Below are 72,089 nucleotides of genomic sequence, written 5' to 3'. Positions count from 1 at the left end.
AATGACTCCAACCAAAGTGTATGGAAATATCCGACTTCAACTGTATGTGTCTGACACAGTCCGAGACCAGCAGGAGAGTGACAAGAGGAGAACAGGAGGGAACACTACCATTGTCACTCAGACCGCAAGGGAGTCACCCAACTTCCAGCCGCTAACAAGTCACAGGGGTGGCAGACCATCGCACTGTGACAACCTAGAGGTTGTTTCAATGGGGACTGGACCAACAGTAAATCTCCAGTTTCAGTGATGAATAACTAATCATCTCCAGCATCTTGCACAGAGCTTGACATTTACAGCAACACAAGATCTCTTTCATTTCCTCCCTCCAGTTTACTGTCTATCCCCCCTCGCTCTTAGTTCCTTGTACCCTCTTCTGACCTCTCCATATTCTGCCTCTCCTCCTCTCCCTGTTGGGTCAGCCCATTCTCTTCCTCCTGCCTCCTCTCTTCTCTCTCTCCAGCCTCTCCCCTCCATTCTCTAGACTCTTCTCCTCTCTCTCCAGCCTATCTCTTCTCTAGACTCTTCTCTTCTCTCTCCAGCCTCTACCCTCTCCAGACTCCTCTCCAGCCTCTCCATTCTCCAGACTCCTTTCCTCTCTCTCTCCAGCCTCTCCCTCCCCTCTCCAGACTCCTTTCTCCAGACTCTCACTACTCCAGCCTCCTCTCCTCTCTCTCTACAGCCTATACCTCCCTTCTCCAGACTCCTCCCATCTCTCTCTCCAGCCTGTTCCTCCCCACTCCAGACTCCTCTCTCTCTCCAGCCTCTCCCCTTTCCAAACTCCTCTCCAGCCTCTCCCTCCCCTCTCCAGACTCCTCCCATCTTTCTCTCCAGCCTCTTACCACTTCAGACTCCTCCTCTCTCTCTCCAGCCTCTCCCCTCTCCAGACTCCTCCCATCTCTCTCTCCAGCCTCTCCCTCCCCACTCCAGACCCCTCTCCTCTCTCTCTCCAGCCTCTCCCCACTCCAGACTACTCTCCTGTCTTTTCCCTTTCTTCTCCTCCTCCAATCTCTTTCAGGACAGACCCTTCTCCCTTCTCTCCCTCCTCCTCTTCCCTCCCCTCCTCTCTTTGCAGTCTCTCCTCTACCCTCTCAGTCCTCCCAGGTTGTCCATGGCTGTTCTGCAATGTAAGAGTATGAGAGTAGGGGTTAATGTTGTAGGTACAGTACATACTAGCTATGCGGTACACCTATCTTGCAGACTCACAGTTCTTTCACTTTCCCTCTCTCTCTTTCTCAATATTATTTTTTTTTTTTCACCTTTATTTAACCAGGTAGGCCAGTTGAGAAGAAGTGCTCATTTACAACTGCAACCTGGCCAAGATAAAGCAAAGCAGTGTGACACAAACAACACATACAGTCAATAATGCAATAGAAAAAGTCTATATACAGTGTGTGCAAATGAAGTAAGATTTGGGAGGTAAGGCAATAAATAGGCCGTAGTGGAGAAATAATTACAATTTAGCAATTAAACACTGGAGTGAAACATGTGCAGAAGATGAATGTTCAAGTAGAGATACTGGGGTGCAAAGGAGAAAAAAATATATAACAATATGGGGATGAGGTATTTGCAGGGATATGTACAGATGGGCTATGTACAGGTGCAATGACCTGTAAGCTGCTCTGACAGCTGATGCTTAAAGTTAGTGAGGGAGATATGAGTATCCAGCTTTGTGAACAGAGCTCAATGACCAGCTTGCGTAGTGGACTCTTCTCCGGGTTCATTTCTCTGTAGGTGATAGCTTTGTTATGGAAGATTTGAGAAACGCTTCCTTTTAGGTGGTTGTAGAATTTAATGTATATATTCTGGATTTTGATAATTAAAAGCTATCGGACAAATTCTGCTCTGCATGCATTATTTGGTGTTTTATGTTGTACACTGAGGATATTTTTGCAGAATTGTGCATGCAGAGACTCTGCTTGGTGTTTGTCCCATTTTGTGAATTCTTGGTTGGTGAGCGGACCCCAGACCTTAAAACCATAAAGGGCAATGGGTTCTATAACTGATTAAAATATTTTTAGCCAGATCTTAATTGGTACAATAGACATTTGACTTCAGATTCTAGTAGGGTGAGGCCAGGTGCTGCAGACTGTTCTAGTGCCCTCGCCAATTCATTGATATATATGTTGAAGAGGGTGGGGCTTAAGCTGCATCCCTGTTTCACCCCACGGCCCTGTAGAAAGAAATGTGTGTGTTTTTGTCAATTTTAAAATGCACACTTGTTGTTTGTGGACATGGTTTTTATAATGTCGTATGGTTTTCCCCCAACACCACCTTCCATCAATTTGTAGAGAAGATCCTCATGCTAAATTGAGTGAAAAGCTTTTTTGAAGACTTTGCCTTTGTTTTGGTTTGTTTGTTTGTCATTTATGTTCTGCTGGGTGAATACGTGGTCTGTCGTATGGTAATTTGGTAAAACGCCAATTTGACATTTGATCAGTACATTGTTTTCTCTAAGGAAAAGTACAAGTCTGCTGTTAATGAAAATGCAGAGGATTTTCTTGAGGTTGCTGTTGACCCATATCCCACAGTAGTTATTGGGGTCAAATTTGTCTCCACTTTTGTGGATTGGGGTTATCCGTCCTTGGTTCCAAATACTGGGGAAGATGCCAGAGCTAAGGATGCTGTTAAATAGTTTTAGTATAGCCAATTGGAATTTGTGGTCTGTATATTTTAGAATTTCATTGAGGATACCAACAACACCACTGGCCTTTTGGGGAAGGAGGGATTGTATTTTGTCCTGTAGTTCATTCAATGTAATTGGGGGATCCAGTGGGTTCTAGTAGTCTTCAATAGTTGATTCTAAGATTTGTATTTGCTCATGTATATGTGTTTGCTGTTTGTTCTTTGTTATAGCACCAAAAAGATTGGACAACTGGTTTACACATACGTCTCCATTTTGCATAGAAAACTCTTTGTGTTGTTGTTTGTTTAGTGTTTTAGAGTCTATGGTGGTTATAGTCTATGGATTCTTAAATTACATTGAGCTGATTTCTGACTTGCTATTTCTTCTTTATCCATAGTGTATTTCTGTATTGTTTTAGTGATTCACTATAGTGAAGGCATAGGCTTAGGTTTTCTGGGTCTCTATGTTTTTGGTTGGATAGGTTTTTCAAATTCTTCCGCAGGATGTTGCATTCTACATCAAACCATGTCATTGTTTTTTATTTTCTTAGGTTGTCTGCTTGAAATGTTTATATTTGATAGGGAAGCTGAGAAACCAAATATACCGTTTATGTTTTCTACTTACTGCCAAGTTTACAGCTTCACTATTAGAGTGAAATGTTTTGTCCAGGAAGTTGTCTAAAAGGGATTGAATTTGTTGTTGCCTAATTGTTTTTTGGTCGGGTTCTCCACTACTTTCCTTCCATCTATAGCATTTATTAATATTGTGCAGTTTCTTGAGTATGATTGAGTATTGATCTGGTTTGGTAGACAATGATTTTGCTGTGATCTGATAGGGGTGTTAGTGGACTGTCTGTAAACGCTCTGAGAGACTCTGGATTGAGGACAGTGATAAAGTAATCTACAGTAGTACTGCCAAGGGATGAGCTGTAGGTGTATCTACCGTAGGGGTCTCCTCAAAGCCTACCATTAACTATGTACAGACCCAGTCTGTGACAGAGCTGCCGGAGCTGTGACCCATTTTTGTTGGTTGTTTTGTCATAGTTGTGCCTAGGGGGGCTTATTTGGGGGGGATACTTTCACCTCCAGGTAGGTGTTTGTCCCCCTGTATGTTGAGAGTGTCAGGTTCTTGTCCAGTTCTGGCATTTAGGTCGCCACAGACAAGTACATGTCCCTGGAAATGGTTGATCTCCCCCTCTAGGATGGAGAAGCTGTCATCATTGAAGTAGGGGGATTCTATTGGGGCTATATAAGTAGCACACTGGGGGGAAAAAATCTTTGTTGAGATAATTTGCTCATTGATTTCTAGCCTAATGTAAAATGTTCCTGTTTTGACTAATTTAAAAGAGTGTTTTAGGTCTGCTCTATACCAAATTAGCATACCCCCTCAGTCTCTTCCCTGTTTAACATTTGGTAGTTTGATGGAAAGGACTACCAGCTCTCTGTAACCTAGAGGGCAATGAGTGGGTCCGTCTCTTCTATACCATGTTTCTTGTATGATGACAATGTCTGTATTTCCAATTTCTTAGATGAAGTCTGGGTTCCTGCTCTTTAGACTAAAGGTAGATGTCCTCAGACCTTATATATTACAGGATGAGATAGTTAAAGCTTTGTGTTCCATAGTGTCTACTGTTGTTTTCGTGTGGTTTAGTCCCGGTCCAGTACAGTAGGTGTGAGCAGAGCATGTTGAGCATCTGATACATAGCTCTTAGGTCGCAGTATGGGGCTTGGGGGGGTGCAATAGTGGGGGTTGGGCCTGTTGCTCTGCTCACGACCTGGGCAAATATGACCCGATCCAGGAAACTAGGCGTGTGTCGCAAGTCACGACTTCACAGGAGAGCCATTTGAACATAAAAAAATTGTTTTTTTTTATCAAAATGAGTTTTTTGGGGCAGAAATGCCTTCTCGAACATGTGAACTTTCATGTGCCTTAATAACAAACTTGTATGCCATCTGTAAATACGAATACAATTGTTAAATTACAAGCCCTGTTGGTTAAGCCACAGAAAAAATTAGCAACCTTCCCACTAGCCATGATTGGCTGAGATAATGAGTGGGCTGGACATGCCGAGAGAGGAGTTCGGATTGATCTGCCAAATTGAAGGCTTTGGTCTATTTGAGCTCATCAGCCTGTGTTGGTAATCCTGTCAAACGCGTCTTTAAAAAAAAAAATGTATTGTGTAGTGCAGCTGCAAAAGTGTTGCTCTCCACTTTCTGGAGGATCAGGTTTTGAAATCAGTGGAATTAGAATATGATAGCTAAAGAGATGTCTCTGGATTACATCTTCAAACCAAGGGCAACCATGGTATGGTATTCCATACCATGGTTGTATGATGATGTATACAGGTAAGATAGTCTAGTGTTAGCTAGCTACATTTTCAGACATTACATGTTTCGAATTTTGACAGAAAGTGGTTTCATTTCAAGCTAAGTTGTACTGTTAGCTAGCTAGCTAACGTTAGCAGGCTGGCTACCTAGCTGACGTTATTATTTGTTTCGCAGAGCCGTTTGCTTTTCTAGTTAGAGCCTAATGTTAGCTAACTAACATTGGACCTGGTCGGTTCGCTCCCAGCGCTGTGGCATTGTGGTACTTTGTTCATTGATGTTTAACTAGCTAACGTTAGCTGGTTGGCTTGTTAGCTAAAGTTACGTGACGTGTGTACAACACCCGTTGAAGATGGCCGGTGTCAGTAAACATCTGCAAAAAAGCGTAATGAAATTGTTGCCAGCAGAGCTGGTTAGGCTGTTTTCATGTTATCCAGAGGTAAACAATTAATTGGCCAGAGCATCAAGTGTGCTCTCAGAGAGCGAAACGAGATGGGTGGGGCTAAAGCTTAAGAGGGTGTGAACGATGCTGAATGGGTGTAGACAAAGAAGAGCTCTTCACTAGATACCAAAACATTCAAAACCGATTTTCTCAAAACTGAGTTTACATGCTGATCAACTTTCAAAGCAGAATTACTTTCCCATTGTTACTCAAATGCAGTGTATGATATACCATTTTGTAGCTCTAAAAAACACAATTTCAGATTTTGCTACATAAGACCGAATTAAGGTGGTGAGTCACATATGTCCTGCTGTCATGTTGAGGTCCTTGCTTCAAGGGCGGGGGGGTATGGGGGATAATAGGTCAGATCTGGAGGGGCCTAAATAGGGTGTGGCCAGGGTTTGTTTGGGGGTGGTCTCAGCTGGTTGGGGTCTCTCTCTCTCTCTCTCTCTCTCTCTCTCTCTCTCTCTCTCTCTCAAACACACCAATTACTGTCAGTTGTGGGATGCTGGTATGCTGTCTATGCTGGAGGTGGGAGGAGGGTGGGCAGGATAATAACACAGCATAGACAATGAGATGGCGGCATTGGTGAGAATGTTGAAGAGACTCTTGATCTGTGTGTGTTACAGTGCAGCTCTTTGTCTCTCTCTATAGACAGGGGCACTGGGCAGCCTTCCTCACGCCTCCTCTCTCTGCCCCAGACACACAGCCAAGGACCGGAGGAGAGAAAAGATGTGTGTGGCTTTCCCAGAAAACACTCTGGAGATGTGTGTGAGAAGCTAACAACCAACTCCCTGAGTGACACTTAATATGTTGTCCAGTTGACTATTTATTTATTTCCTGTCGTTGTACAGTTGCTTATATGCACGAGGCAGAGTTCAAACCAGGAGTGTTGAGGTCAGAGTTCAAACCAGGACTGTTGAGGTCTGTTCTCACACCAATCTGCTGCATTCATCATCATCTGGAGCTAAGTAGAAGATGCCAAAAGAGGCAGTGTGCTTGAGTGTGTGTGTGTTTGTGTGTGTGCATGTGTGTGTGTGCGCGTGTGCATACATGTAAAAGAAAGAGAGAGAGAGTGTGGGTGTGTGTGAATGACTGAGCGAGTGAGAGACTGAGACTGTGACTGGGAGAGAGAGAGTTTGAGGATGGTAAACCCAGCAATGTGTCATACAGTCTAACAACCCTGTTTTCTGACATATAGGAACATCTGTTATTTCAACATACAAACAGAACTGCCCAGCCAGAAACAGATTTCACCATCTACAAAGAACACCCACATACACCCCCATAAAGTATACCCACATACACCCCCATAAAGAACACCCACATACACACCCATAAATAACACCCATATACACCCCCATAAAGAAAACCCATATACACCCCATAAAGAACACCCATATACACCCCCATAAAGAACACCCATATACACCCGCATAAAGAAAACCCATCTCTCCCTAGTCTCTCGGCTATCTCCAGCAGGACCTTCATGATTTGGAGTTGGAACCTCATTAGAACAGGCTGTGATCTCTCTGTGCAGTATTACCATGCCAGTGGAATATCATCTGTGATTGCCAAATTTCAAACAAACCATTCATAATGTTGTGAAGGGATGCTTGCACTGAACGGGCCAAAATAAGCAAAAGGGAGATTTTTACTGTAATAAACCAAGTTGGGCAAATAATCATCAATCAAATGTGAGCCGTCTTGCATCTGTTCAGATTATAGAGATATGAGAGAAAATGATTTGTGCTTTTTTCCATGTGGCCTTGGTTCAGCAGCTCTAACCCAGTATGACAGTTACAGTGCCTTTCAAAAGTATTCATCCCCCTTTGCGTTTTCCTATTTTGTTGCATTACAACCTGTAATTTAAATTGATTTTTATTTGGAATTCATGTAATGGACATACACAAAACAGTCCAAATTGGTGAAGTGAAATGAAAAAAAATAACATGTTTCAAAAAATGTAAAACAATTAAAAATGGAAAAGTGGTACGGGCTTATGTATTCACCCCCTTTGCTATGAAGCCCCTAAATAAGATCTGGTGCAACCAATTACCTTCAGAAGTCACATAATTAGTTAAATAAATCCTCTTAGGGCTCTCTTTGTTGCCTCTCTGATTAATGACCTCATTGCCTGGTCTGTGAGTTTTTGTGGGCGTCCCTCTCTTGGCAGGTTTGTTGTGGTCCCATATTCTTTCCATTTTTTAATGGACACAAGCCGACAACATCCGCTGAAATTGGAGGGCGCGCAATTCAAATAAATATTTGTAATATTAAAGTCCACCTGTGTGCAATCTGTGTCACATGATCTGTCACATGATCTCAGTATGTATACACCTGTTCTGAAAGGCCCCAGAGTCTGCAACAACACTAAGCAAGGGGCACCATCAACCAAGCAGCACCATGAAGACCAAGGAAATCTCCAAACAGGTCAGGGACAAAGTTGTGGTGAAGTACAGATCAGGGTGGGGTTGTAAAAAAATATCCAAAACTTTGAACATCCCACGGACCACCATTAAAGAAGAATATGGCACCACAACAAACCTGCCAAGAGAGGGACGCCCACAAAAACTCACAGACCAGGCAATGAATTCATTAATCAGAGAGGCAACAAAGAGACCAAAGATAACCCTGAAGGATCTGCAAAGCTCCACAGCGGAGATTGGAGTATATGTCCATAGGACCACTTTAAGTTGTACACTCCACAAAGCTGGGCTTTATGGAAGAGTGGCCAGAAAAAAGCCATTGCTTAAAGAAAAAATTAAGCAAAAATGTTTGGTGTTCACCAAAATGCATGTGGGACACTCTCCAAACATATCGAAGAAGGTACTCTGGTCAGATGAGACTAAAATGTTCCTTTTTTGCCATCAAGGAAAACGCTATGTCTGGCACAAACCCAACACCTTTCATCACCCCGAGAACCTCATCCCCACAGTGAAGCGCGGTGGTGGCAGCATCATGCTGTGGAGATGTTTTTCATCAGCAGGGACTGGGACACTGATCAGAATTGAAGGAATGATGGATAGCGCTAAATACAGGGAAATTCTTGAGGGAAACCTGTTTCAGTCTTCCAGAGATTTGAGACTGGGACGGAAGTTCACCTACCAGCAGGACAATGACCCTAAGCATACTGCTAAAGCAATACTTGAGTTGTTTAAGGGGAAACATTTAAATGTCTTGGAATGGCCTAGTCAAAGCCCAGATCTCATTCCAATTGAGAATCTGCGGTATGACTTAAAGATTGCTGTACACCAGCGGAACCCATTCAACTTGAAGAAGCTGGAGCAGTTTTGCCTTGAAGAAAGGGCAAAAATCCCAATGGTTAGATGTGCCAAGCTTATGGAGACGTACCCCAATAAATTTGCAGCTGTAATTGCTGCAAAAGGTGGCTCTCTCTGCAAAAGGTGCATTTGTGGGGTTGAATAGTTATGCACGCTCAAGTTATCTGTTATTTTGTCTTATTTCTTGCTTGTTTCATAATAAAAAAAATATTTTGCATCTTCAAAGTGGTAGGAATGTTTTAAATCAAGTGAGAAAACCCCCCCAAAAAATACATTTTAGTTCGAGGTTGTAAGGCAGCATTTTTCCTATTTTGTTAAGGAGGGTGAATACTTTCGCAAGCAACTTTACTGAACTAACATGTCACTTTATATGAACAGCCGTCTGTATTTGGGGAAATGCCACATTGGACCAATATAAGCCCAAAATTAACTATTTCCATCAGTGTTCTTGCTATCAGAGAGATCCTATGCACCTGTACACCCTAAACCATGCATATTGTGAGGGAAAAGGAGTCTGCTAAATGGTATATATTATTGTATTGTATTATTATAGATGTTGATTGCCATAGGTCTGACAGTAAATCTCTCTAAGACCACACCAGTCATACACGAGTCAAATCAAATCAAAGTTTATATGTCACGTGCACTGAATACAACAGGTAGACCTTACAGTGAAATGCTTACTTACAGGCTCTAACCAATAGTGCAAAAAAGGTATTAGGTGAACAATAGGTAAGTAAAGAAATAAAAACAACAGTAAAAAGACAGTGAAAAACAGTGGCGAGGCTATAAAAGTAGCGAGGCTACATACAGACACCGGTTAGTCAGGCTGATTGAGGTAGTATGTGCATGTAGATATGGTTAAAATGACTATGCATATATGATGAACAGAGAGTAACAGTAGCGTAAAGAGGGGTTGGCGGGTGGTGGATGGCAGGATACAATGCAGATAGCCCGGTTAGCCAATGTGCGGGAGCACTGGTTGGTCGGCCCAATTGAGGTAGTATGTACATGAATGTATAGTTAAAGTGACTGTACATATATGATAAACAGAGAGTAGCAGTAGCGTAAAAGAGAGTTCGGGGTGGGGGCACACAATGCAAATAGTCCGGGAAGCCATTTGATTACCTGTTCAGGAGTCTTATGGCTTGGGGGTAAAAACTGTTGAGAAGCCTTTTTCTCCTAGACTTGGCACTCCAGTACCGCTTGCCATGTGGTAGTAGAGAGAACAGTCTATGACTGGGGTGGCTGGGGTCTTTGACAATTTTTAGGGCCTTCCTCTGACAACGCCTGGTGTAGAGGTCCTGGATGGCAGGCAGCTTAGCCCCAGTGATGTACTGGGCCGTACACACTACCCTCTGTAGTGCCTTGCGGTCGGAGGCTGAGCAATTGCCATACCAGGCAGTGATGCAACCAGTCAGGATGCTCTCGATGTTGCAGCTGTAGAACCTTTTGAGGATCTCAGGACCCATGCCAAATATTTTTAGTTTCCTGAGGGGGAATAGGCTTTGTTGTGCCCTCTTCACGACTGTCTTGGTGTTTTTGGACCATTCCAGTTTGTTGGTGATGTCAAATCAAATCAAATCAAATGTATTTGTCACATACACATGGTTAGCAGGTGTTAATGCAAGTGTAGCGAAATGCTTGTGCTTCTAGTTCCGACCATGCAGTAATATCTAACAAGTAATCTATCAATTCCACAACAACTACCTTGAACACAAAAGTGTAAAGGAATGAATACGAATATGTACATAAAAATATATAAATGAGTGATGGCCGAACGGCATAGGCAAGATGTAATAGATGGTATGGAGTACAGTGTATACATATGAGATGAGTAATGTAGGTTATGAAAACATTATATAAAGTGGCATTGTTTAAAGTGGCTAGTGATACATCTAATTACGTCAAGATGGCAAGATGAAGTAGATGGTATGGCGAACAGTATATACATATGAGATGAATAATGTAGGTTATGTAAACATTATCTAATATAAATAATATAAAGTCGCAAGTGATAAATTGATTACATACATTTTCCCATTATTAAAGGGGCTTGAGTGAAGAAGAACACGCAGTCTGTGTGGGTGGACCATTTCAGTTTGTCCGTGATGTGTACACCGAGGAACTTAAAACTCTCCACCATCTCCACTACTGTCCCGTCAATGTAGATAGGGGGCTGCTCCCTCTGCTGTTTCCTGAAGTCCACGATCATCTCTTTTGTTTTGTTGACATTGAGTGCGAGGTTATTTTCCTGACACCACACTCCGAGGGCCCTCACCTCCTCCCTGTAGGCCGTCTCTTCGTTGTTGGTAATCAAGCCTACCACTGTAGTGTCGTCTGCAAACTTGATGATTGAGTTGGATGTGTGCATGGCCACGCAGTCGTGGGTGAACAGGGAGTACAGGAGAGGGCTGAGAACGCACCCTTGTGGGGACCCAATGTTGAGGATCAGTGGGGTGGAAATGTTGTTACCTACCCTCACAACCTGGGGGCGGCCCGTCAGGAAGTCCAGGACCCAGTTGCACAGGGCGGGGTCGAGACCCAGGGTCTTGAGCTTAATGACGAGTTTGGAGGGTACTATGGTGTTAAATGCTGAGCTGTAATCGATGAACAGCATTCTTACATAGGTATTCCTCTTGTCCAGATGTGTTAGGGCAGTGTGCAGTGTCATGGCGATTGCGTCGTCTGTGGACCTATTGGGTCGGTAAGCAAATTGGAGTGGGTCTAGGGTGTCAGGTAGGGTGGAGGTGATATGGTCCTTGACTAGTCTCCCAAAGTACTTCATGATGACGGAAGTGAGTGCTACAGGGCGGTAATCATTTAGCTCAGTTAGCTTTCTTGGGAACAGGAACAATGGTGGCCCTCTTGAAGCATGTGGGGACAGCAGACTGGGATAAGGATTGATTGAATATGTCTGTAAACACACCAGCCAGCTGGTCTGCGCATGCTCTGAGGACGCGGCCGGGGATGCCGTCTGGGCCTGCAGCCTTGCGAGGGTTAACACTTTTAAATGTTTTACTCACGTTGGCTGCAGTGAAGGAGAGCCCGCAGGTTTTGATAGCGGGCCGTGTTAGTGGCACGATATTGTCCTCAAAGCAAGCAAAAAAGTTGTTTAGTCTGTCTGGGAGCAAGGCATCGTGATCCGCGACGGGGCTGGTTTTTCTTTTGTAGTCCGTGATTGACTGTAGACCCTGCCACATACCTCTCGTGTCTGAGCCGTTGAATTGCAACTCCACTTTGTCTCTGTATTGATGCTTAGCTTGTTTGATTGCCTTGTGGAGGGAATAGCTACACTGTTTGTATTCGGTCATGTTTCCGGTCACTTTGCCCTGATTAAAAGCAGTGGTTCACACGTTCAGTTTTGCGCGAATGCTGCCATCAATCCACAGTTTCTGGTTGGAGAATGTTTTAACTTCTCTAGGGCCAGTGGGACGATTTCGTCCCACCTACGTAACAGCCAGTGGAATCCCGCGGCGCGTTATTCAAATACCTTAGAAATGCTATTACTTCAATTTCTCAAACATATGACTATTTTACACCATTTTAAAGACAAGACTCTCGTTAACCTGTTAGGGCTAGGGGCAGTATTGACACGGCTGGATAAAAAACATACCCGATTTAATCTGGTTACCACTCCTACCCAGTAACTAGAATATGCATATACTTATTACATATGGATAGAAAACACCCTAAATTTTCTAAAACTGTTTGAATGGTGTCTGTGAGTATAACAGAACTCAAATGGCAGGTCAAAACCTGAGAGATTCCTTTACAGGAAGTGGCCTGTCTGACCATTTCTTGAACTTCTTTTCCATCTCTTTTACTAAGGATCTCTGCTCTAACGTGACACTTCCCACATCGTCCATAGGCGCTCAGAGCCCGGGAAAAACCTGAATGTCGTCATCCCAGCCCCAGGCTGAAACACATTATCGCCTTTCTCAAGTGGCCGATCAAGGGACTCTGGGCTTAGGCGCATGACCCGACCGCCCCTGCCTTTGTGATTCTTTCCTCTGTTTGCCGAAAAGGAGATTCCCTGTCGGAATATTATCGCTTTTCTACGAGAAAAATGGCGTAAAAATTGATTTTAAACAGCGGTTGACATGCTTCGAAGTACGGTAATGGAATATTTAGATTTTTTTTGTCACGAATTGCGCCATGCGCACGACCCTTCTTTACCATTTCGGATAGTGTCTGGAATGCATGAACAAAACGCCGCTATTCGGATATAACGATGGATTATTTTGGACCAAACCAACATTTGTTATTGAAGTAGCAGTCCTGGGAGTGCATTCTGACGAAGACAACAAAAGGTAATCAAACTTTTATAATAGTAAATATGATTATGGTGAGTGCTAAACTTGCCGGGTGTCTAAATAGCTAGCCCGTGATGCCTGGGCTATGTACTTAGAATATTGCAAAATGTGCTTTCACCAAAAAGCTATTTTAAAATCGGACATATCGAGTGCATAGAGGAGGTCTGTATCTATAATTCTTAAAATAATTGTTATGCTTTTTGTGAACGTTTATCGTGAGTAATTTAGTAAATTCACCGGCAGTGTTCGGTGGGAATGCTAGTCACATGCTAGTCACATGCTAATGTAAAAAGCTGGTTTTTGATATAAATATGAACTTGATTGAACAAAACATGCATGTATTGTATAATATCCTGTTAGGGCTAGGGGGCAGTATTGACACGGCTGGATAAAAAACATACCCGATTTAATCTGGTTACCACTCCTACCCAGTAACTAGAATATGCATATACTTATTACATATGGATAGAAAACACCCTAAATTTTCTAAAACTGTTTGAATGGTGTCTGTGAGTATAACAGAACTCAAATGGCAGGTCAAAACCTGAGAGATTCCTTTACAGGAAGTGGCCTGTCTGACCATTTCTTGAACTTCTTTTCCATCTCTATCTTTTACTAAGGATCTCTGCTCTAACGTGACACTTCCCACGTCGTCCATAGGCGCTCAGAGCCCGGGAAAAAACAGAATGTCGTCATTCCAGCCCCAGGCTGAAACACATTATCGCCTTTCTCAAGTGGCCGATCAAGGGACTCTGGGCTTATGCGCGTGACCCGACCGCCCCCGCCTTTGTGATTTTTTCCTCTGTTTGCCGAAAAGGAGATTCCCTGTCGGAATATTATCGCTTTTCTACAAGAAAAATGTCGTAAAAATGGATTTTAAACAGCGGTTGACATGCTTCGAAGTACGGTAATGGAATATTTAGAATTTTATTGTCACGAATTGCGCCATGCGCGCGACACTTCTTTACCATTTCGGATAGTGTCTGGAACGCACGAACAAAACGCCGCTATTCGGATATAACGATGGATTATTTTGGACCAAACCAACATTTGTTATTGAAGTAGCAGTCCTGGGTGTGCATTCTGACGAAGACAACAAAAGGTAATGAAACTTTTATAATAGTAAATATGATTATGGTGAGTGCTAAACTTGCCGGGTGTCTAAATAGCGAGCCCGTGATGCCTGGGCTATGTACTTAGAATATTGCAAAATGTGCTTTCACCAAAAAGCTATTTTAAAATCGGACATATCGAGTGCATAGAGGAGGTCTGTATCTATAATTCTTAAAATAATTGTTATGCTTTTTGTGAATGTTTATCGTGAGTAATTTAGTAAAATGTTAGCGAATTCCCCGGAAGTTTGCGGGGGGTATGCTAGTTCTGAACGTCACATGCTAATGTCAAAAGCTGGTTTTTGATATAAATATGAACTTGATTGAACAAAACATGCATGTATTGTATAACATAATGTCCTAGGGTTGTCATCTGATGAAGATCATCAAAGGTGAGTGCTGCATTTAGCTGTCTTCTGGGTTTTGGTGACATTATATGCTGGCTTGAAAAATGGGTGTCTGATTATTTCTGGCTTGGTACTCTGCTGACATAATCTAATGTTTTGCTTTCGTTGTAAAGCCTTTTTGAAATCGGACAGTGTGGTTAGATTAACGAGAGTCTTGTCTTTAAATAGCTGTAAAATAGTCATATGTTTGAGAAATTGAAGTAATAGGATTTTTAAGGTTTTGAAAATCGCGCCACAGGCTGCAAGTGGCTGTTACGTAGGTGGGACAAATTCGTCCCAGGACAACCCTAGGACATTATGTTATACAATACATGCATGTTTTGTTCAATCAAGTTCATATTTATATCAAAAACCAGCTTTTTACATTAGCATGTGACGTTCAGAACTAGCATACCCCCCGCAAACTTCCGGGGAATTCGCTAACATTTTACTAAATTACTCACGATAAACGTTCACAAAAAGCATAACAATTATTTTAAGAATTATAGATACAGACCTCCTCTATGCACTCGATATGTCCGATTTTAAAATAGCTTTTTGGTGAAAGCACATTTTGCAATATTCTAAGTACATAGCCCAGGCATCACGGGCTCGCTATTTAGACACCCGGCAAGTTTAGCACTCACCATAATCATATTTACTATTATAAAAATGTCATTACCTTTTGTTGTCTTCGTCAGAATACACACCCAGGACAGCTACTTCAATAACAAATGTTGGTTTGGTCCAAAATAATCCATCGTTATATCCGAATAGCGGCGTTTTGTTCGTGCGTTCCAGACACTATCCGAAATAGTAAAGAAGTGTCACGCGCTTGGCGCAATTCGTGACAATAAAATTCGAAGTATTCCATTACCGTACGTCGAAGCATGTCAACCGCTGTTTAAAATCAATTTTTACGACATTTTTCTCGTAGAAAAGCGATAATATTCCGACAGGAAATCTCCTTTTCGGCAAACAGAGGAAAAAATCCCAAAGGCGGGGGCGGTCGGGGTCACGCGCATAAGCTAGTGTCTCTTGATGGGCCACTTGAGAAAGGCGATAATGTGTTTCAGCCTGGGGCTGGAATGACGACATTCTGTTTTTTCCCGGGCTCTGAGAGCCTATGGAAGACGTGGGAAGTGTCACGTTAGAGCAGAGATCCTTAGTAAATGATAGAGATGGAAAAGAAGTTCAACAAATGGTCAGACAGGCCACTTCCTGTAAAGGAATCTCTCAGGTTTTGACCTGCCATTTGAGTTCTGTTATACTCACAGACACCATTCAAACAGTTTTAGAAAATTTAGGGTGTTTTCTATCCATATGTAATAAGTATATGCATATTCTAGTTACTGAGTAGGAGTGGTAACCAGATTAAATCGGGTATGTTTTTTATCCAGCCGTGTCAATGCTGCCCCCTAGCCCTAACAGTTAACTAAAGCTCAGCGTTCAACACCATAGTACCCTCAAAGCTCATCACTAAGCTAAGGATCCTGGGACTAAACACCTCCCTCTGCAACTGGATCCTGGACATCCTGACGGGCCGCCCCCAGGTGGTGAGGGTAGGTAGCAGCACATCTGCCACACTGATCCTCAACACTGGAGCACCCCAAGGATGTGTGCTTAGTCCCCTCCTGTACTCCCTGTTCACCCATGACTGCATGGCCAGGCACGACTCCAACACCATCATTAAGTTTGCAGACGACACAACAGTGGTAGGCCAGATCACCGACAACAACGAGACAGCCCATAGGGAGGAGGTCAGAGACCTGGCCGGGAGGTGCCAGAATAATGACCTATCCCTCAACGTAACCAAGACTGAGGAGATGATTGTGGACTACAGGAAAAGGAGGACCGAGTATACCCCCATTCTCATCGACGGGGCTGTAGTGGAGCAGGTTGAGAGCTTAACGTTCCTTGGTGTCCAATTACTTCCGGGGACAACAAAGATGGCCGTCTCACTTCGCGTTCCTAGGAAACTATGCAGTATTTAGCTTTTTTATGTGTTATTTCTTACATTGTTACCCCAGATAATCTTAGGTTTTACTACATACAGTCGGGAGGAACTATTGGATATAAGAGCAACGTCAACTCACCAACATTACGACCAGAAATACAACTTTCCCGAAGTGGATCCTCTGTTTGGCCCACCACCCAGGACAATGGATCGGATCCCAGCAGGCGACCAAAAACAACGACGTCGTAGAAGAAGGGGCAGAGGGAGCGGTCTTCTGGTCAGGCTCCGTAGACGTGCACATCGCGCACCGCTTCCGAGCATACTACTCGCCAATGTCCAGTCTCTTGACAACAAGGTAGACGAAATCCGAGCAAGGGTCGCATTCCAGAGAGACATCCAAGACTGTAACGTTCTTTGTTTCACGGAAACATGGCTCACTCGAGACAAGTTATCGGAGTCGGTACAGCCACCTGGTTACTTCACTCATCACGCCAACAGAAACAAGCATCTCTCTGGTAAGAAGAAGGGGGGGGGGTGTGTGCCTTATGATTAATGAGACGTGGTGTGATGATAACAACATACAGGAACTCAAGTAATTTTGTTCACCTGACTTAGAATTCCTCACTATCAAATACCGACCGCATTATCTACCAAGAGAAATCTCTTCGATCATAATCAAAGTCGTATATATTCCCCCCCAAGCAGACACATCGACGGCCCTGAAAGAACTTCATTGGACTCTATGTAAACTGGAAACTACATATCCTGAGGCTGCATTTATTGTAGCCGGGGATTTTAACAAGGCTAATCTGAAAACAAGGCTCCGCAAATTCTATTAGTATATCGGTTGTGCTACCAGGGCGGACAAAACCCTAGACCACTGTTATTCTAACTTCCGCGACGCATATAAGAGCCTCCCCCAACCCCCTTTTGGAAAAGCTGACCACGACTCCATTTTGTTGCTCCCAGCCTATAGACAGAAGCTAAAACAGGAAGCTCCCGCCCTCAGGTCTGTTCAACGCTGGTCCGACCAATCGGATTCCACGCTTCAAGATTGCTTCAATCACGTGGACTGGGATATGTTCTGCGAACAACAACATTGATGAATACGCTGACTCGGTGTGCGAGTTCATTACCAAGTGCATCGGTGATGTCGTACCAACAGCGTCTATTAACCTGTTAGAGCTAGGGGGCAGTATTTACACGCCCGGGTATCTATAGTCTCAGAGTTTAACCACGTGGTATGGTTAAAAGATTCAGCAATCTACTCAAACCTTTGCTCCCTCTGTGATGAGGTACTGGTCTCTACTCAAGCCTTAGCCCTCTCGTGGTAATCGAGGTAAGCTGGTCTGAAGGGAATTCCTCCAAGTGGGGGTTATATTCGTAACAGTAGAAAGGGGTTGTCCCATGACGCCATATCAATGTCTGTGCTCATGGGGCGGGCCAATGATTTAGTTAAACTTTAAAGGGAATTGGATTCTCTTTCATTAAACAGTTTAAAATCACATTACATAATTTCACAAATAGTGTCATCTTTACTACTTTCATTTTATACAACAATTAGATGCAAGCCTCACAACAGAGACTCTTGTATAAACAGAGTTATGGTAATGTGGCTGTATTGTCTCTCATGAGTTTCACAAAATTGTACAAAACGGACCAGTTCGTAGCTGGATTCTCCCCCGACCGGGTACACATTCTCCAAAACATGGACATTGTTAAGTTCTCAAGTTCTGTGATGTGGAAGAGGTTCGTTTGTTCACCTGTGAAACTCACTCTCTCTAAACTCTGGCCATGAGGAGAGAAGCTCCACTTGGAATTTATGACCTGCATAACAGAGCCTAGGTGTTGGGGGAAGAGAGAGAGGTGGTGAGAGAGAGAGGGGGATGGTGCAGAGAGAGGGGGATGGTGCTCGCTGTACCCAATGAGGGCCACGTCATGACACCTCGAAGCAAGCACAGAAGGGATTTAGCTCATCTGGTAGGTTCGTGTCACTGGGCAGCTTGCAGCTGTGCTTCCCTTTGTAGTCTGTAATAGTTTGCAAGCCCTGCCACATAAGACGAGCGTCGGAGCTGGTGTAGTATGATTCAATCTTAGCCCTGTATTGACGCTTTGCCTGTTTGATGGTTCGTCGCAGGGCAGAGCAAGATTTCTTGTAAGCTTCCAGGTTAGAGTCCCTCACCTTGAAAGCGGCAGCTCTGCCCTTTAGCTCAGTGCGAATGTTGCCTGTAATCCATGGCTTCTGGTTGGGTTATGTACGTACAGTCACAGTTGGGACGACGACCTCGATGCACTTATTGATAAACCAAGTGACTGATATGGTGTACTCCTCAGTGCCATCGGAAGAATCCCGGAACATGTTCCAGTCTGTGATAGCAAAACAGTCCTGTAGTTTAGCATCTGCTTCATCTGATCACTTTTTTATAGGCTGAGTCACTGGTACTTCCTGCTTTCATTTTTGCTTGTAAGCAGGAATCAGGAGGATAGAGTTGTGGTCGGATTTACCAAATGGAGGGTGAGGGAGAGCTTTGTACGCGTCTCTGTGTGTGGAGTACAAGTGATCTAGATTTTTTTTCCCTCTGGTTGCACATTTAACATGTTGATAGAAATTTGGTAGAACTGATTTAAGTTTCCCTTCATTAAAGTCTTCGGCCACTAGGAGCGCCGCCTCTGGGTGAGTGGTTTCCTGTTTACTTATTTCCTTATACAGCTGACTGAGTGCGGTCTTAGTGCCAGCATCTGTCTGTGGTAGTAAATAAACAGCCATGAAAAGTATAGCTGAAAACTCTCGGCAAGTAGTGTGGCCTGCAATTTATCACAATATACTCTACTTCAGGTGAGCAAAATCTAGAGACTTCCTCAGATTTCGTGCACCAGCTGTAGTTTACAAATATGCACAGACTTAACCATACAGAAAGCACCCAGCATAGCAGCAGCTGACCCCAACAATGGAGTGGAAGCCTTCACTTTGATAGGCCTAGGCTATAGGATGCTACAGCTGCCCTGTGTAGGGTGGGAGATTAGAGGTAAACTGTTGTTTCTGTGGTTCTAACATCCTGAGCCAGGAGAGTGAAACCCAGTCCGAGGTGATACCGCACCCTGTTCTCCCTGGCAACTGTGGCACACTGTACTGTGGGCACGTGATGCCCGGGGCGCTGCATGCACTGGGAAAGAGGCGGAAAGTGCCTCCTCAGGTTCCCATGTGAGTCCTCTACTCGGAGAGACTATTTGCACATCGTTACAACACTGTATACAGACATAATATGATATTTGATTTGTTTTTATTATTTTGTAACTTTTGTGATTGTAATGTTTTGTGTACATTTTTATTGTTTATTTCACTTTTGTTAATTATCCATTTCATTTGCTTTGGCAATGTAAACGTATGTTTCCCAGGCCTATAAAGCCCCTTGAATTGAAATTGAATTCAGCAAGAGAGAAGAGGGGGGAAACAACAGAGAGAGAGCAAGGGGGAGGGGCAGAGAGAGAGCAAGGGGTAGGGGCGGATAGAGGGCGAGAGAGAGAGAGAAGGAAAGTAGTGTAGAAACCTACCAAAAAACTATTAGGCAACAACAAATTCTATCCCTTTTAGACAACTTCCTGGACAAAACATTTCACTATAATAGTGAAGGTGTAAACTTGGCAGTAGAGAAGGAAAATCACGTCAGAAATCAGCTCAATATAATTGAAGAATCCATAGAATCTAACCACTTCTGGGAAAATTGGAATAAACAAAACAAACAACAACAACACGAAAATGTTGCTGTATGGATAAACCACGTCTCCTGTCTTTTTGGCCCTACAACAAAGAAAACAGCAAAAACACGTACATGATCAAATACAAATCTTAAAATCAACTATTATAGACTACAAGAGCCCACTGGATTCTCCAATTACATTGAATGAACTACAGGACAAAATTCAAAACCTCCAACCCAAAAAGGGTTGATGATATCCTAAAATAAATGATAAAATATACAGACCACTAATTCCAATCAGCTGTACTTAAACTCTTTTACACTATCCTTAGCTTTGGCATCTTCCCAAACATGTGGAACCAAGGACTGATCACCCCAATCCACAAAAGTGGAGACAAAGTTGACACCAATAACTACTGTGGGATATGCGTCAACAGCAACCTTAGGAAAATCCTCTGCATTATCATTAACAGCAGATTCATACATTTCCTCAGTGAAAACAATTTACTGAGTAAATGTCAAATAGGCTTTTTGCCAAATTACCGTACGACAAATCAAGTATTCACCCTGCACACCCTAATTGACAAACAAACAAATGAATACAAAACATAAGCCCCACCTTCTTCAACATATATACAGTGCCTTCGGGAATTTATTCCGACCCCTAGACTTTTTCCACATTTCCACATTTTGTTCAGCCTTATTCTAAAATGTATCACATAGTTTTTTTCCCCTGAACAATCTACATACAATACACCATAATGACAAAGCAAAAACAGGATTTTAGAATTTTAGCAATTTTGTTAAAAATATAACACTGAAATATCACATTTACCTAAGAATTCAGACTCTTTACTCAGTACTTTGTTGAAGCACCTTTGGCAGCTATTACAGTCTCGAGTCTTCTTGGGTATGGTGCTACAAGCTTGGCATATCTGTATTTGGGGAGTTTCTCCCATTCTTCTCTGTAAATCCTTTCAAGCTCTGTCAGGTTGGATGGGGAGCGTCGCTACACAGCTATTTGCAGGTCTATCCAGAGATTTTCGATCGGGTTCACGTCCGGGCTCTGGCTGGGCCACTCAAGGACATTCAGAGACTTGTCCCGATACCACTCCTGCATTGTCTTGGCTGTGTGCTTAGGGTCGTTGTCCTGTTGGAAGGTGAACCTTCGCCCCAGTCTGAGGTGCAGAGCGCTCTGGAGGTTTTCATCAAGTATCTCTCTGTACTTTGCTCCATTCCTCTTTCCCTCGATCCTGACTAGTCTCCCAAAAAATCCCCACAGCATGATGATGCCAACACCGTGCTTCACCGTAGGGATGGTGCCAGGTTTCCTATAGAAATGACGCTTGGCATTCAAGCCAAAGAGATCAATCTTGGATTCATCAGACCAGAGAATCTTGTTTCTCGTGGTCTGAGAATCTTAGGTGCGTCTTGGCAAACTCCAAGTGGGATGTTATGTGCCTTTTACCAAGGAGTGGCTTCCGTCTGGCCACTTTACCAGAAAGGCCTGATTGGTGGAGTGCTGCAGAGATGGTTGTCCTTCTGGAAGGTTCTCCCATCTCCACAGAGGAACTCTAGAGCTCTGTCAGACTGACCATCGGCTTCTTGGTCACCTCCCTGACCAAAGCCCTTTCCGCAGATTGCTCAGTTCGGCCAGGCAGCCAGCCACCTGGAAGAGTATTGGTGGTTACAAACTTCTTCCATTTAAGATTGACGGAGGCCACTGTGTTCTTGGGGACCTTCAACACTGCAGAATTGTTTTGCACCCATTACTGAAATGGTTGTTCCTAAAATGAACTGTTGGTTATCCTAACCTTGGCTGGATTCCAATAGGAATTACACATCACTTTACAAAACAGTATTATGTGACTTGCAGGTAGGATTGCAAAATTCTGCGAAATTTCCCAGGTTGGAAGATCCCTGGAAATCACTTTAAGTAACTGTACTCAGATATACTAAGTGCATTGGGTTTCCTGAAAAGTTTTGAGTAATGACATAACATTGGGGTTCACAGTGTCCGTTGGTCACCCTGCATCACTGTCTCCGAATTAAGTGGTGACCTTGCCTCCTAGTGAGGTCTGTCAGTGTCAAGGTGCATTCCCAGCTGTTGCATCCTTTAGACTGTCCACACACCATGAGGCCCTAGCTACCACAAGGCAACCAGGGGCCAACAACCTGCCTGGGGCTAACTAACACACATACTATGAGGGCCCGCTCCGAAGCCACCAGGGGCCAACAGCCTGCCTGGGTCTAGCTAACACACAAAGGCATGTCCACACACACCTTTAGGGCCTGCTCTGAAGCCACTAGGGTCCACTAAAACACAAGGGCATGTCACTACTACTGACATGGCCCAAGTACCTGACATGTACACACACACACCATCACTATGATCAGGAATAGTATCGTGGGGAGGAGGGTGGGTGAAAAGTAAAGTGCTGTGTTGGCTGTTGGGAATTCCTCTAAAATAAGTTGGTATTAATGCTCTTTACTTGGATATCTGTTCAATACCTAAATAAGGGGCTGAGTGCCCCTCTTTGCCACATACCATCGCCCTTACATCCTGGCAACTCTCGGCATACCAACAACCTGAATGACTTTCCGATCAGCTCAACCTACATCCACAAAAAGGAGGGAAGGTCATTAAAACTTGACTTTTGCAAAATGGCTGACCATCCTACTCTGTTTATTTCTGTTGGGTTGTAATGCTGTGCAGATGGCTGCTTTGCAGTTCCGCTCTTGCCTTCCTTCATGAAAGAGAAGAATAGCCCTATTCTACTTCAGTACAATTTGGCTGAGTTAGGGAGAACAATTTGAAAGCTTGTGAGGAGCTCTCCCCAACCAGACATCGGCATTTGGGACAGAGAGAGAGGGGGCAGGGGTCGGAAAATGTTGGCGAACAAAAAAGGAATGTTTCTGCATTCCTCTTTTTCCGCCTCAATGTTTATACTGGATATTGGGTTGGCCTTTTGCTTGGATACAGAGTGATCTGTGAGAGAGGAATGCAGAGAGCCAAAGTCACAAAATTCGTTACGCTTCACACAAAATAGCTTTTTTACAGACTATTACACACCGTAGGGCCTATCCTGATACAGGAAAAGTACAATTGAAAATGTTACTTTAAGCCCATCTTTCTCTGCATAACGTTGGGAAGGTCACAAAACAAAGTAGCAGCTATTGTACTAAGAACTTTGTCTATCAACTCAGTATGAGGGTAAACATAGTATTCATACATAACCTCAAACTTCACCACATGTGAGATCTCAAATCTCAGCCCCAGTAGCAGCAGCCATACAGTCCCAGTCCAGCCCCGACAGCAGACACCATACAGCCCCAGTCCAGCCCCGACATCCCCAGTCCAGCCCCAACAGCAACAGCCATACAGCCCCAGTAGCAGCAGCCATACAGCCCCAGTCCAGCCCCAGTAGCAGCAGCCATACAGCCCCAGTCCAGGCCCGACAGCAGCAGCCATACAGCCCCAGTCCCACCCCGACAGCAGCAGCCATACAGCCCCAGTCCAGCCCCAACATCCCCAGTCCATCCTGGCAGCCCCAGTCCACCCTGGCAGCCCCAGTCCAGCCCCAGTAGCAGCAGCCATACAGCACCAGTCCAGTCCCGACAGCAGCAGCCAAACAGCCCCAGTCCAGCCCAACTTCTGATAGCCACCTCAATGTATGTTGGACATGGGCTGACTCTCTCTGGCTTTAAAGTGGATAGAGGGAAATTAGCAAATTGAACACTTAACAAGCAATTGAAATGGGGGAGCAGAGCGAGAGAGAGAGACAGAGAGAGAGACAGAGAGCATGAGACAGAGAGAGAGAGGCATAGAGAGAGAGGCATAGACAGAGAGAGAGAGGGAGGCAGAGAGAGCGATTTACCCCTTTCCTTCCTCTCTGTATTTGTCTGTTTGGTCATGGACAACCTGCGATCCACCACAACACATGTTGAACCAGTTCCTCGCCCTTCTGGAGAAAAAATAATAGTATTTCCTCATGACGAAGTCGGAAGATATTCTTCTGAATGACGATGACTTCCATGATTATGAGTCACAATACAAACATCAGATCAGGGGCTTCTAGAACCTTGACTCATTGTCCCTATGCCAAATGCACCCTATTCCCTTTTTAGTGTACTACTTTTGACCAGTGCCCATTGGGCACACACTATATGTCAAATACTGTAAATCTATAGTACCAGTCAAAAGTTTGGACACACCTGCTCATTCAAGGGTTTTTACTATTTTCTACATTGTACAGTAATAGTGAAGACATCAAAACTATGAAATAACACATATGGAATCATGTAGTAACCAAAAAAGTATTAAACAAATGAAAATATATTTTGTATTTTAGATTCTTTAAAGTGTCCACCCTTTGTCCATCTTAATTGGGTTGAGGTTGGAAGATAGTGGAGGCCAGGTCATCTGATGCAGCACTCCATCACTCTCCTTCTTGGTCATATAGCCCTTACACAGCCTGAAGGTGTGTTTTTGGGTCATTGTCCTGTTGAAAAACAAATGATAGTCCCACTAAGCACAAACCAGTTGGGATGGCATGTCGCTGCAGAATGTTGTGGTAGCCATGCTTGTTAAGTGTAACCAATCACTGACAGTTTCACCAGCAAAGCACCCCCACACCATCACACCTCCTCCTCCATGCTTCACGGTGGGAACCACACATGCGGAGATCATCCCTTCACCTACTTAGGGTCTCAAAAATATATAAATCTCAAATTTGTACTCATCAGACCAAAGGACAGATTTCCATCAGTCTAATGTCCATTACTCGTATCTCTGGGCCCAAGCAAGTCTCCTCTTGTTATTGGTGTCCTTTAGTAGTGATTTCTTTGCAGCAATTCGACCATGAGGCCCTGATACACACAGTTTCCTCTGAACAGTTGATGTTGAGATGTGTGTTACTTTAACTCTGTGAAGTATTTATTTGGGCTGCAATCTGAGGTGCAGTTAACTCTAATGAACTTTTCCTCTGCAGTAGAGGTAACTCTGGGTCTTCCTTTCCAGTGGCGGTCCTCATAAGAGCTAGTTTCATCATAGCGCTTGATGGTTTTTGTGACTGCAAAGTTCTTGACATTTTCCGCATTGACTGATCTTCATGTCTTAATATAATGATGGACTGTCATTTATCTTTGCTTATTTGAGCTGTTCTTGCCATACTATGGACTTGTACTTTTATCAAATAGGGCTATCTTCTGAATACCTCCCCTACCTTGTCACAACACAACTGATTGGCTCAATCACATTATGAAAGAAAGAAATTCCACAAATTAACAAGGCACACCTGTTAATTGAAATGCATTCCAGGTGACTATCTGATGAAGCTGGTTGAGAGAATGCCAAGAGTGTGCAAAGCTGTCATCAAGGCAAAGGGTGGCTACTTTGAAGAATATGAAAAATAAAATATATTTTGATTTGTTTAACAATTTATTGCTTACTACATGATTCCATATGTGTTATTTCATAGTTCTGATGTCTTCACCATTATTCTACAATGTAGAAAATATTTAAAAAAAAAGAAAAACCCTTGAATGATTAGGTGTGTCCGAACTTTTGACTGGTACTGTATATGTGCACTATAAAGGGAATAGGGTGCCATTTGGGACTCAGTCTTTCACTTGCCCTGCCTCGTTCCTTCATGATGTGCCGTCACAAAGCAGTTTTCATAAATTTGAGGTAAAATGTCTGTGTTCCACGACCACCCCCATGCATGGTTTGATCCTACTGAGTCAAGCACAGGGCATCATAAAACTGCTTGTTTGTCCAGAAATGACCACAGCCATTATATCAACTCATACAAAAGTGTGTTTAATATTGAAGGGATATATTAAATATTATTTTATTGTATTTCCACAAAACATCATACAAAAAGAGAGTGTGGGTAAAATGTGGAGGTGTCTGTAAGACAACTAAATAGTTTGATATGGGGAAAGCATGTTTTCACATAGCCATCCAAGAGATAAAACACACTGAAGTTGACCACTGTATCACTCCTTCGTTCTGAATTCCACTCTTCGGATATATGTAGCTACATCAGAAGACTGGCAGAGAGAGCCAGAGCCAATCCTCTGTCTTTTTAGCGCTCTGCTAAGCAATGACTAATTTCTTCCATAGCTGGTCCGGACCCAGGCTGGGATTAAAACATTAAGAACTTTATTACTCTACACTGTAACCCACCACACCACACATCATTCAACAGCACTGCGATGTACTACCACATACTGACCTATGGGTGCGCTGTCCTATTCAAAATCACATTAATTGTGAGCGCTTCAGACCCAAAGAGGCAAGCAGGGTTCATGTTTCTCAGTATGGCACCCTGTAAATATCAACAATAATGCAGTATGGCCTTTGACTCCAAGATAGCTGTTCCGATTGGGCCCTTATCAACAAAACTTTACCATAGTGCTGAATTCACTTTTCCACAACGTTAAATTCACTTCTCTTTGAGAACTATTTTGAGAACTATATAACTAGGCAAGTCAGTTAAGAACAAATTCTTATTTTCAATGACGGCCTAAGAACAGTGGGTTAACTGCCTTGTTCAGGGACAGAACGACTATGTCAGAGAGAGGCCTGTGATGTTGCTACAGTATGTGTTTTGGGGACAGATGACCGGAGAGACCCTGGCTGGATCCCTGGTGCTACATTGTGGCTCTGTGCCCAGCCTGGCAAGTACACTCCAGCCCTCTCCTCTCCTCCGCTCTGCTGCGCTCTGAGTCCACACACACAGTGGCTCCAGTGGAATGTGATGACCATGTGCTGGACAAAGCTCTGCATTCATATCCTCGTGTTCCACGTCCCACTCCACTTTGGGAGCCTGGTCACTGCCGGGGAGAGAACTTGGCTAGGGGGACACAGTCAATCCACCCTGACCCTGACCCTGGTCCACATGTGCCTCCCTACACACAGCCCTGCACTAGATCCAGCTTAAGCCACCCTGCCTCCCTACCTCCCCTCTCATTCATCTTCTTCCCCTTTCACCTTTGCTCCCTTACCTCGCCCATCTTCAGAATCATCCAGCTCTAAGCGATGCGCTGCCATTTCAGTGAGGAGGGAGGGTGAGGGAGGGAGTGGGGGAGGGATGGGGAAACTGATGAATGCATTATGCACCATGCCTCACTTAAGAATGAAAGTTTATGCTTCATGGAGTGATCAGTGAGCTGGAGTTCATTTAGGACGATTAGGGTTATGGGAGGGTGAAGAAGAAGCCCACCCACACGCAAGAAGGTGGTGTGTTTGTGTGTGTGTCCACAAGGGAAAATGTCCAACATCCCCATGTGGACAAAGTTTAGGATTAGTATTACAATTAGGGTTAGACTTAGAATTAGGGTTAGGGTAAGGTTAGAGAAATAGGATTTTTAATGGAAATTAATCCCACGAGGATAGAAAAACAAAATGTGTGATTGCACGCAGTAATGGCATCTGGAATGAAACCGCTGAATAAGCACCATTCCAGATGTAGGGCTGTGGCTGGTAGGACTAGCGCTGTGGCTGGTAGGACTAGGGCTGTGGATGGTATGACTAGGGCTGTGGCTGGTAGGACTAGCGCTGTGGCTGGTAGGACTAGGGCTGTGGCTGGTAGGACTAGCACTGTGGCTGGTTGGACTAGGGCTGTGGCTGGTTGGACTAGGGTTGTGGCTGGTAGGACTAGGGCTGTGGCTGGTAGGACTAGGGCTGTGGCTGGTAGGAGTAGTGCTGGGGCTGGTAGGACTAGGGCTGTGACTGGTAGGACTAGGGCTGTGGCTGGTAGGATTAGGGCTGTGGCTGGTAGGACTAGGGCTGTGGCTGGTAGGACTAGGGCTGTGGCTGGTAGGTCTAGGGCTGTGGCTGGTAGGACTAGTGCTGTGGCTGGTAGGACTAAGGCTGTGGCTGGTAGGACTAGGGCTGTGACTGGTAGGACTAGCGCTGTGGCTGGTAGGGCAAGGGCTGTGGCTGGTAGGACTAGCACTGTGGCTGGTAGGACTAGGGCTGTGACTGGTAGGACTAGGGCTGTGGCTGGTAGGATTAGGGCTGTGGCTGGTAGACTAGGGCTGTGGCTGGTAGGACTAGGGCTGTGGCTGGTAGGTCTAGGGCTGTGGCTGGTAGGACTAGCGCTGTGGCTGGTAGGTCTAAGGCTGTGGCTGGTAGGACTAGGGCTGTGACTGGTAGGACTAGGGCTGTGGCTGGTAGGAGTAGTGCTGGGGCTGGTAGGACTAGGGCTGTGACTGGTAGGACTAGGGCTGTGACTGGTAGGACTAGCGCTGTGGCTGGTAGGGCAAGGGCTGTGGCTGGTAGGACTAGCACTGTGGCTGGTAGGACTAGGGCTGTGACTGGTAGGACTAGGGCTGTGGCTGGTAGGATTAGGGCTGTGGCTGGTAGGACTAGCGCTGTGGCTGGTAGGACTAGGGCTGTGGCTGGTAGGACTAGGGCTGTGGCTGGTAGGTCTAGGGCTGTGGCTGGTAGGACTAGCGCTGTGGCTGGTAGGACTAAGGCTGTGGCTGGTAGGACTAGGGCTGTGACTGGTAGGACTAGCGCTGTGGCTGGTAGGGCAAGGGCTGTGGCTGGTAGGACTAGCACTGTGGCTGGTAGGACTAGGGCTGTGGCTGGAAGGACTAGCACTGTGGCTGGTAGAACTAGGGCTGTGGCTGGTAGGACTAGGGTTGGGGGTGGTAGGACTAGGGCTGTGGCCGGTAGGAGTAGCGCTGGGGCTGGTAGGACTAGGGCTGGGGCTGGTAGGAGAAGGGCTGGGGCTGGTAGTAGTAGGGCTGAGGCTCGTAGTACTAGGGCTGTGGCTGGTAGGACTAGGGCGTGGGCTGGTAGTAGTAGGGCTGGGGCTGGTAGGACTAGGGCTGGTAGACCTAGGGCTGTGGCTGGTAGGAGTAGGGCTGTGGCTGGTAGGACTAGGGCTGGGGTAGGTAGGTGTAGGGCTGGTAGGACTAAGGCTGTGGTGGTCATGACATTTTGTCTCACGGTAATTGATCGTTAATTAACTTGAGCACGTTTAGCATCTCCAAGCTTCCACGCATAGCCTAAAAGCCACTGATAATAAGCCACTACATAATAATGGCGCCGAGGGGATGGCTGCTGTTTTACGGGCTCCTAGCCAACTGTGCTATTATGTGTGTTTTTTCTCATTTTTTGTAACTTATGTTGTACATAATGTTGCTGCTACCGTCTCTTATGACCGAAAGAGCTTATGGACATCAGAACAACGATTACTCACCTCGAACTGGACAAAGATTGTTTCTTTAAACCTGTCTGCTCCAGTCCCCTGTCTCTTCCTGCAGCAGCTCCTATACCCCCTCGGTTCATCAATGACCATCCTGCCTATACTGTCAAACGGCTTCTTGATGTGCACCGTCGGGGTCGTGGCTGGCAGTACCTGGTGGACTGGGGAAGGATACGGGCCTGAGGAGCGCTGCTTGGTGCCTCGCCGTCACATTCTGGACCCCATCCTCTTACGGGATTTCTATACCGCACACCCAGATAAGCCTGGTTGGGCGCCACTGTCACATCTGCTCCTGCAACACCCTCTTCTGCTCATCCTGTGTCTCCTTGACCTGTCACCACTCCCCCAGTACTCTCTCCCTCTCCCTCTCTCTCTCTCTCTGTGTGTGTGAGATTGTGTGGGAGGAGACAGGTGTGCTGGAGTCAGAGCAGATCCCCAACAGCTGCAATCTGTTCGATAATCAAGACCTCTACAAATACTCAGCCCTGACACTTCCACGCTGCCATATCGTAATCTCTGCCCGCTCTGACTCTGGTCCCTGTCTCCTGTCCCACGTCTCGTCATCCTGCTACTCTGTCCTGGATTCCCCACTCTACTACTCCCTTGGATTCCCCTCAGAACCTGCTTACCCTGTCGAAACCCCTCCCGGCCCAGCCTCAGCCTCCGCACCTGGTTTCCAGCAACCTGCCCGAGCTTCCCCTGACCTGCACTCCATCTCCCCTCTGTGTTTCAATAAATACCTTGGTTACTTCATCCCAGTCTCTTCGTCTGAGTCTGCTCTTAGGTTCCCCTGTTCTACTCCACGTAGCAGAATAAGTCAAGGGGTCTGAATACTTTACGAATGCACTGTATAGGCCTATGGTCTAGACTACATAAGGTGTGTAACTATGATTTGAAAAAAATAAATAGCTCAAAAAAGGCATGCGCTGTTTCTTGCCTTACTGCACACTCTGGGTATCATTCACAAGTGATAATACATCTTTCACAAGTGATAGGCTAATATTGTCACCCACCAGACTATTCTTAATTTAATGTTGTCTTTACATATACTAAATAATATATATGTGATATTAGTTTGGATTTAGAATGGACCATTATCATGCACCTATCTTGGAACAGGGGCATAGAAAAAAATGCATTTCATCTATGCACTTAAATTGCGAATGGAGGACGTTTTTCCCATGGTTCATTTTCATGCCAGTCAGGCAGGCTATACTCCTGTTGTAAAGAGAAGCGATGTGCTTAATTTTTTTTACAATTGCTAGGACCCATTTCTCAATACTTAGGTCACTTTTTCAAAACTCTTCACACAGTGAGCACAACAGCAGTCTATGTGGGCTAAACTTTGGAACATTTGTCATTGCTTTGGCATAAAATGCATTCAATGACTACATCTTTCAAATTTCATGAAGTCGTTTCTCACTCAGACACAACCACCACCAAACATGTTTACATACTCTTGTCAAAACTGTTAAACTTGAGTTCAAAATCTAACAAAACCCAAAATGAATAAGACAGCAATTTGCTACATTTCTACAGTAATAACGTATTGAAATATATTCCAAATCCAAAAATGAAATACTGTCAAAACAATTAGACCAACCACAGCTGATTCCCATTGCAGCTGAACACCTACCCAGGTGTTAGTCTTTCAATTTCATTACCATCTAGACAAAAGGGGACATCTTAGGAATAATGCTGTACTGTAATGTAAACATGGACCCAGCCAGAGATAGAGAAGTGGCTGACAGAGGAAGAAGATTGCCAGGGATGAACCAGGCATGCCAAAAGATTATTTCATAGGTGTATTGCACAATATGACACAAGATGTGATGTGGATGAGAACCTGTGGCCAAATGCAATACACAGGGTTGACTAGCATTGCTACTGTATCTGTATCGGTAGATGGTGTATATACAAATTATTGTATTTTGGAATCACTCAATGCCAAAAAAATGTCATAAAACAATATAAAGCATTTTGCATCATGTCTGATTTATTCCTGTAACATATACTGCAGCGAACTCTAAACAGTAGAGAGGTGTCATTCTTGTTTTTGTAAAGACAATTTACAAAAGAAAACATTGTGTAATGCTACCTGTTGGTAGTGTTTTTTAGGTCATTGTTTTATGAGTGACAAAGTGTGCTTGTTGGGTGACAACCTTTGCTAGTGTTATGGAAGAATGAGTTGATTTGAGACATGTATGAAGTGTTTTGGTAGTTTTAGTGCATTTTGGATGTGAAATTAACTGCTGTGCCAAGCTGAAATTTGGTTAGGAGAACTGTGTGAAGAGTTTTGAAAAAGTGATCTAAGTCTTGAGAAATGGGTCCTAGCGACCGAAAAAAACGTAATATTAAGACAGTTGAGAAATAAATATAGTAGGCCTAGCCTATAGAAACCTGATGGGATCCTCCTCTTTTTAATAGAGGCCATCAAAACTCTGTTGTTTTCTCACACAATTGCGTAGCCTACAGAAATGTTGTGCTCATGGGTTCATGGGCTCTCATGAAGTGTGTAAATAGATTTTTGAATACATTTGCATTGATGTCAGAGTGATTAGAGGGACAATAGAGAGCTGATTACCAGGCAGTTAGAATATTTGGTAGGCTACTAATGACCATCATCAGCATCAGAGCTTGGAGAAGCATAGATACCGTGACTAAAGAGTCACGTGGAATTTGACTGCAGTCATGACCGCTGGTGTGGCAGTAATATGTTCACAATTAATTTATCAAAAGAAAAGGTGTCTGTTGATGTGCCTGGTGGCTATTACCTCTCTCTGTCTTCTTCTCCCTTAAACCATCTCTAACAGTCAGATCTACCTCAGTGTCTGGCTGACTGACTTCAAATGAATGGGGAAAGATTTGGGTGTGAGTGATGTCCTCTTCCTGAGGAGGAAGGAAGGAAGTAGGAGGATAATGATTTGCACGTCCTAGAGACCAGGCAGGTGCCAAGACCTGGAGTTGATTATCCTATCTTCCCTGGGCCACCACCCAATAACACAAACCATTTCTGTCATATTAAAGGGGCAATGAAAGATTTAACAGTGGGGTTAGGGAGAGGTATCCTAAGGCCTGCACCAGACACACAATACATGGAAGTAAGGACATCTTTAAGGCAGTTATAGAATACAATTAAATGTACCACTTTAGTCTAACATCTCAAGTCATAATACTACCAGTCTCTCTGGTAAGATGGGAAAAATGGTGTGACGTATATGAAGCGGACTGTGGACCATACAGTATAAACAAACACCATACGGTGTGTGGCGTGTTTGTTGGAATATATTTTTGTCATGTAAGACTGTATGGTATTACTAGGCGGTGTCAGAGGAAAGCCCCAAAAAATTGCCAACAACTCCTGTCACCCAAGTCATAGACTGTTCTCTCTGCTACTGCACGGCAAGTGGTACCAGAGCGTCAAGTCTATGTCCAAAAGGCTCCTTAATAACAGCTTCAACCCTCAAGCCATAAGACTGCTGAACAATTAATCAAATGGCCATGGACTTTGTTTTTACACTGCTGCTACTCACTGTTTATTATCTATGCATAGTCACTTTACCCCTACCTACAAGTACAAATTACCTCGACTAACCTGTACCCCCGCACATTGACTTAGTACCGGTACCCCCTGTATATAGCCTCACTATTGTTATTTTATTGTGTACCTTATTATTTTTTTACTTTAGTTTATTTGGTAAATATTTTCTTAACTCTTTCTTGAACTGCATTGTTGGTTAAGGGCTTGTAAGTAAGCATTTCACAGTAACGGCTACACTTGTTATATTCGGCACATGTGACAAATAAAGTTTGATTTGATTTGTATGGAAAAGTGGCATGTATGTGAAATGTATTTAAAAATAAATCAATAACACTTATACTTTTGTTTAATGTATGTGTTGAAACTGTCACAAAAACATACGCTGCTGTCTGTCTGCTGTCTGTCTGTCTGCTGTCTGCCTGCTCTGCTCCGTACTTCCTCTGATCTGATGTAGAGCCGAGCACCCTGTTATGTCCCGCTGTGTAATATAGTAGACCCACCAACTTTTAGCCTCCAAGGCTTTTTCCTCCAGGCCCTCCAAAAGACACCAACATCACTGGAGGCAAAAACACTAAGATGCAACCACACATGAACTGCCATGAAGTCACACAGACATACACGTGCCATAGTGTCTCACATAACACAGATGTCTCTCTTGTGTTTAGCATCATGAAGAGACATGGGAAATATGGATATTGTGTTTGTAACCGACCTGATAGACAATGGAGACCACAGAGACAACATTCCTTGTATGTCTCTTAATAATAAGTTCTCACAAAACCCTCTGCAGTAGACCAGCAGTTAAAACATAACCATACCAGAGGACTGTGGTCACCAAATACCATCACCCACTTATCAAATCAAGGTCATTTCACAATATAGCTGGGCTGTTGCTAGTGGGCAGACCATCCCTGATGGTTACAGCTTACTGAGAAAATATACCCAAGGGAAATGATTGTCCCTCTGTTTACAGAACAAAGTCAGACTAAGGCTCTTACAGTATAGTACAGGATACAGTATCTTTCTTCATATGAGTAAGTTGTTTCTGATGCTCTTATACAATAGTGGGGTGGCAAGTAGCCTAGTGGTTAGAGTGTTAGGCCAGTAACCGAAAGGTTGCTAGATCAAATCCCTGAGCTGACAAGGTAAAAATCTGTCGTTCTGCCCCTGAACAAGGCAGTTAACCCACTGTTCTCCGGTAGGCCGTCATTGTAAATAAGAATTTGTTCTTACCTGACTTGCCTAGTTAAATAAACAATATTTTCTACGTCAAAGGTTGTTATATTTGTTATATTTCAGTCTTCTGTGATGTATATAAAGTGTAATACCAGGATGCAAACTCAAAATTTAATACATTTCAACTCTATATATATGACAATGGTGTCATCTTTTTTGTAAGCCCATAACCATGTGCGTGAGGTGTACACTTTTGTTTCAAAAAAGATTTGTGTAAGACCACCAAGAATCACTCTGTGACCGTGATTTAGCCCACTGCAGTTAAAGCTTAACACTGAAAAGTGTGGACCTTTATAGTACCTGTAACAGTGTTACATTTAACACTGTGTTGATTTTGCTGTGTACATAGGGAATAGGGTGTCATTTAAGACACAGCTTATATCCTCAGATGAGCCCAGAGAGGTCCTCTTACTTCCCCTGCAGGGCCACACCATCTGCTTGGCAGGGGAGCTCTGATAGTGTCATCAGATTTACCAGCTCACTTCCTGTTCTCCCTCCAGGTGTGACAGCACTCTTTAAAGGCAGCCCCATGCACAATTCATGAGAGTAGATTGATTTCCTTACAATGGTGGCAGTGGGAGGGTCCAGGCCAATTGATATGTAGGCGTTGGTCTGAGGAAGCTCTGATAGTCAGCCATTCATATAGCCAAGCAGGAAACACCAGTTTGAAGCTACACAACGGAGAGAGGAGTGAAAACATAGCAGTCAGAGAGACAACAGACCTGAGTGTGTTTTCAATGGAGCTCAACAGTGTTTAGATAATGAATCAGACATCCTGATTCTACCCCAGTCTATTCTTACCTGATAAGCGTGTGACATGTTTTGGGGTGTAGGATGGAGGGGTGAAGGGTTTGGCAAGGCTTAATCTGAGACAGTGTTTTGTGTGCATGTGAGACTGTCCAACTCCTTTCCCCAATGTGTTTGTGTAGTCCCAGTCACCCCAGGTTACTCTCACACTGTCACACGCACTGGCAGACCAACGGAACTCTGAAATCCAAGCCCCTGCGTGCCGTGACTGCCGTCACCCAAGAGTGCTGGTTTAAGATCCGTGCTGGTCCATCTCTCCTCTCTCCAAATGCCACACGATGCCAAGTATCAGGTCTCAGACTCATCAGGTACTGGCAGGGCCCAGTGAAACAAATCCAGTAAGGCCTCCCTGGCTCCCTCCACCACGTCCAGCTCAGGCCTCCCTGGCTCCCTCCACCACGCCCAGCTCAGGCCTCCCTGGCTCCCTCCACCACGCCCAGCTCAGGCTTCCCTGGCTCTCTCCAGCACACACCACTTAGGCCTCCCTGGCTCCCTCCACCACACCCCGCTCAAGTCTCCCTGGCTCCCTCCACCCCGCCCCTCTCAGGTCTCCCTGGCTCCCTCCACCACACCCTGCTCAGGCCTCCCTGGCTTCCTCCACCACACCCTGCTCAGGCCTCCCTGGCTCCCTCCACCACACCCTGCTCAGGCCTCCCTGGCTCCCTCCACCACGCCCCGCTCGGGCCTCCCTGGCTCCCTCCACCACGCCCCTCTCAGGCCTCCCTGGCTCCCTCCACCACGACCCACTCAGGCCTCCCTGGCTCCCTCCACCAAGCCCTGCTCAGGCCTCCCTGGCTCCCTCCACCACACCCGCTCAGGCCTCCCTGGCTCCCTCCACCACGCCCCGCTCGGGCCTCCCTGGCTCCCTCCACCACGCCCCTCTCAGGCCTCCCTGGCTCCCTCCACCACGACCCACTCAGGCCTCCCTGGCTCCCTCCACCAAGCCCTGCTCAGGCCTCCCTGGCTCCCTCCACCACACCCGCTCAGGCCTCCCTGGCTCTCTCCTGCACACACCGCTCAGGCCTCCCTGGTTCCCTCCAGCACGTTGTGTTATGATTCTATTTCAGGATTTATCTGGATACTAAATCGGTTTACGTGTCTAGTTTCATTCTCATAGTCCCAGTACTGCAAAAACTGGTACTGAACCTAAGAGACAGAGAGATAATATTACTGAGATGGTCCACATGGGGATACAGACAGTGTTGTGATTGTTGATGTTGAGCTCAAGAATGTGGCTTAATTTTTCATTTGGACTTATGGACTTGTCCTATATGACCTTATCTGTTCTATATCTGTTCTATATGACCTCATCTGTTCTTTATCTGTTCTATATGACCTCATCTGTTCTATATCTGTTGTATATGACCCCATCTGTTCTATATAACCTCATCTGTTCTATATAACCTGATCTGTTCTACATCTGTTCTATATGACCTCATCTGTTCTATATCTGTACTATATGACATCAAATCAAATCAAATGATTTGCTGATGTTGAGCCCAAGAATGTGTTTTAATTTTTCATTTGGACTTATGGACTTGTCCTATATGACCTCATCTGTCTATATGACCTTATCTGTTCTATATGACCTCATCTGTTCTTTATCTGTTCTATATGACAACATCTGTTCTGTATCTGTTGTATATGACCCCATCTCTTCTATATGACCTCATCTGTTCTATATAACCTGATCTGTTCTACATCTGTTCTATAGTACATCCAATCCAATTTATTTGTCACATACACATGGTTAGCAGGTGTTAATGCAAGTGTAGCGAAATGCTTGTGCTTCTAGTTCCGACCATGCAGTAATATCTAACAAGTAATATAACCTAACAATTTCACAACAACTACCTTATACACACAAGTGTAAAGGAATGAATATGAATATGTACATAAAAATATGTAAATGAGTGATGGCTGAACGGCATATTCAAGATGCAGTAGATGGTTTAGAGTACAGTATATACATATGAGATGAGTAATGTAGGGTATGAAAACATATAAAGCGGCATTGTTTAAAGTGGCTAGTGATGCATTTTGTCACGGCTGTTCAAAGGATCGGACCAAAATGCAGCGTGTTCGTAGTTCCACATATTTTATTACCGTGAAACAAAATGCAAACACTAAATACTTGAATACACAAAACAGCAAACCGTGATGCAGAGAGAAATAAACACTACTCAAAAGATAATCACCCACAAAAACAGGTGGGACAAATCGGACTGTAAATCATTACAAGAAGCTCTGTGCTGCAGACCACCGATGGAGGTTCTGGCCTACAGAACGCCGCTGGAGGATCCGGGCTGCAGGCTGCGGACCGCCGCTGGAGGCTCCGGACTGCGGAGCGTCGCTGGAGGCTCCGGACTGCGGAGCGTCGCTGGAGGCTCCGGACTGCGGAGCGTCGCTGGAGGCTCCGGACTGCGGAGCGTCGCTGGAGGCTCCGGACTGGGAGGCGTCGCTGGAGGCTCCGGACTGGGAGGCGTCGCTGGAGGCTCCGGACTGGGAGGCGTCGCTGGAGGCTCCGGACTGGGAGGCGTCGCTGGAGGCTCCGGACTGGGAGGCGTCGCTGGAGGCTCCGGACTGGGAGGCGTCGCTGGAGGCTCCGGACTGATGAGCGTTGCTGGAGGCTCCGGACTGAGGAGCGTCGCTGGAGGCTCCAGACTAGGGAGCATCGCTGGAGTTTCCGGGCTAAGATCAGTCTCAGTAGGATCCGGACTGTAGGCCGTCACAGTAGGTTCCGGACTGTAGGCCGTCTCAGTAGGTTCCGGACTGTAGGCCGTCTCAGTAGGTTCCGGACTGTAGGCCGTCTCAGTAGGTTCCGGACTGTAGGCCGTCTCAGTAGGTGCCGGACTGTAGTCCGTCTCAGTAGGTTCCGGACTGTAGGCCGTCTCAGTAGGTTCCGGACTGTAGGCCGTCTCAGTATGTTCCGGACTGAAAAACATCACCGGAAGCTCTGGAAGGGGAACTGTCGCCGGAAGCTCTGGACGGGGAACTGTCGCCGGAAGCTCTGGACTGGGAAGTGTCGCCGGAAGCTCTGGACGGGGAACTGTCGCCGGAAGCTCTGGACGGGGAACTGTCGCCGGAAGCTCTGGGTGGGGAACTGTCGCCGGAAGCTCTGGACGGGGAACTGTCGCCGGAAGCTCTGGACTGGGAATGTGCACTGGAATCCTGATGCGTGGTACTGGCATGGGTGGCGCCAGACTGGTAACCGCCACCTCAGTACGAGTGCAGGGAGCAGGAACAGGACACTCCGGACTGGGCATGCGCACTGGAGATCTGATGCGTGGGACTGGCCTAGGTGGCGCCAGACTGGTAACACGCACCTCAGGGCAAGTGCGGGGAGCAGGAACAGGACACTCTGGACTTGGCATGCGGACTGGAAGTCTGATGCGTGGAACTTGCCTAGGTGGCGCCAGACTGGTAACACGCACCTCAGGGCGAGTGGGGGAAGGAGGCACAGGATGTACCGGACTATGGAGGCGAACTGGAGACCAGGCATGCTGAGCAGGCCTACTCCTTCCTGGCTGAATGACCATCTTCGCCCTACCCCGGTGAGGAGCTTGCACCGACTGCACCGGGCTGTGAGTGCGTATGGCCGATATAGTGCGCATCACACCATAACCCATTGCTTGTTCATCCACTCTCTCTTCAGCACGCCCGCTAAGCAGTGCTCTCGATGCAAGTACCTCTCTCCGGAATCTTGCGTCGAGCTCCGTGCTTGACTCCTTGACAGGCTCCGGTTCACTCCACGGCTCTCTCCGATAAGCACGGGAAGTTAGATCAGGTCTCCTCCCTGACGTCGCCAAACTCCCCGTGTGCTGCCTCTCAGCCTTGCCTCTCAGTGCATATAAAGCCTCGTAGTATCGTCACTCCCTTTTTGCTGCTTCGTCTTCCTCCCTCGGGCGACGATACTCCCCAGGCTGCCTCCAGGGTCCTTTACCATCCAAAATCTCCTCCCAAGTCCATTCCTCCAGATACTTCTTACCACGCTGCTTGGTCCTTTTTTGCTGGGTGATTCTGTCACGGCTGTTCAAAGGATCGGACCAAAATGCAGCGTGTTCGTAGTTCCACATTATTTATTATCGTGAAACAAAATGCAAACACTAAACTCTTGAATACACAAAACAACAAACCGTGACGCAGAGAGAAATACAGTGCCTTGCGAAAGTATTCGGCCCCCTTGAACTTTTCGACCTTTTGCCACATTTCAGGCTTCAAACATAAAGACATAAAACTGTAATTTCTTGTGAAGAATCAACAACAAGTGGGACACAATTATGAAGTGGAACAAAATTTATTGGATATTTCAAACTTTTTTAACAAATAAAAAACTGAAAAATTGTCAGTGCAAAATTATTCAGCCCCTTTACTTTCAGTGCAGCAAACTCTCTCCAGAAGTTCAGTGAGGATCTTTGAATGATCCAATGTTGACCTAAATGACGAATGATGATAAATAGAATCCACCTGTGTGTAATCAAGTCTCCGTATAAATGCACCTGCTCAGTGATAGTCTCAGAGGTCCGTTTAAAGCGCAGAGAGCATCATGAAGAACAAGGAACACACCAGGCAGGTCCGAGATACTGTTGTGGAGAAGTTTAAAGCCGGATTTGGATACAAAAAGATTTCCCAAGCTTTAAACATCCAAAGGAGCACTGTGCAAGCGATAATATTGAAATGGAAGGAGTATCAGACCACTGCAAATCTACGAAGACCCGGCCGTCCCTCTAAACCTTCAGCTCATACAAGGAGAAGACTGATCAGAGATGCAGCCAAGAGGCCTATGATCACTCTGGATGAACTGCAGAGATCTACAGCTGAGGTGGGAGACTCTGTCCATAGGACAACAATCAGTCGTATACTGCACAAATCTGGCCTTTATGGAAGAGTGGCAAGAAGAAAGCCATTTCTTAAAGATATCCATAAAAAGTGTAATTTAACCTCTATGGGACCGGCGGGACGAATTCGTCCCACCTACGTAACAGCCACTGCCAGCCTGTGGCGCGATTTTCAAAATCTTCAAAATCCTATTACTTCAATTTCTCAAACATATGACTATTTTACAGCCATTTAAAGATAAGACTCTCGTTAATCTAACCACACTGTCCGATTTCAAAAAGGCTTTACAACGAAAGCAAAACATTAGATTATGTCAGCAGAGTACCAAGCCAGAAATAATCAGACACCCATTTTTCAAGCCAGCATATAATGTCACCAAAACCCAGAAGACAGCTAAATGCAGCACTCACCTTTGATGATCTTCATCAGATGACAACCCTAGGACATTATGTTATACAATACATGCATGTTTTGTTCAATCAAGTTCATATTTATATCAAAAACCAGCTTTTTACATTAGCATGTGACGTTCAGAACTAGCATACCCCCCGCAAACTTACGGGGAATTCGCTAACATTTTACTAAATTACTCACGATAAACGTTCACAAAAAGCATAACAATTATTTTAAGAATTATAGATACAGACCTCCTCTATGCACTCGATATGTCCGATTTTAAAATAGCTTTTTGGTGAAAGCACATTTTGCAATATTCTAAGTACATAGCCCAGGCATCACGGGCTCGCTATTTAGACACCCGGCAAGTTTAGCACTCACCATAATCATATTTACTATTATAAAAATGTCATTACCTTTTGTTGTCTTCGTCAGAATGCACACCCAGGACGTCTACTTCAATAACAAATGTTGGTTTGGTCCAAAATAATCCATCGTTATATCCGAATAGCGGCGTTTTGTTCGTGCGTTCCAGACACTATCCGAAATAGTAAAGAAGTGTCGCGCGCTTGGCGCAATTCCTGACAATAAAATTCAAAGTATTCCATTGCCGTACGTCGAAGCATGTCAACCGCTGTTTAAAATCAATTTTTACGTCATTTTTCTCGTAGAAAAGCGATAAAATTCCGACAGGGAATCTCCTTTTCGGCAAACAGAGGAAAAAATCCCAAAGGCGGGGGCGGTCGGGGTCACGCGCATAAGCTAGTGTCTCTTGATGGGCCACTTGAGAAAGGCGATAATGTGTTTCAGCCTGGGGCTGGAATGACGACATTCTCTTTTTTCCCGGGCTCTGAGAGCCTATGGACGACGTGGGAAGTGTCACGTTAGAGCAGAGATCCTTAGTAAATGATAGAGATGGCAAAGAAGTTCCAGAAATGGTCAGACAGGCCACTTCCTGTAAAGGAATCTCTCAGGTTTTGACCTGCCATTTGAGTTCTGTTATACTCACAGACACCATTCAAACAGTTTTAGAAAATTTAGGGTGTTTTCTATCCATATGTAATAAGTATATGCATATTCTAGTTACTGAGTAGGAGTGGTAACCAGATTAAATCGGGTATGTTTTTTATCCAGCCGTGTCAATGCTGCCCCCTAGCCCTAACAGGTTAAAGTTTGCCACTAGCCACCTGGGAGACACACCAAACATGTGAAAGAAGGTGCTCTGGTCAGATGAAACCAAAATTGAACTTTTTGGCAACAATGCAAAACGTTATGTTTGGCGTAAAAGCAACACAGCTCATCACCCTGAACACAACATCCCCACTGTCAAACATGGTGGTGGCAGCATCATGGTTTGGGCCTGCTTTTCTTCAGCAGGGGCAGGGAAGATGGTTAAAATTGATGGGAAGATGGATGGAGCCAAATACAGGACCATTCTGGAAGAAAACCTGATGGAGTCTGCAAAAGACCTGAGACTGGGACGGTGATTTGTCTTCCAACAAGACAATGATACAAAACATAAAGCAAAATCTACAATGGAATGGTTCACAAATAAACATATCCAGGTGTTAGAATGGCCAAGTCAAAGTCCAGACCTGAATCCAATCGAGAATCTGTGGAAAGAACTGAAAACTGCTGTTCACAAACGCTCTCCATCCAACCTCACTGAGCTCGAGCTGTTTTGCAAGGAGGAATGGGCAAAAATTTCAGTCTCTCGATGTGCAAAACTGATAGAGACATACCCCAAGCGACTTACAGCTGTAATCGCAGCAAAAGGTGGCGCTACAAAGTATTAACCTCTATGGGCTAGGTGGGACGCTAGCGTGCCACCCGTGGTGCACTCCATCAACAGCAGGTGCATTTCAAGAGCGGCAAATTTGAATCCAAATAAATGTCAAAATTCACATTTTTCAAACATACAACTATTTTACACCCTTTGAAAGATAAACATCTCCTTAATCTAACCACGTTTTACGATTTCAAAAAGGTTTTACGGCGAAAGCATAAATTTAGAGTATGTTAGGACAGTACATTTACAAGAGTTGTGTGTAATGTTTTGTCAAGTCAAAGACAGGGTCACCAAAACCATAAAACCAGCTAAAATGATGCACTAACCTTTTACAATCTCCATCAGATGACACTCCTAGGACATTATGTTAGACAATGCATGCATTTTTAGTTCTATCAAGTTCATATTTATATCCAAAAACAGCGTTTTACTATGGCATTGATGTTGAGGAAATCGTTTCCCTCCAATAACCGGCAGTCAAGTCAGCGTCACAAATTAAATAATTAAAATTAGAAAACATTGGTAAAATATTATATTGTCATTTAAAGAATTATAGATTTACATCTCTTGAACGCAATCAACTTGCCAGATTTAAAAATAACCTTACTGGGAAATCACACTTTGCAATAATCTGAGCACTGCGCCCAGAAAAATACGCGTTGCGATACAGACTAGACGTCATGTTGGGGAGATCTAAAATCGAAAATACTATGTAAATAATCCATTACCTTTGATTCTCTTCATCAGATGTCACTTCCAGGTATCACAGGTCCATAACGAATGTAGTTTTGTTCAAAAAAGCTCATCATTTATGTCCAAAAATCTCCGTCTTGTTAGCACATGATCTAAGCCAGCCGGACTTCTCGTCATGAACGAGGGGAAAAAATATATTTACGTTCGTTCAAACATGTCAAACGTTGTATAGCATAAATCATTAGGGCCTTTTTTAACCAGAACATGAATAATATTCAAGGTGGACGAATGCATACTCTTTTATAACGTATTGGAACGAGGGTACCCAACATGAACTCGCGCGCCAGGTGTCTAATGGGACATCATCGTTCCATGGCTCTTGTTCGGTCAGATCTCCCTCCAGAAGACTCAAAACACTTTGTAAAGGCTGACATCTAGTGGAAGCAATAGGAAGTGCCAAAATATTTCTCAGCCCCTGTGTTTTTCAATGGGATAGGTTTAAAGGTAATACAACACATCAGGTATCCACTTCCTGTCAGAAAATGTCTCAGGGTTTTGCCTGCCAAATGAGTTCTGTTATACTCACAGACACCATTCAAACAGTTTTAGAAACTTTAGAGTGTTTTCTATCCATATATAATAAGTTTATGCATATTCTAGTTACTGGGTAGGATTAGTAACCAGATTAAATCGGGTACATTTTTTTATCCAGACGTGCAAATGCTGCCCCCTAGCCCTAACAGGTTAACTTAAGGGGGCTGAATAATTTTGCAGGCCCAATTTTTCAGTTTTTTATTTGTTAAAAAAGTTTGAAATATCCAATAAATTTCGTTCCACTTCATGATTGTGTCCCACTTGTTGTTGATTCTTCACAAAAAATTACAGTTTTATATCTTTATGTTTGAAGCCTGAAATGTGGCAAAAGGTCGAAAAGTTCAAGGGGCCCGAATACTTTCGCAAGGCACTGTAAACACTACTCAAACGATAATCACCCACAAAAACGGGTGGGAAAAACATCAGCTTAAATATGACCTCCAATTAGAGACAACGACAACCAGCTGCCTCTAATTGGAGATCATACCAAACAAAACCAACATAGAAATACAAAACTAGAATCTGAACATAGAAATACAAAACATAGACAAACACCCCCTGTCTCGCCCTGACATACTCTACCATAGAAAATAACAACTTACTATGGTCAGGACATGACACATTTAATTACATCAAGATGGCAAGATGCAGTAGATGGTATAGCGTACAGTATATACATATGAGATGAGTAATGTAGGGTAGGTAAACATTATATAATATACTGCTCAAAAAAAAGGGAACACTTAAACAACACATCCTAGATCTGAATGAAATAAATAATCTTATTAAATACTTTTTTCTTTACATAGTTGAATGTGCTGACAACAAAATCACACAAAAATAATCAATGGAAATCCAATTTATCAACCCATGGAGGTCTGGATTTGAAGTCACACTCAAAATTAAAGTGGAAAACGACACTACAGGCTGATCCAACTTTTATGTAATGTCCATAAAACAAGTCAAAATGAGGCTCAGTAGGGTGTGTGGCCTCCACGTGCCTGGATGACCTCCCTACAACGCCTGGGCATGCTCCTGATGAGGTGGCGGATGGTCTCCTGAGGGATCTCCTCCCAGACCTGGACTAAAGCATCCGCCAGCTCCTCGACAGTCTGTGGTGCAACGTGGCGTTGGTGGATGGAGCGAGACATGATGTCCCAGATGTGCTCAATTGGATTCAGGTCTGGGGAACGGGCGGGCCAGTCCATAGCATCAATGCCTTCCTCTTGCAGGAACTGCTGACACACTCCAGCCACATGAGGTCTAGCATTGTCTTGCATTAGGAGGAACCCAGGGCCAACCGCACCAGCATATGGTCTCACAAGGGGTCTGAGGATCTCATCTCGGTACCTAATGGCAGTCAGGCTATCTCTGGCGAGCACATGGAGGGCTGTGCGGCCCCCCAAAGAAATGCCACCCCACACCATGACTGACCCACCGCCAAACCGGTCATGCTGGAGGATGTTGCAGGCAGCAGAACATTCTCCACGGCGTCTCCAGACTCTGTCACATCTGTCACATGTGCTCATTGTGAACCTGCTTTCATCTGTGAAGAGCACAGGGTGCCAGTGGCGAATTTGCCAATCTTGGTGTTCTCTGGCAAATGCCAAACGTCCTGCACCGTGTTGGGCTGTAAGCACAACTCCCACCTGTGGACGTCGGGCCCTCATACCACCCTCATGGAGTCTGTTTCTGACCGTTTGAGCAGACACATGCACATTTGTGGCCTGCTGGAGGTAATTTTGCAGGGCTCTGGCAGCGCTCCTCCTGCTCCTCCTTGCACAAAGGCGGAGGTAGCGGTCCTGCTGCTGGGTTGTTGCCCTCCTACGACCTCCTCCACGTCTCCTGATGTACTGGCCTGTCTCCTGGTAGCGCCTCCATGCTCTGGACACTACGCTGACAGACACAGCAAACCTTCTTGCCACAGCTCGCATTGATGTGCCATCCTGGATGAGCTGCACTACCTGAGCCACTTGTGTGGGTTGTAGACTCCGTCTCATGCTACCACTAGAGTGAAAGCACCGCCAGCATTCAAAAGTGACCAAAACATCAGCCAGGAAGCATAGGAACTGAGAAGTGGTCTGTGGTCCCCACCTGCAGAACCACTCCTTTATTGGGGGTGTCTTGCTAATTGCCTATAATTTCCACCTGTTGTCTATTCCATTTGCACAACAGCATGTGAAATTTATTGTCAGTCAGTGTTGCTTCCTAAGTGGACAGTTTATTTCACAGAAGTGTGATTGACTTGGAGTTACATTGTGTTGTTTAAGTGTTCCCTTTATTTTTTTGAGCAGTGTATATAGTGGCTAGTGATAAATTGATTACATCAATATTTCCATTATTAAAGTGGCTGGAGTTGAGTCAGTATGGCAGCAGCCACTCAATGTTAGTGATGGCTGTTTAACAGTCTGATGGCCTTGAGATAGAAGCTGTTTTTCAGTCTCTCGGTCCCCGCTTTGATGCACCTGTACTGACCTCGCCTTCTGAATGATAGCGGGGTGAACAGGCAGTGACTCGGGTGGTTGTTGTCCTTGATCTTTTTGGCCTTCCTGTGACATCGGGTGGTGTAGGTGTCCTGGAGGGCAGGTAGTTTGCACCCGGTGATGCGTTGTGCAGACCTCACTACCCTCTGGAGAGCCTTCCGGTTATGGGCGGAGCAGCTGCCGTACCAGGCGGTGATACAGCCCGACAGGATGCTCTCGATTGTGCATCTGTAAAAATTTCTTCAGCCTCCTGAGGTTGAAGAGGCGCTGCTGCGCCTTCTTCATCACGCTGTCTGTGTGGGTGGACCATTTCAGTTTGTCCATGATGTGTATGCCGAGGAACTTAAAACTCTACATCCTCTCCACTACTGTCCCATCAATGTAGATAGGGGACTGCTCCCTCTGCTGTTTCCTGAAGTCCACAATTATCTCCTTTGTTTTGTTTTGTTTTGTTGACATTGAGTGTGAGGTTATTTTCCTGACACCACACTGACACCACATCATCTGTTCTATATGACCTCATCTGTTCTATATGACCTCATCTGTTCCATATGACCTCATCTGTTCTACATGACCTCATCTGTTCTATATGACCTCATCTGTTCTATATTTACATTTACATTTAAGTCATTTAGCAGACGCTCTTATCCAGAGCGACTTACAAAATGGTGCATTCACCTTATGATATCCAGTGGAACAACCACTTTACAATAGTGCATCTAAATCTTTTAGGGGGGGGGGGGGGGGGGGGTTAGAAGGATTACTTTATCCTATCCTAGGTATTCCTTAAAGAGGTGGGGTTTCAGGTGTCTCCGGAAGGTGGTGATTGACTCCGCTGTCCTGGCGTCGTGAGGGAGCTTGTTCCACCATTGGGGTGCCAGAGCAGCGAACAGTTTTGACTGGGCTGAGCGGGAACTGTGCTTCCTCAGAGGTAGGGGGGCCAGCAGGCCAGTGGTGGATGAACGCAGTGCCCTTGTTTGGGTGTAGGGCCTGATCAGAGCCTGAAGGTATGGAGGTGCCGTTCCCTTCACAGCTCCGTAGGCAATCACCATGGTCTTGTAGCGGATGCGAGCTTCAACTGGAAGCCAGTGGAGAGAGCGGAGGAGCGGGGTGACGTGAGAGAACTTGGGAAGGTTGAACACCAGACGGGCTGCGGCGTTCTGGATGAGTTGTAGGGGTTTATATATATCTATATATAAATATATATATATACTATATCTGTACTATATGACCTCATCTGTTCTATATGACCTCATCTGTTCTATATGACCTCATCTGTTCGATATCTGTTGTATATGACCCCATCTGTTCTATATGACCTCATCTGTTCTACATCTGTTCTATGTGACCTAATCTGTTCTATATCTGTACTACATTACCTCATCTGTTCTACATGACCTCATCTGTTCTACATGATCTCATCTGTTCAACATGACCTCATCTGTTCTACATGACCTCCTCTGTTCTATATCTGTTCTATATGACCTCTTCTGTTCTATATGACCTCTTCTGTTCCCACTCTAAAACAAGTTAACCCCTTTAAAATGAATGCTCTAGTAACATGTAAAACTCAATTCAAGGAGAGCCGAGTGTCTGTGGGTTTTTGCTCCACACTTGTACTTGATTGATGAATTAAGGTCACTAATTAGTAAGGAACTTCCCTAACGTGGTTGTCTGGGTCTTAATTAAAAGGAAAAAAACAAAACCGCAGACGCTCGGCCCTCTGTGGAATGAGTTTAACACCCCTGCTCTAAGTGATTGGGAGTCTGTTTGCACACCTCAGACATTCCTAGTTTGTAGTAGTTTACAACAGACCCTCGTGGTGTGGTGCACAGGGCTGGAGTATTTATATATATATATATATATAATATATATATATATATATATATATATATATATATATATTTCTAAATATACATAGGCCCCTATAACGTTCCACTCACGTTCTAGGTTGAGGCCTATTAGGAGTGCACAGAGCGGCGGTGAGGCAGTGCTTTTCCAGAGGACGTTCAGAACAGAACTCTATTCTCGTGAGGTATTTCATAGGGGGCTGATTGGCTGAATCCTTTTCATGTATTTCATGTTTCATATTTATAGACAGTGAGGTCAGGTCGTCAGGACGGGAGGCTGAAGCATGCAGCAGCGGTGGCCTTTTTAAACCTAGCTCCTTGTTAATTGATGCTGCTGAGGGGAGGCCAAGATGTGCCGGGAGTGAAGCAATATAATGGCATTCATTCAGTTCTAAATCTAAACCTCCCTGTTTGGGACAATAGTAACCCTAGTCTGGTTGAACCAGATTGAACGCTGCGCTTACCATTATGGTGAGGCCGGGTAGCGCTCAGTCCTGGTTTAACCAGACTATAGTAGTTACACTGTGTAAACAGAATGTGTTGACCTTGAGACCCCGCCCCCTAAGAACCACTGTAGTTAAACTACAATAGATAGTATTAACCTGCAACCCGCTGGACAGCCTTCCTTAAAGGAGGGCTATAGGTGAGCCAAGAGCAGGTCAGGAAAGACTAGAAGACACAGAGTAGCACACTATCTTGATCCTAGCACGCTGACCCATTAGAATATGTGGACAACTACAAATACCTAGGTGTCTGGTTAGACTGTAAACTCGCCTTCCAGACTCAAATAAGGCATCTCCAATCCAAAATTAAATCTAGAATCGGCTTCCTATTTCGCAACAAAGTATCCTTCACTCATGCTGCCAAACATACCCTCATAAAATTGACCATCCTACCGATCCTCGACTTTGGCGATGTCATTTACAAAATAGCCTCCAACACTCTCCTCAACGAATTGGATACAGTCTATTACAGTGCCGTCCGTTTTGTCACCAAATCCCCATATAGTACCCACCACTGCGACCTATACGCTCTCATTGGCTGGCCCTTGCTTCATACTCGCCGCCAAACCCACTGGCTCCAGGTCAACTACAACTCTCTGCTAGGTAAAGCCCCGCTTAATCTCAGCTCACTTGTCACCATAGCAGCACCCACCCATAGCACGCGCTCCAGCAGGTATATCTCACTGGTCACCCCCAAAGCCAATTCCTCATTTGGCCGCCTTTCCTTCCAGTTCTCTGCTGCCAATGACTGGAATGAACAGCAAAAATCACTGAAGCTGGAGCCTCATATCTCCCTCACTAGCTTTAAGCACCAGCTGTCAGAGCAGCTCACAGATCACTGCACCTGTACATAGCCCATCTGTAAATAGCCCATCCAACTACCTCAACCCATACTGTATTTATTTATTTGTCTTTCTCCTTTGCACCCCAGTATCTCTACTTGAACATTCATCTTCTGCACATCTACCATTCCAGTGTTTAATTGCTATATTGTAATTACTTCGCCACCATGGCCTATTAATTGCCTTACCTCCCTTATCCTACCTCATTTGCACACACTGTATATAGACTTTTTTCTACTGTATTATTGACTGTATGTTTGTTTATTCCTTGTGTAACTCTGTGTTGTTGTCTGTGTCTAACTGCTTTGCTTTATCTTGGCCAGGTCGCAGTTGTAAATGAGAACTTGTTCTCAACTAGGCTACCTGGTTAAATAAAGGTGAAATGAAAAAAATGAAAAAATTAAAATGTCTATGATGTTAGTTTGTCTAATGCAAATGTATAATGCAAAATGCCTAGTTTGCCTGATGCAAATTCTGAGTTTCACTTTCAAAATACAGGTACAGCAGCATGATTTACCTTGTCATTCCAGTCACAACAGACATGTGATACCCTGTATCTTTTATAACAAACAAACTTTCTTACTTGCTCTACAGTTCAAGTTTTCCACTGCAATGAATTGCGATAAATGCTGTGCCAGTCAAAACAATGGTTGGGAATATGCTGTAGAGGAAATACACTGCCATAATCACTGGCTTTAAAAGCCTCAATAGTTCAACATTACTGGGGGAGTGTGACTCAGTGGGAATAGCTTTTATCTTTCTGATTGAGAGCAGCAGAGCTGGGTAATAATACTATTTAAAATAAGTTACAAATATTTTATCTGGACTTAATTGATCTTGCCTGTTGCAATATAACCAATTGAGAAGTCCAAAAAATTGCGAACCCTGCCCAGCTGACACTCTAGGCAGGCTAAAGCAAATGCTCGATGTATTTAAAAGATTTTGAATAGAGATTGAACCCAGGTGTGGAGCACAGAAGGCAGCTAGTCATCATGTTGGCAGTTATTCAGGGCTGAGTCAGGCTGGTGGAAAAGCAATGCGGTAATGCAGTGTTATTGTAGTGAAAACACAGAACCCCAGAGGAGCCAATCACATTACAGTAACAGTGAGAGGCTCACGCCATGGAAGACAAAACAATGAGGAGTCCAATCGCTAAGACAACAGTCCAGCATGAGGTACTTTCTATAGTAGGGAGAGGAGGAGAGTTGTATTGGGCTGACTGTTGGATGAGAATAGTTCTCCAGAATACAAATAGTAATTGTGAGTCCTAGCCAAAGCCACACACCTAGGATGAAAACAGTCAAAGACTGAGCCTGGTTAAGGCAGAGGTTGTTACATCACACCGGTAGGCTACAGTAACGCAACTACATGATTGTGTCTACAATGGAAGGACCTAAATCATTCACAACCGCGGCCCTACATATTCCTCCTTGTGACACTGAAATAAATCCTACTATGACACTGATATAGATCCTACTGTGACACTGATATAGACCATACTGTGACACTGACATAGACCATACTGTGACACTGACATAGACCCTACTGTGACACTGAAATGGATCCTAATGTGATACTGAAATGGATCCTAATGTGACACTGAAATAGATCCTACTGTGACACTGAAATAGATCCTACTGTGACACTGACATAGATCCTACTGTGACACTGATATAGATCCTAATGTGACACTGATATAGATCATAATGTGATCACCGTACCCTACTCTCATCACCCCACTGGAACCATCAGCACGGCTGGATTATCTTCAAATAAGCAGCTCCAGGAGCGAATGAAAGAGTGAACTCTGTAGCTCTGTTCAGGACTACACGACGGACAAGGGCACCCACAAGTAAATACATTCATGATTTCTTATTCCATGTGATTGTGATTAACGTTACCGTGAAAATATTTCTGAAATGTCTCGACAATAAATGTGCCTTTTCCTCTCTCTCCCCCTCTCCATCTATGTTGTAACAAGCCGTCATATTTTGTCAGTCCACTAGCGACATGTGTCTCATGTAAAGGGTGCATGTTTATTCTGTGTTATTATTGAGTTAGCTAGTAAATAAATTATTAAACCAATTTGTGAAGTATTGAATTTTGAACAAGGCTGTGGTTTTTGCAGATCCAAGAAGGTTACGACTGGTCAGAATGATGATGATAAGAGGTAATGATTAATATTTTTTTATTTAACCAGGTAAGTTGACAGAGAACACATTCTCATTTACAGTAACAACCTGGGCAATAGTTACAGGGGAGAGGAGATGAATGAGCCAATTGTAAGCTGGGAATGATTAGGTGGCCATGATGGTATGAAGGCCAGATTGGGAATTTAGCCAGGACACCAGGGTTAACCCCCCTACTCTTATGATGAGTTCTATAAGATATTTTAGTGACCACAGAGAGTCGGGACACCTGTTTAATGTCCCATCCGAATGACAGCACCCTACACCCTGCAATGTCCCCAATCACTGCCCTGGGGCATTGGGAAAACATTTTTAGACCAGAGGAAAGGGTGCCTCCTACTGACCCTCCAACACCACTTCCAGCAGCATCTGGTCTCTCATTCAAGGAACTGACCAGGACCAACCCTGCTTAGCTTCAGAAGAAAGCCAGCAGTGGGATGAAGGGTGGTATGCTGATAGCAAATAAGATGACTGTTTATCAATTAAATAGATATATACCTTATAGAGTTTAATTCGGGAGATGGTGACTCTTTAAACAACCTCTTCAGTGGTGCCCCAAATCCTAATTAGTTCAATGTTACATGATTAATTTAATTGGGTAACAATTAAACATAGTTAGTTGAATAAATAAATAACAGTCATCAGATTGATGAAAGTAAAGCGACAAGGAACACCTGTTAATTGAAATGCATTCCAGGTGACTACCTCATGAAGCTGGTTGAGAGAATGTCAAGAGCGTGCAAAGCTGCCATCAAAGCAAAGGGTGGCTACTATAAAATATATTTTGATTTGACTAACACTTTTTGGTTACTACATGATTCCATGTGTCATTTCATAGTGTTGATGTCTTCACTAATATTCTACAATGTCGAAAATAGTCAAATAAAGACAAATCCTGGAATGAGTAGCTGTGTCCAAACTTTTGGCTGGTACTGTGGATCCTACTGTGACACTGGATGAAGACAGCAGAGGTGTATTTAGAGGGCAAGTTGGTCAGGATGATATCTATGAGGGTGCCCATGGTTATAGATGTAATGTTATATCTGGTAGATTCCTTGGTCATTTGTGTGAGATTGAGGGCATCTAGCTTAGATTGTAGGATGGCCGGGGTGTTAAGCATGTCCCAGTTTAGGTCACCTAGCAGTATGAACTCTGAAGATAGATGGCGGGCAATCAATTCACATATGGTGTCCAGGGCACAGCTGGGGGCTGAAGGGGGTCTATAACAAGCAACAATGTTGAGAGACTTGTTTCTGGAAAGGTGGATTTTTAAAAGAAGCTCGAATTGTTTGGGCACAGACATGGATAGTATGACAGAACTCTGCAGGCTATCTCTGCAGTAGATTGCAACTTTGCCCCCTTTGGCAGTTTTATCTCGTCTGAAAATGTTATAATTAGGGATGGAAATGTGAGGATTTTTGGTGGCCTTCCTAAGCCAGGATTCAGACAAGGCAAGGACATCGGGGTTGGCGGAGTGTGCAAAAGCAGTGAATAAAACACATTTAGGGAGAAGGCTTCTAATGTTAACATGCATGAAACCAAGGATTTTACAGTTACAGAAGACAACAAATGAGAGCTCCTGGGGAATGGGAGTGGTGCTGGGAGCTGCAGGACCTGGGTTAGCCTCTACATCACCAGAGGATCAGAGGAGGAGTAGGGTAAGGTTACGGCTAAAGGCTATAAGAACTGGTCGTCTAGTGCATTCGGAACAGAGAGTAAAAGAGGCAGATTTCTGGGCGCGGAAGAATAGATTCAAGGCATAATGTACAGACAAGGGTATGGTAGGATGTGAGTACAGTGGAGGTAAACCTAGGCATTGAGTGATGATGAGAGAGGTTTTGTCTCTATAGGCACCAGTTAAGCCAGGTGAGGTCACCGCATGTATGGAGGGTGGAACAAAAGGGCTATCTAAGGCATATTGGGCAGGGCTAGGGGCTCTACAGTGAAATAAGACAATAATCAATAACCAAAACAGCAATAGACAAGGCATATTGACATTAGGGAGAGGCATGTGTAGCCGAGTGATCATAGGGTCCAGAAAGTAGCAATAGATGAGTCAGGGAGCCAATTCAGTAGTCGTTATTACGAAAGGCGAGATGGAGACACGGCGATTCAGACAGCTAGCGTGCAGGGGCTAGTAGATGGGCCTCCGGTGACGTCGCAACGGAAGAGCCTGTTGAAACCACCTCGGACGGTTACGTCGGCAGACCAGTAGTGATGGATCGGCGGGGTTCCGTGTCATCAGTAAAAGGGTTCAGGCCAATTGGCAAAATAGGTTTTGTAGCCCAATAATTGGTTGATGGACCTCTTCGGCTAGCCGGGAGATGGGCCTAGCTCGAGGCTAACTCCAGGCTAACTGGTGCTTGCTTCGGGACAGAGACGTTAGCCAGGAGTAGCTACTCGGATAGCAGCTAGCTAGCTGCGATGATCCGGTGTAAAGGTTCAGAGCTTGCGGTAGGAATCCGGAGATGTGGTAGAGAAAAAGCAGTCCGATATGCTCTGGGTATATATCACGCTGTGCAGACTACCAGGAATTGACCGGGCTGAGGCTGGCTGACGTCCGAGTTAACGGTGAGGACCGCTAGCAGTGACTAACTGACTACTAGCTAGTAGCTAGTTAGCTGGCTAGCTTTTGATGGGGGTTCCGGTTCTAAAGTATAAAAATAGTAGATCCGTACCACATTGGGTGAGTCGGGTTGCAGGAGAGTAAATTCAGTTCGTAGATGGAAAATTAGATTAAAATACATATGGAATATATACGAAGAAAACGATAAATACACGGGACAGGGCGGGACTAGACAAAAAAAACACGTCCGACTGCTACGCCATCTTGGATATAAGATTAGTATAATACACGCCTTCCTGTATTGTACTAATGTTAAAATTGATTACTCTATTTTACTGCCATTTTTCTTGGTTCTTATTCTTATCTTGTATTATTTTTTATTGTTGCATTGTCGAGAGGGAACCTGCAAGGAAGCACTTCGTTGGACGATGTATTAAATGTGTATCACGTATGTACAACTAATAAAACTTGAAATACAGCATTAACAGTGTGTGACCATCAACAGGTGTCCCAGGAATGCCTGTATCACAGAGAGAAGAGGATGTCTGTCGATCTGGTTCACGACGGCGTGGGGAAAGATGTCATGAGGTTAAAACACATCACTACAATCATAGCATGAATATGACGAATGATCAGAATTTACTTAATTGATCTGTTTCCTGTTTCGCTCATTATGTAACCAGGAAGTGGAAACCATTAAGTCGTGCCAGGAGAAGAAGAGGAGACATCTGGACAGAGCCATCGCTCAACTAGCGTGAGTCTACACTCCTAGAGTATGACACAGAACTACTGTAAAATAGACCTTCACTGTTTGAAAGCTAGGCACCATTCTAACCCACAGTCCTACTCATGGAAACAGTAAGGTATAGAATATAGATAATATGTTAATACACTACAAGGGCTCATACATGCTTATAACATAATAAAACATTATACCTGTCGTGACTTGCAGTCTCAATCCTTTAATGGTTGAGTATTTAATTATATGTTACAGCATACCAACTGATATTTGGTGTTTTATATCTTCTGTACAAAGGCTTCTAAACTGACAGTGACTATATGGCAAAACTGATCAAAAGGGCATGGCTAGCCGCTCAGGGTTGAGACTTGCTGCCACTGATCTTTTCCCTATATACCTTTAATTGTCCGGGAACCACTACTCTACGTATCACTTAAATTGATACAGCACACTCACTAAGCGGTGCAACAAATATAGCCTCTTACAAGGCATGCGTTGAAATATGTTAATATGTCAGAGACTCTTTCACCTGCCCACAACAATCCACAATAATTGATACTGTTCAACACATTTACGGCATTTTACTGTGCATTCTACAGTGTTTTACTGTTGAAATTACAGAAAAGTCTCAAGCCCAGTTTTCTCTGGCATTTAAAATTAGGGCCAAATTCGAGCTGGCTCGATTAGAATTCGGGCTGGTGATGCCATTACTATGCAACCACCAGCTGATCACTGCTGGATGCCGACACATTTAGCTAGCTCGTCTGGGTTGTTGCTGTTAGCTAGGACATGGACAAGCTATACAAACATTTATGAGAACGTTCAGCTACCTAACGTTAGCTAGCAAATCAGAGTTGCAACAAGTAAGCTAGCTAGCTAGCAAATGGGAGCTAGCAGGAATTTTAACTGGCCAGGTTCTATTGAAAGCTAGCCAGCTAGCTAGCTACATCATATCAAACCTGCCGTCTGGTTTGCTTGGTTAGCTAGCTAGCTAATAGCCAATGCCATGGCAATCAAGGTAGGAATTAAGCTAGCAAGCCGGCCTGTTCTGCTATCAATGGTGCTAACCGTTTAGCTAGCTAGCTAACATCAGCAAGCTAAATAAATGGCTCTGATTCTGGCTGGCATTGGCTGGAGTATGGGGTAACATTAGTTATAGCATAGCTAGCAACATTAGTGAAGCCAGCTGCAGTCACATATTGGCTACCTAGCAACATGACATAATTTATAATTTCTGGAGGCAGTGGAAAAGCAGTTTGAGCTAGCTCACCAAGTCCAGCCCAACCTGGGTTGACTTCAAAGTGCCAATGAAAACTGGCTTTATTGTGCAGTAAAACAAATGTATGGTATTTTACTGTACATTCTACAGTAATCTACTGTATTCAGTTTATGCAGAATCATACATTTAATTAATAAAGTAAGTTACTGATAATATTACAAAAACGGCTAAAAGTGTATTGTTTTAAAGATGTTATTTTTATGATAACATATTCACTTCAGATCTCACTTGGTGAAGTCCATAGGACATAACATGGACGAATCCAACAACCATGTCTCTAGCAAATACAGTCATGGGTGGTAACTCTACAATTTACTCAAAAGGCAAAGCACTCTGGGAAATATTTGAATAAGGCTTTACACTAAGCAGTGTGTTAATTTATCACTGTTCCGGTGTCAAAATGGGTCCTCAGACACCACAATTTCAGTGTTAATTTAACACTCTGTCTGAATTACTATTTTTGTAACACTTTTTTTTCATGGTTATATTAACAGTACTGCACTTTTCATGTAGCCTACTTTTGGCCATACTGTAAAACATTTCCAGTACAGTTTACAGTAACTTACCAGCAGAAATTGGCCAGAAAGTTACTGAAATGCATTTTACGGTAATCCATTTTAAGGTACCCAAAAAGCTACTGTTATGTAATTGACAGTATATTCCTGGAAATACCCATGCACTGTTATTTGTTTTTACATTTACATTTTGGTCACTTAGTGCGCACTCTTGTTCTTAGCAACTTAGTCAGTGCATTCAACCAAGGTTAATAAAAAAAACATATCAAAGTCATAACAAGTAAAACGTTTCTGTAACTGTTACTGGGAATGTTGTTGTAGTTATTAAGGATACATTGGTCTAAAGAATTATTGTAATTACAACAAGATATCTTATGATATATCTAGACTTCCGGCGCCGACAGAGATGGCCGAATCGCTTCGCGTTCCTAGGAAACTGCAGTATTTTGTTTTTTTATGTGTTATTTCTTACATTGTTACCACAGGAAATCTTAGGTTTTATTACATACAGTCGGGAGGAACTATTGGATATAAGAGCAACGTCAACTCACCAACATTACGACCAGGAATACGACTTTCCCGAAGCGGATCCTCTGTTTGGCCCACAACCCAGGACAATGGATCGGATCCCAGCCGGTGACCCAAAACAACGGCGCCGCAGAAGGGGCAGACGGAGTGGTCTTCTGGTCAGGCTCCGTAGACGGGCACATCGCCCACCGCTCCCGAGCATACTACTCACCAGTGTCCAGTCTCTTGATAACAAGGTAGACGAAATCCGAGCAAAGGTTGCCTTCCAGAGAGACATAAGAGACTGTAACGTTCTTTGTTTCACGGAAACATGCCTCACTCGAGACACGTTATCGGATTCGGTACAGCCAGCTGGTTACTTCACTCATCGCGCCAACAGAAACAAGCATCTCTCTGGTAAGAAGAAGGGGGGGTGTATGCCTTATGATTAATGAGACATGGTGTGATCATAACAACATACAGGAACTCAAGTCCTTTTGTTCACCTGACTTAGAATTCCTCACAATCAAATGCCGACCGCATTATCTACCAAGAGAATTCTCTTCGATCATAATCACAGTCGTGAATATTCCCCCCCAAGCAGACACATCGACGGCCCTGAAAGAACTTAATTTGACTCTATGTAAACTGGAAACAACATATCCTGAGGCTGCATTTACTGTAGCTGGGGATTTTAACAAGGCTAATCTGAAAACAAGGCTCCCTAAATTCTATCAGCATATTGATTGCGCAACCCGGGCTGGCAAAACCTTGGATCATTGTTATTCTAACTTCTGCGACGCATATAAGGCCCTCCCCCGCCCTCCTTTCGGAAAAGCTGACCACGATTCCATTTCGTTGCTCCCAGCCTATAGACAGAAACTAAAACAGGAAGCGCCTGTGCTCTGGTCTGTTCAACACTGGTCCGACCAATCGGATTCCATGCTTCAAGATTGCTTCGATCACGTGGACTGGGATATATTCCGCAAAGCGTCGAACAACAACATTGATGAATACGCTTATTCGGGGTGCGAGTTTATTAGCAAGTGCATCGGTGATGTTTTACCCACAGTGTATATTAAAACATTCAACAACCAGAAACCATGGATTGATGGCAGCATTCGCACAAAACTGAAAGCGAGAACCATTGCTTTTAATCAGGGCAGGGTGACCGGAAACATGACCAAATACAAACAGTGTAGCTATTCCCTCCGCAAGGCAATCAAACAAGCTAAGCGTCAGTATAGAGACAAAGTAGAGTCGCAATTCAACGGCTCAGACACGAGAGGTATGTGGCAGGGTCTACAGTCAATCACAGACTACAAAAGAAAAACCAGCCCCGTCGCGGACCACGATGTCTTTCTCCCAGACAAACTGAACAACTTCTTTGCTCGCTTTGAGGACAATACAGTGCCACTGACACGGCCCGCTCCCAAAACCTGCAGGCTCTCCTTCACTGCAGCCAATGTGAGTAAAACATTTAAACGTGTTAACCCTCGCAAAGCTCCAGGCCCAGACGACATCCCTAGCCGCATCCTCAGACCAGCTGGCAGGTGTGTTTACGGACATATTCAATCAATCCTTATCCCAGTCTGCTGTTCCCACATGCTTCAAGAGGGCCACCATTGTTCCTGTTCCCAAGAAAGCTAAGGTAACTGAGCTAAATGACTACCGCCCCGTACCACTCACTTCCGTCATCATGAAGTGCTTTGAGAGACTAGTCAAGGACCATATCACCTCCACCCTACCTGACACCCTAGACCCACTCCAATTTGCTTACTGCCCCAATAAGTCCACAGACGACGCAATTGCAATCACACAGAACACTCCCCTAGCCCATCTGGACAAGAGGAATACCTATGTAAGAATGCTGTTCCATCGACTTCAGCTCAGCATTTAACACCATAGTACCCTCGAAATTCGACATTAAATTCGTGACCCTGGGTCTCGACCCCGCCCTGTGCAACTGGGTCCTGGACTTCCTGACGGGCCGCCCCCAGGTGGTGAGGGTAGGTAACAACATCTCCACCCCGCTGATCCTCAACACTGTGGCCCCACAAGGGTGTGTTCTCAGCCCTCTCCTGTACTCCCTATTCACCCTATGACTGCGTGGCCATGCACTCCTCCAACTCAATCATCAAGTTTGCAGACGACACTACAGTGGTAGGCTTGATTACCAACAACGACGAGATGGTCTACAGGGAGGAGGTGAGGGCCCTCGGAGTGTGGTGTCAGGAAAATAACCTCACACTCAACGTCAACAAAAAAAATGAGTTGATTGTGGACTTCAGGAAACAGCAGAGGGAGCAGCTCCCTACCCACATCGACGGGACAGTAGTGGAGAGGGTGGAAAGATTTAAGTTCCTCGGCGTACATATCATGGACAAACTGAAATGGTCCACCCACACAGACAGTGTGGTGAAGAAGATGCAGTTTGCCAGGGTGTTACTAGGGTGGGCATTCTATGTTCCGTTTTCTATGTTTTGTGTATTTCTTTGTTTTGGCCTGGTATGGCTCTCAATCAGGGACAGCTGTCTATTGTTGTCTCTGATTGGGAGCCATACTTAGGTAGCCTTTTCCCGCAGGGTTTTTGTGGGTAGTTGTTTTCTGTCTTGTGTTTTTCACCTGACAGAGCTGTTGCGCTTTGTTCCACTTTGTTTTTGATTCAGTGTTCAGAACTAATAAACATGATGAACACGTACGACGCTGCACCTTGGTCCTCTCCTTGCAACAACTGTTACAGAACTACCCACCACAAACGGAGCAAGCAGCGTGGTAAGAAGGACTCCTGGACATGGGAGGATATCCTGAATGGCAAGGGATCCTACACATGGGAGGAGATCCTGGCTGGAAGGGATCATCTCCCATGGGAACAGGTGGAGGCAGCCAGGAGAGCGGAGGCAGCAGGAAAAGGGAGCGAACGTTATGCTGGAACACGGCTGGCAAGGAAGCCTGAGAGGCAGCCCCCCCCAAAAAAATTGGGGGGGCACAGGGGGAGATTGGCAGAGTCAGGCAATAGACCTGAGCCAACTCCCCGTGCTTACCGTGGGGGGCGGTTGACGTGGAGAGCACCGTGCTATGCGGAAGTGCGCACGGTCTCGCCCATCTGCACGTACAGTCCAGTGCGGTCGATACCAGCCCCCCGCAAGTGTCCTGCTAGAGTGGGCATCCAGCCAGGGCGGATTGAGCCAGCTCAGTGCATCTGGTCCCCAGTGCGCAGTTTCGGCCCAGGGTATCCTGCGCCGGCTCTGCGTAATGTGACTCCGGGGTGCTGGGAGGGGTCAGTTCGTCATGTGCCTGCGCTCCGCCCGTGCCGGGCTACAGTGACAATTCAGCCAGAACGGGTTGTGCAGGCGGTGCGCTCCAGACCTCCAGTGCGTCTCCAAGACCCAGTGTGTCCTGTACCTGCTCCCAGAGCCAGGCCTCCTGCATGTCTCCCCAGCCTGGTGAGTCCTGTGCCTGCTCCCAGAGCCAGGCCTCCTGCATGTCTCCCCAGCCTGGTGAGTCCTGTGCCTGCTCCCAGAGCCAGGCCTCCTGCATGTCTCCCCAGCCTGGTGAATCCTGTGCCTGCTCCCAGAGCCAGGCCTCCTGCATGTCTCTCTAGCCTGGTGCGTCCTGTGCCAGAGTCGCCCGCCTGTCTGGAGCTACCAGAGTCGCCCGCCTGTCCGGAGCTGCCAGCGTCGCCCGCCTGTCCGGAGCTTCCAGAGTCGCCCGCCTGTCCGGAGCTGCCAGAGTCGACCTCCTGTCCGGAGCTGCCAGAGTCGCCCGCCTGTCCGGAGCTGATTGGGAACCATACTTAGGTAGCCTTTTCCCACAGGGTTTTTGTGGGTAGTTGTTTTCTGTCTTGTGTTTTTCACCTGACAGAGCTGTTCAGCTTTGTTCCACTTTGTTTTTGATTCAGTGTTCAGGACTACTAAGCAAGATGAACACGTACCACGCTGCACCTTGGTCCTCTCCTTGCAACAACCATTACAGTTTGCTTAGAAATTCTAGGGACATTTAGGAGGCCTGCGTCTTGTGACCGTAACATACGTGTAGGTATGTACGGCAGGACCAAATCAGAAAGATAGGTAGGAGCAAGCCCATGTAATGCTTTGTAGGTTAGCAGTAAAACCTTGAAATCAGCCCTTGCCTTAACAGGAAGCCAGTGTAGAGAGGCTAACACTGGAGTAATATGAACACATTTTTTGGTTCTAGTCAAGATTCTAGCAGCCGTGTTTAGCACTAACTGAAGTTTATTTAGTGTTTTATTTTTTAGTGTTCTTATTTTTGCAGCGTTATGTAGATGGTAAAAAAATATGTTCTTGAAACAGTCTTGATATGTTCATCAAAAGAGAGATCAGGGTGCAGAGTAACGCCGAGGTCCTTCACAGTTTTATTTGAGACGACTGTACAACCATCAAGATGAACTGTCAGATTCAACAGAAGATCTCTTTGTTTCTTGCGTCCTAGAACAAGCATCTCTGTTTTGTCCTCTGAAACACAAGCTTCCAGCGAGGGCAATTTTGGGGCTTCACCATGTTTCATCGAAATGTACAGCTGTGTGCCATCTGCATAGCAGTGAAAGTTAACATTATGTTTCCGAATGACATCACCAAGAGGTAAAATATATAGTGAAAACAATAGTGGTCCTAAAACAGAACCTTGAGGAACACCGACATTTACAGTTGATTTGTCAGAGGACAAACCATACACAGAGACAAACTGATATCTTTCCGACAGATAAGATCTAAACCAGGCCAGAACTTGTCCATGGTGACCAATTTGGGTTTCAAATCTCTCCAAAAGAATATGGTGATCGAGCTTTTCGTATACATTGTTTGTCTTCAGGAAGGCAGTGAGTTCCTGTGCAACAGCTTTTCCTAACATTTTTGAGAGGAATGGGAGATTCGATATAGGCCGATAGTTTTTAAAATTTTATGTGTCAAGGTTTGGCTTTTTCAAGAGAGGCTTTATTCTGCCACTTTTAGTGAGTTTGGTACACATCCGGTGGATAGAGAGCTGTTTATTATGTTCTACATAGGAGGGCCAAGCACAGGAAGCAGCTCTTTCAGTAGTTTAGTTGGAATAGGGTCTAGTATGCAGCTTGAAGTTTTAGAGGCCATGATTATTTTCATCATTGTGTCAAGAGATATAGTACTAAAACACTTGAGTGTCTCCCTTGATCCTAGGTCCTGGCAGTTGTGCAGACTCAGGACAACTGAGCTTTGGAGGAATACGCAGATAAAAAGAGGAGTCAGTAATTTGCTTTGTAATGATCATGATCTACTCCTCAAAGAAGTTCATGAATTTATCACTGCTGAAGTGAAAGCCATCCTCTCTTGGTGAATGCTGATTTTTAGTTAGCTTTGCGACAGTATCAAAAATCCATTTTGGATTGTTTTTATTTTCCTAAATTAAGTTGGAAAAATTGGATGATCGAGCAGCAGTGAGGGCTCTTCGATACTGCACGGTACTGTATTTCCAAGCTAGTCGGAAGACTTCCAGTTTGGTGTGGCGCCATTTCCGATGCAATTTTCTGGAAGCTTGCTTCAGAGCTCAGATATTTTCTGTATATCAGGGAGCTAGTTTCTTATGACAAATGTTTTTGGTTTTTAGGGGGCGACTGCATCTAGGGTATTGTCCAAGCTTAAATTGAGTTCCTCAGTTACGTTGTTAACTGATTTTTGTACTCTGACGTCTTTGGGTTGGCGGAGGGAGTTTGGAAGGGCATCTAGGAATCTTTGGGTTGTCCGGGAATTTATAGCATGACTTTTGATGTTCCTTGGTTGGCGTCTGCACAGATTATTTGTTGCGATTGCAAACGTAATAAAATGGTGGTCTGATAGTCCAGGATTATGAGGAAAAACATTAAGATCCACAACATTTATTCCACAGGACAGAACTAGGTCCAGAGTATGACTGTGGCAGTGAGTAGGTCCGGAGACATGTTGGACAAAACCCATTGAGTCGATGATGACTTCGAAAGCCTTTTGGAGTAGTTCTGTGGACTTTTCCATGTGAATATTAAAGTCACCAAAAATTAGAACATTATCTGCCATGACTACAACGTCCGATAGGAATTCAGGGAACTCAGTGAGGAACGCTGTATATGGCCCAGTAAACAGTAGCTATAAAAAGTGATGTCAGAATAATAGTAGAGAGAATGATTTATTTCAGCTTTCATTTATTTCATCACATTCCCAGGGGGTCAGAAGTTCACATACACTTAATTGGTATTTGTAGCATTGCCTTTAAATTGTTTAACTTGGGTCAAATGTTGCGGGTCGCCTTCCACAAGCTTCCCTTGAATTTTGATCACATTCCGCCTGACAGAGCTGGTGTAACTGAGTCAGGTTTGTAGGCCTCCTTGCTCGCACACGCTTTTTCAGTTCTGCCCACACATTTTCTATAGGATTGAGGTCAGGGCTTTGTGATGGCCACTCCAATACCTTGACCTTGATCCTTAAGCCATTTTGCCACACCTTTGGAAGTTTGCTTGGGGTCATTGTCCATTTGGAAGACCCATTTGCAACCAAACGTTAACTTCCTGACTGATGTCTTGAGATGATGCTTCAATACAACCAAATAATTGTCCTTCCTTATGATCCCATCTAAATTGTGAAGTGCACCAGTCCCTCCTGCAGCAGAGCACCCCCACAACATGATGCTGCCACCCCCATGCTTCATGTTTGGGAGGGTGTTCTTTGGCTTGCAAGCATCCCCCTTTTCCTCCAAACATAACAATGGTCTTTATGGCCATTATGGCCATTTTTGTTTCATCAGACCAGAGGACATTTCTCCAAAAAGTATGATCTTTGTTCTCATCTGCAGTTGCAAACCGTAGTCTGTCTTTTTTATGGCGGTTTTGGAGCAGTGGTTTCTTCCTTGCTGAGTGGCCTTTCAGGTTATGTCGACATAGGACTCGCTTTACTGTGGACATAGATACCTTTGTACCTGTTTCCTCCAGCATCTTCACAAGGTCCTTTGCTGTTGTTCTGGGATTGATTCGCACTTTTCGCACCAAAGTACGTTCATCTCTAAGAGACAGAACGCGTCTCCTTCCTGAGCGGTATGACGGCTGCGTGGTCCCACGGTGTTTATACTTGCGTACTATTGTTTGTACAGATGAACATGGTACCTTGCTCCCAAGGACGAACCAGATTTGTGGAGGTCTACAAAAAAATTTCCCTAGGTCTTGGCTGCTTTCTTTTGATTTTCTCATGATGTCAAGCAAAGAGGCACTGAGTTTGAAGGTAGGCCTTGGAATACATCCACAGGTACACCTCCAACTGACTCAAATGATGTCAATTAGCCTACTTGAAGCTGCTAAAGCCATGACATCATGTTCTGGAATTTTCCAAGCTGTTTAAAGGCAGTCAACTTAGTGTATATAAACTTCTGACCCACTGGAATTGTGATCCAGTGAATTATAAGTGAACTAATCTGTCTGTGAACAATTGTTGGAAAAATTACTTGTCATGCACAAAGTAGATGTCCTAACCAACTTGCAAAAACTACAGTTTGTTAACAAGAAATGTGTGGAGTGGTTGAAAAACTAGTTTTAATGACTCCAACCTAAGTGTATGTAAACTTCCGACTTCAACTGTATGTTAATGAGTGAGAAACAACAATTCCTAACACACACAGCATGCTAGCAGATACCCATAGACTTCTATTCATTGTGCTAATGCTAGTTAGCATTGGCTCACAAAGCTACCTCTAACTTTATTCATACTGGACACAGAAACATGGTATCCACGAGTTCATCTGATTCTGTGGATGTATGAAAACTTTGCCAAAATCCCAAAGTGATCCCTTTAATACAGTAAGTTACTGAAACAATTACAAAAACAGTGAATAGTGCAGGTAATAGCCTAACCACCGATCAAGCAAAATGAGGGACTAATGCCTAGATTCAGTCAGATCAAGTTTAACCAGAGAAAGCAGACAGCCGCATAGCAGATGTTTTAGTGGTGCTAGAGGTGGAACTGTGTTGGAGCGTCAAATCTGTGAGCAGCTGCTCTTGATCATTGTCATGAAGCCACAGCCGCCCCGCTCGTGTTAATGAGTGGCAATGTCCACTTTAGGTATAATGACAGGAGCCACTTGTGGATTTGACTGGTCTAATACAGTTACATCTCCGACACCGTCAAAACAACTGATATGCGGATGTCGGCTAAAGCAGATCTGCTTGACTAGAACCCTAAACATTCAAATCCTTTTGCTGCAGGATTATTTTACTATGACAATTTAGGTGAAATTAAGAGCCTACATCTATACTTCTCTCAGGTCAAACTGAGCAGTTCAGCATGAGCTGGAGAGAGACATCAGCGAAAGGTGACAGCTCAGAGGATAGATAAGAAGTGTCACCATCTCAGGAATGCGTCAGATGGGATCAGCTACTACAGAGGGATCGAGAGACTGGACCCTTCGTGAGTAGTACCCAACCACTAGTTTAGGGCAGAGGGGTCGAGAGACTTGACCCTTTGTGAGTAGTACCCACACACTAGTTTTGGGCAGAGGGGTTGAGAGACTGAAGCCTTCTAGAGTCAGAGGCCCTACCCATTCACAAGTTTAGATATTAATGTTTTACAGCTTTGTGGATGGAATAGGATATCTATCTATCGACAGAGGTGTGTTAAATGTTCTCAGAATATAAAGCGCCCAATCCCAAATGTAACCACTACGCCTGTGTGTCTCCTGGCATAGGACCTTCCAGTCCTCACCACTGTGGCCTTATTGTAATTCTTCTCCTTCTTGACCAGCCTCTCCCTGCCCGACTCGTGGTCAAAGTTCACAGACGACAACATCCTTCACTCCCAGTGCCAGTTATCGGTGTCCCACAAGCTGCGTGACGAGATCGAGATCCTGCTGAACGCCACGTCCAACGAGATGTGGAACCAGTTCAACACGGTCAACGTGGCCTTCACCAACTGTATGTCAGAGACCACCAACGCCAAGAACAGACTGCAGACACACCTGGCTAAGGTGACTAATGGTTCCCTAGACCAATGACCATCAGGTTCATCTCTCATGTTTTAGTTCCTTTTCTATTCAGTTCCATTCAACTCATTGAGATGCAGTTTGGTTGTTTCTTGTTATACATCATTGTTCTTCAACATCAGGTCCAGGGGGTAGTAAGGAAGGCATCCTAAACTGCCTGCATACCATAGTTGATTATTGCTGAGTTTTGGCTGCTGTCTATGATTTGTCTCAAACTATTGAAGAGTTTATTACATTTTTGTGACATCTTTTATGACAATAGAGAACAAATGTTTATTATTATCAAATTGCTTTTGCTGTTTAATGAATGAGGAGAAAAGGTAAACTCATTTCATGCCCTTTTACTTGAGGCTAACAATCAGTGTTTAATGGGCAGAGACATGCAGACGAAGACCATGTAAGTGTTGTGGAATGATCACCCTCTCCACTGGTCTAGGCCTTATATGCACTGTCATCTTGTTATGGAAGCCAGGCATGCAAAGTAACTTACCAAACTCTGTTTACTGCTAAGCTAATAGTCTTGTCAAAAGATGGACACCAAAAATAGATATCTCTGCATTGCCTGTGTTCAGCACTTTCCACTGAAACATACCCTGGGTAGTGGAGTATTGGACACTGGAGCCCATTGTTGTTAAATGGCTAATTGGAGGTTGCTGGGCTCTATCCACCTCAGCAGTTCTCTGGTCTTATTCATTGACATCAGCTATGATGTGAGGCACTCAGTCTATAATAAAGCCAGTCAGCCAGCCAGTCAGTCAGACAGGGATGGTTCTGAGGAGTGGTGGAGTGATTCATGGGAATGAGATTACATGATAATGTGATGGTGGGATGAGAAGGAGGAGGGTATTGTATACAGTACAGTGTTCTTCTGATTTGATTTAAAGTTAGTTGGGGTTGATTTTGCTTTTATCCATGGTGACTAGAAATGTCACATCACCTGATCGTGTGGTGTAAATCAACAAATCAACAAGTTTATTTGAGTTTCCTAGAACTCTTTACCTCAAACCCTTACCCAGCGAGAAAAACTGGTTGCAAAGACATCCAGAGCATACAACCAGATTACAACCAGATTACAACCAGATTATAACCTGATTACAACCAGATTACAACCAAATTGCAACCAGATTATAACCAGATTACACTGGGGGCTCCCGAGTGGCGCACCGGTCTAAGGCACTGAGTCTCAGTGCTAGAGGCGTCACTACAGACACCCTGTTTCGAATCCAAGCTCTATCACAACCCGCCATGATTGGGAGTCCCATAGGGAGGCGCAAAATTGGCCCAGCGTCGTCCGGGTTTGGCCAGACTAGGCCATCATTGCAAATTAGAATTTGTTTTTAACTGGCTTGCCTAGTTAAATAAAGCTTAAATAAATAAAAATACAACCATATCAACTGCTAGAACTGCTCTCCTCCTAAACAACACAAATTCCTCTGTTTCCTTACTCCCTGGATCATCTCAACATCCCTTTCTCCTGTTTCTCTTTGCAGACCCTCCAGGAGATCTTCCAGACCCTGAGGGACAAGGAGTGCCCCCTGATGGTGGCCCAGACCAGGCTGGATGAGAGAGCACGTTGGCCTAACGTGGAGCTCTGCAGGGACAACCCACACCACAGGTAGGGCTCGGGCATGTCTAGGTATTTTATAGCCAGTATGTTTTACACTTACCCTGGGTTTTATAGCCAGTAAGTTTTACACTTACCCTCCCTTCTCCTCTATTTACCACTTCTTCAATCTGACTGTCTTGTCTGTCCTTGTCTCTGTCCCTGTTCCCCGTCCCTGTTTCCATCCCAATCTCCAGACTGGTGGGAGAAGTGAAGGAGATAGAGGACACCATCCTCAAGCTGCGTGAGAGGCTGATGGAGGCAGAAAACACCCTGCAGATGTTGGTCAAGACCAAGGCTGCCCTGGAGCATGACCTGTCCATCAAGGCTAACTCCCTGTTCCTGGATCAGGAGAAGTGCATGGGCATGAGGAAGAGCTTCCCCAGCACCCCACACCTGGTGGGATACACCTAAAGCTTTCACATAGTATAACTAAGGGTGGTGGGATACACCTAAAGCGATCACACAGCACTGTATACACTAAGAGTGGTGAGCTTCACTTTGGCCATGACACAATACTGTATACACTAACTAAGGCCCAGAGGCTTTCCTGGTCAAGAGCATTGCACACAGCCAAGGAAAAGTCCTGGATCCCATAGGAATGAGCACCACATAAGGATTGGGTTAATTCATATACACTATTGTTTCTACACTATTGTACTGACCTGAACTGTACTGTTCTGGCTCTGCTTTTCACATTGTCCTTTCTAGAGTGATTCCAGGCAAGCCCATCTGAGCTATAGTGCTCTGGCCTGGTTCTTCCTACACTGAGGAATGAGAGCAGTATCGCTCAGGAGGGCTTGGCTCGGCCATAGAGAATGATAGAGGACTCTAATGGCCAAGAGCTTGATTTAGCATGGGCAGCGCCATTGGAGACTTTCACCATTTTGGAGTGGGCAACTGGGTGGGACTACCTAAAGGTTAAGGAAAGATCAATAATTCCATCCAGGTCATCAGGAGGGATCCGCCAATGTATTATACTCTTAAGTAAACATTCCAAAAAATATATATTTTATTGATGTTCATCAATTTTGTTTTTCAAGTTTTGGAATGTTTATTGATCTTGTCTTTTCCTACTAACACTGACTTTGCTGCTAATCTCTTTATTAAATAAAAATATACTTACTATGACTCTGATATGTGGTTGTCCCACCCAGCTATCTTCCCATGAATGCACTTACTGTCAGTTAAACTTGACACTATCAATGCTGACACAAGGACTTGTCATTTATTTCTGATATACACTATTTATTCATAAGTATGTGGACACCCCTTTAAATTAGTGGATTTGACTATTTCAGCAACACCCCTTGCTGACAGGTGTATAAAATTCAGCACACAGCCATGTAATCTCCATATACAAGCAATGGCAGTAGAATTGCCTAACTGAAGATCTCAGTGACTTTCAACATGGCACAGTCATAAAAGGCATTCTTTCCAACAAGTCAGTTCGTCAAATGTATGCCCTGCTAGAGCTGCTCCAATCAACTGTAAATGCTGTTATTATGAAGTGAAAACGTCTAGGGGCAACAACGACAGCCGTGAAGTGGTACGCCACACAAGCTCACAGAACAGGACCGCCGAGTGCTGAAGCACGTAGCGTGTAAAAATTGTCTGTCCTCGGTTGCAACACTCACTACCGAGTTCCAAACTGACTCTGGAAGCAACATCAGCACAATAACTGTTCGTCGGGAGCTTTTATGAAATGGGTTTCCATGGCTGAGCAGCCGCATACAAGCTTCAGTTCACCATGCGCAAGGCCAAGCATTGGCTGTAGTGGTGTAAATCACGCCGCCATTGGACTCTAGGAAAGTGGAAAGGCATTCTCTGCTGTGATGAATCACGCTTCACCATCTGGCATTCCAACAGATGAATCTGAGGTTAGCGGATGCCAGGAGAACGCTACCTGCCCGAATGCATAGTGCCAACTGTAAAGCTTGGTGGAAGAGGACTAATGGTCTGGGGCTGTTTTTCAAGTTTCGGGCTAGGCCCCTTAGTTCCAGTGAAGGGAAATCTTAACACTACAGCATACAATGACATTCTAGATGATTCTGTGCTTCCAAAATTGTGGCAACAGTTTGGGAAGGCACTTTCCTATTTCAGCATGACAATGCCCCCGTGCACAAAGTGAGGTCCATACAAGTGATTTGTCGAGATCGGTGTGGAAGAACTTGACTGCACAGAGCCCTGACCTCAACCCCATCAAACACCTTTGGGATGAATTGGAACGCAGACTGGGAGCCAGGCTTAATCACCCAACATCAGTGCCTGACCTCACTAGTGTTCTTGTGGCTGAATGGAAGCAAGTCCCTGCAGCAATGTTCTAACATCTAGTGGAAAGCTTTCCTAGAAGAGTGGAGGCTTTTATAACAGCAACACTCACTAAATCATTCCTTTTCCTAATTTTCTTGAGATTTGAGTTGGGTCCCACACATCTCTTTTTCTTTCTCCATCCTTCCATCCTTCTTCCTTTTTCATATCCAAATATCTGTTGTGTCTTCCATTATGTATTTTCTAGACATCCATCTCTGAGGTCAGAGCCAATAGACAGGGAGGGCTTAACATCCTGTTGTCCAATGAAAGATCTGGTAAGCAGGCCTGGGTCTAAGCTGTGAGGCTTACCAGATGGGAAAATCTGTTTGTGACTCCACATAAATCCTACTTCTTTCACTCCATGTTAAAGCGAAGTATGACAACATCACAATCAGCACCACCAAAACTAAAGCAGAGTTTCACTACGGAAATACCTTCAAGTGGGATGACCTATGAAGAGATAAACAAAGAGTTATCGCTGAAGAAATTCCTGTTGTTTTAAGTGTGTGTGTGTGTGTGTGTGTGTGTGTGTGTGTGTGTGTGTGTGTGTGTGTGTGTGTGTGTGTGTGTGTGTGTGTGTGTGTGTGTGTGTGTGTGTGTGTGTGTGTGTGTGTGTGTGTGTGTATGTGTGTGTGTGTGTGTGTGTGTGTGTGTGTGTGTGTGTGTGTGTGTGTGTGTGTGTGTGTGCAGTGGTGGAAAAAGTACCCAATGGTCATACTTGAGTAAAAATAAAGATAACTTAATAGAAAATGACTCAAGAAAAAGTGAAAGTCACTTAGTAAAATCCTACTTGAGTAAAACTCTAAAAGTATTTGGTTTTAAATATTTTATATGGTTTTAAGTAGTAAAAGTAAAAGTATAAATCACTTAAAAGTCATTATATTAAGCAAAGCAGACCGCACCATTTTATTTTTTAATTTTTTATTTATGAATAGCCAGGGGCACACTCCAACACTCAGACATAATTTACAAGCATGTGTTAAGTGAGTCCGCTAGATCAGAGGCAGTAGAGATGACCAGGGATGTTCTCTTGATAAGTGTGTGAATTAGACAATTTCCCTGTCCTGCTAAGAATTCAAAATGTAACGAGTACTTTTGGGAGTCAGGGGAAATGTACGGAGTAAAAAGTACATTATTTTCTTTAGGAATGATAATGAACTAAAAATAAAAGTTGTAAAAAATATAAATTGTAAAGTACAGATACCCCAACAACAACTTAAGTAGTACTTTCAAGTAATTTTACTTAAGTTCTTTACACCACTGGCTGTGTGTGTGTGTGTGTGTGTGTGTGTGTGTGTGTGTGTGTGTGTGTGTGTGTGTGTGTGTGTGTGTGTGTGTGTGTGTGTGTGTGTGTGTGTGTGTGTGTGTGTGTGTGTGTGTGTGTGTGAGTGCATGCACAAGCTTGTTTTTGTGTTAAATGTTTCAGGTGTGCTGCGTTTCATATCTTTAGTTTATGTTATCCAGTGTGTGTACAGAGCTGCCCGTTTGACACACACACTCATACTCACTCATTCACTCTCTCACACACACACACACACACACACACACACACACACACACACACACACACACACACACACACACACACACACACACACACACACACACACACACACTGGGCTCTAGCGTTCCCAACCTCCAGTGGGTGTTTACCCCCCCACACAGCCCCTGTCCGGGGGAAGGCGTCAGCATGCTTCAGATAGGCTGTCACGACTTCCGCCGAAGTCGGTCCCTCTCCTTGTTCGGGCGGCATTCGGCGGTCGACGTCACCGGCCTTCTAGCCATCGTCGATCCACTTTTCATTTTCCATTTGTTTTGTCTTTGTCTTACACACCTGGTTTCAATTCCCCAATTACTTGTTCATTATTTAACCCTCTGCTCCCCCATGTTTGTTTGTGAGTAATTGTTTGTTGTATTGCGGTCCTTATTTGTGGCCTTGTATTTATACTTATATATTTATACTTATTTTTCTACTATATTATTGACTGTATGTTTGTTTTACTCCATGTCTAACTCTGTGTTGTATGTGTCAAACTGCTTGCTCTATCTTGGCCAGGTCGCAATTGTAAATGAGAACTTGTTCTCAACTTGCCTACCTGGTTAAATAAAGGTGAAATAAATAAATGAAATTCATACGACATGTATTGTGATATATTTGAGTAAAATTGCTTTCATTACTCATATCTGCTGTCCTGCGCCTGACTCATCTCACCAGCTACACACAGACGCTTTACATAGGCTGACGAACCAAACGAGTGTTCTCGCATAAAAAAATACCTCAATAAGAACTCAATATAGTCACAATTAATCAAAGATAACTTAAGAAATCTGTCACTAATTTTGACCTCTTTGCCTAGGAGATCTAAGTCGGGCAATTTTGTATCTGATTAGTATGATTGGTGTAGTATTTCGCATGTGAAAAAATGTGTATGAGGTCGAGTCTTCTCTCGTTGA

General features: G+C 44.5%; 1 pseudogene; it reads left to right on the top strand.

Moving 5' to 3' along the window:
• The first annotated feature begins 34,708 nt into the window (after positions 1 to 34,708).
• LOC106610474 (tektin-3-like) lies at positions 34,709 to 67,779 on the top strand (annotated as a pseudogene).
• Positions 67,780 to 72,089: the final 4,310 nt, after the last annotated feature.

The sequence above is a fragment of the Salmo salar genome, chromosome 01, assembly GCF_965601325.2.
Source record: "Salmo salar chromosome 01, fSalSal1, whole genome shotgun sequence".
Classification (NCBI taxonomy): domain Eukaryota; kingdom Metazoa; phylum Chordata; class Actinopteri; order Salmoniformes; family Salmonidae; genus Salmo; species Salmo salar.
This window is presented reverse-complemented; position numbering and strand designations above follow the sequence as displayed.